We start from the raw sequence: 72,089 nt of genomic DNA, 5'->3' as shown, positions 1-72,089 counted from the left end.
AAACCTTGCTGGAACCTTCAACATATGTGTTTAAAATATACCAGTATTCTTTTTTCAGGTGCCTGATTCCCATGATGTATGGTTGCTAGAGAGGAACCATTTTTTTCTTTTCCTATATTTCCTGATTTTTATTAAGGGTAGGAGCAAATTGAGCCTGACTCTACCTAACTTTTTATAGTCAGTTAGTTTCTAAACATCTGTTTTTCCCTTCCTTAACTAAAGACAAGTTGAAGATTCTAAAGGGAGCTAAATGGAAAATTCAACTCCACTTTGGCATGGCTTAAATTTGTTTTGCATTACTATTTTTTTTTTGTACAGGGATTGAACCTGGGGCGCTTAAATACTAAGTCACATCCCCAGCCTTTTTTTATATTTTATTTAGAAACAGGGTCTCACTGAGTTGCTTAGGGCTTAGTTACTGAGGCTGGCTCTGAATTCACCATCCTCTTGTTTCAGCCTCCCCAACCACTGGGATTAGAGGTGTTCACCACTATGCCAGGCCTGCATGACTATTTTTATCTTACTTCAGTTAGTGTCATCCTGAAATAGCAGCTGCACTTACCACCAGAACTTTTAATTCTGTTTTGTTATCAAGAGCAGAAGGACTGAAGTAGGAAAAGGAGGGCCCAGAAGCAGGATGGGGACATGCTGGTATCAGGGTGAAATCTCAACCTGTCTTCCATATAAGATCAGAGTACATGGAAACATCATTTGATACAGAACATAAATGACTTACTGCAAAGCCCATTATCACAGTGATTAGGGCAGTCCCCACATGGTTTTCCTTTTTTATATGGGGTCTTCTTTGTATTTATATTGTTTCCCCTGGCAAAGAAATATTTGGAGGAATGGATTAGTGACAACATTAAGGAATTCGAGATTTTACCATGTGTGAACTACACAACAGTCACAGGAACTCACAAAAGGAAGAGAAAGATTTCTGAAGGCAGGAGCCATAAAAATAAATTGAAGATAAATTATTCAGGATTTAAATATATGTAGAAGAAAAGAGTGAGTCAGAATTGGACCACCTTTCCAATAGACAAAGGGCATACAAACAGAGGACAAATTTACAGTGAAGTTCCTAAGAATCGAAGCAAATATGTCTTGCTTCTTTATTAGATGATTTTTCTTTCATTGCAAATTTATTAATGTCAACTATGCCAGGCACTTATTATGACTTATCATATTTAATCCTAATAAAAATCCCTGGATACATTGCTACTGCCTCTTTATAGCTAAGTGGAAAGTAACTCCAGGTTATTAAGGTTTTGGTGAACTGAAGCCCACACAGCTAGCAAGTAACCATGCTAATGTTTGTCCTTGAGTCTGATGGTCCACAGAGCCCATGCTGTATGCATGATGCCATCAGCTCCCTGGTTTTATCACCCCTTAAAACATACTGCTTGTTTCTTGTCTTTTCCAATGCTCCCCTTTCTTCCAAATCCATGCTCAATGTCTTTATGTAGCTACCTTATAAGCTCAGATTGACAAAAGGAGTTGGTTCATAGCCCAAGTGCAGACCATTGACCTACCATAGGCCAAAAAAGATCCTCTGTGCAGTACTTACTCTGGGCAATAATGACAAACGTAGAAATAGGAGAGGCGCTTGTGAGGACAGTGGGCTAAGGCACAACCAATCTCGTGGGAAGTGGCCCAAACAAGCTGCAGGAGAAAAGTTTAAAATAAAAACATTTAGATTAAATTGATAGTGTTCACATTATATGACATTTTGTTTCTCAATTGCTGATTAAAATTTATCAATGAAGAGAATTTTAAAAGCTGAAAAATATTGGCTTCCAATTTCCAACATTTCCATCTAAAACTGGATGATTACTCTTTTAAAAAATTCCTTTCAATTATAGAGCTCATTTAAAGTTACAGGAAGATTTATACATCCATGATACATTTGTTAAAACTGTTGAACCACCCTGTGATTAGTAAAGAAGTGGGCAACTGGGTATCAGGCCACCAGGAAAAGTAGCAAACTGTAATTCAAGTTTTGTAGGGAAAAACAATAAGAAATCATGTCAACCTTGTGCCTTTCTGCAGATATATCAATTTTCACAAAAAAGTGTCACAAAAATACAAAAATTACTTATTCAATACTATTAAAAATACTTTGTATGCATACAAGTACATACTTCATGATTATCATTTTCTCTTTAGCATTTCAAGCTGTGACTGGCTCAGTGAAAATAGCTCAAAGCTTTTGTTTCTTTGCTTCAAGATAATTTAATGTTGCCTAAATATAACTGAGATAATTTTATTACTTTACTCCTATGGCCATTATTTGAAAGACTCTATTGTGGTGAATCCAAAATCACAAAAAGCACATAGGTGTTTGAAAATATCCTAGAAATAGTGGCTATTGATGGGTAATGTATGCTTCACAAAGCAGGGTAGTTTTCATACACAAACTCAGATAACCATAGTTCAAATGTATGTGGCATCTCCAGGAAAAAGTGAGGAAAAAGATTAGTTTGGGATGATAGAAGAAAGAGAAGCATTAAGGTTTTGGCATTATGTTTTTACCTGGGTATAATGACCAGTTTTAGAATTTGCTCGAATATCTCCAACTCCATATTTAAAATTTTTAACTTCATCATAAAAAACTTGGATTATATGTGACCATGGTAAGGGAGCACTGGACATGAATAAATTCTCTCCACAATTAGCAACTAAAAATTAGAAAAGATAATGAACCAGTAGTTAAATCAGTACTTGTAAAGATTTCTCATTGAAAATTATTAAAATATTTTAGCTTCCAAGATCAATATTGCTTCTCATTCATGTACAGTTATCTTCAACTGACTGATTTGTGGCAGAAATCCAGTATCAACTTCAAAAGCATTGCTCTGTGACTTGGAATCACTTGCTTTTCCTCTTTCCCATGAATGAATAGATCTTTTAAAAATGTAATTAATGCTTTGTTTTCAAACTGATTATGTAACTTTCTTTCTGGAAAAAAACTCAGCAGAAAAATTCCTTTCTATAAACTAGATTTAGCACCAACTTCCCAGAGTCTCAGAATTGGAAGGAACTAGAGAGATAAAATAACAGATATGATTTTGGCAATATCGATAAACTCAATGTTTTGTCAGTTATTGAGTATTTTCTCTCATACCTTCATAACATACATGTAGGGGATATTGAGGAAATTACAAACATGACTTTTGTACTTTGGCTCTTAAGGTGGGGAAATAAGGTGCACACATGAAGCAAACAGCAAATTGATCAGAGCTCGGATGTAGTGTCTAGTGGGTAAATGATGAACTTAAAGTCATGGACACAGGAGTGACAAGGCCATGATTGGAGTAATCAGTAGGCTGAACAGATTTTAGTAAAAGATATAAGACAAACTGTAGAGTTGTCAGGTAGAATGGAACAGAGTGAAGACCTTGGAACATAGGTAGAGAATTAATTCATTATTAAACTGATTTTTCACTTATGCTCTGGAAAATTATCCTAAGTGGTAATAATAAAATATTCCTTATAAAAATAAAGTGATAATTTTCGCCAGGAGCTCATGGTCTGATGGGTTTGGCCATAATATTCTCAGTGGGAGATTTTTAGATTTTGAAGAATAAAACTTGGCATATGGCTACCATGGACGATTAATATCTAAGTGGACTTAAGTTCCAAAAAATATTTAAAACAATCTATTTTTGTTCTCTTTTGTCCCAACTTTTGCTTTTCACTGCTTCTCAGACAAAAATCTAAATATCTGGTGTGAAGCAGCAGGAATAAAGTCATTTTAGGATGAGTCTTGAAAAAGAAAAGACTAGAAGTAAATAAATGAGTGTGAGGGTGGATGAGAAGATCAAAACTGATATATATATGAAGCAAGTCCTTCATTCCCAAACTTATTCTCTTCCTCATTCATAGTTAATCTTTTTTTGGGGGGGGGCAGGCAGGGTAGGGGTGGGAGAGAGGGTCCTGGGAATTGAACTCAAGGACACTGGACCTCTGAGCTACATCCCCAGCCCTATTTTGTATTTCATTTAGACAAGGTCTCACTGAGTTGCTTAGTGCTTGGCCATTGCTGAGGCTGGCTTTGAACTCTGGACTGTCCTGCTTTAGACTCTGGAGCTCTGGGATTAGAGGCATACACTACCATGCTGGTTCATAGTTAATTAATCTTTAGCTTTTAAAAATGCCACCACGTGGAGCTGGTGTTGTGACTCAGAGGTAGAGGGCTCACCTAATATGCGTGAGGCACTGGGTTTGATCCTCAGCACCACATAAAAATAAAATAAAGATATTGCTTCCACCTATAACTAAAAAATTTTAAAAAATGCCACCACATTAGTCATTAGAAGTTTGACTTACAACTAACTTTTCGTTGACTTCTTGAGCTGTGAGACAGGGTGCACCTGTTTGCCCACTTTTCAGCATTCTTGGCAACTTCGGCATTCCAGTTCTCAAAACACATGACAAACATTTACAAGTTAAAATAGGATGGTTTCACAATATAATGGTTAAGTATATGACTATGTTGAAAACAAACACCTGTCTGAAGAATCATTTTCTATCTTTCCTCATTTTCCCCCAATTCTAATAAAAGACACATTTCTTGCTTCCTAAATTATTGAGTTACCACAATATATCTATCTAGGGATCATAGAATAAAATATTTTGGGAAAAATAGTCATCTAGTGTTCCAGAAGCACAATAAACATTTTAAAACGGTGGGCATAATCTTTTAGAAGGACAAAACATTTTTTTTTTTAATGATTATATCTAACTAATAAGAACTGAGATCTAAGCATGTGCTGTTTGGCCCCTGTAATTGGTACTATAAATGTAATAGTTTTCATAGACTAATATACTCTCAGATGCTACATTCAACATTAGAAAAGTTTGTGTTATACTTCACAGTTTGAAGGAAAAGATAAATGCCCACTCTATCCCATATCCCAAAATTTCAAAAAATCTAGGAAAATCAATATAAATAAATATTTTATTATTATAATTCTGATAAGTTAAGCAAAGATTCCTAGAGACTGCTTTTGAAGAAGAAAGAATTTTTCAGAGTAGGATGAGAAAAGATGTTTACAATAGAGCAAAGTTATCTTATATCTTTGAGAAGGCAACAACAGTTACTTATTAGAGTCCTGAGGTATTTATTCCCAGCACCCGGCACAAAAGAACTACTTAGAAAAGAAAGACTCAGTAGAAAAATTCCTTCCTGAAATCTAGATTGAGCACCAACTTTCATAGCATCTCAGAATTGGAGTGAATTAGAGAGGGAACAGATTTTATTTCTTATTTGTCATTGAAAACTCCTCTTGGGCTGGGGTTGTGGCTTAGTGGTAGAGTGCTTGCCTAGTGTGAGGCACTGGATTAGATCCTCAGCATCACATAAAAAATAAATAAATAAAATAAAGATATTGTGTTCATTTACAACTAAAAAATATTTTTAAAAATGTAAAACTCCTGTAAAGGATAGTATTTAGCCTGTAAATGAAATATATGCCTTCTAAGACAGATTATTGTAGCAAATTGTTAGTTTTGGTTTTAAAAACTTACCTAGCTATATATACTTCCAAAGATATTTGATCTGTCCCAACAAATCTACTTTTTATATGATAACACTTTAAATACTTGAATTTAGAAGAGAAAGAAAAAACTAATTTTTGTTAAGTACTCATACATATGTGGCTTTTTATTTACATTAATATCATCTATTTATTCTCACAAAGGTACAGCAAATTTTGAGTTAATTCCACTACTAGAAAGAAATTTGAGGAACTTACAGATTTAATAACTAGCCCGAAACCAACCATCATATCCTCCTGATATTCTTTATGTGTATAAATATCTCCTGCTTTGTTGTATTTTGGTATAAGCATTCTATCATGCTAATAAATATCTTCATATAACCCTTTGATCAGTGTACTGTCTAAATACATATATTTATATAATTTAAGAACTAATCATAGCAGAAAAGAGCAAGACTTTCAATTTGCAAACCTATTCACCATATTTTATTATAGATCCTAAGATTTCATTTGCAGTTTGGTGTCTATTCATTTTATTTAATCTGTAAGGTTTCTTGTATATCATCTACCCATTAACTATACCCCTATCTGTGCTTATAGAATTAACTTTTGTTTTTCAGTTCAAAATTTTATATTTAATGGCCAGTTCCAGACACTGAGGTGACAACTATTCAGTAATATAAATAGATTATTTTAAAACTATAGATCCTGGTTTAATGTCCATTGTTTAATGGCTAAATGCTGATTGTAATGATTCATTGACAATATAGGCTTACCATTTTAAGCATATTGCTAGCTCTAGGATTTGTCATCCTCCTAAGATCATTGTGCTTATTAGTAATCTCCATTTGAACTGATGGATGATGGGTCAATAAAGAGAAAAATGAGACATTCGCCTTTAAAAAGAAGCAAGAAGTTAACAAAGTTGCAACATTGAATATCAAAGTAACAGAATTACAATTTACTCTATCAATATAGTAATTGATAAAATGTTTAGTTTTATGATCTCAAACTTTAATAATGACAGCAGTTACCCAGGACTTTTTAACCTGCAGAATGCTACCCTCCATCTCCTAGTTTCTGATTCAGGAAGCCAGGGTGGGACCAGATAATTTGCATTTCTAATAAGTACTCAGGGACTGTGCTTTGAGAATTACATGTCTAACTTACAGAATTGTTCTGGGAAACATGGGCTTGTCTTTTTGAATTACTCATTTTTTGCCATTAGTAATAGATTAATATGATCTGTAACTTGTCTACACATGATCCTGTCTCTCAACAATGCAAGAATTCAAAATCCTCATCAGTGGCCTAATTGTACCACAAAATTCCAATAAGAAATACTTTCTGGAGCTCTGCAAAAACAGACTGTGACCCACATGATAGCCAGCAAGACAGATTTACTCAAAATGCAGATAATACCATTTTTTTAAATATAGAGAAACAGAGGAAGCCTATATTATATCATATATTAATCAAATTAAAAATGAGTAGCATCTCAGGGTTCACTTGCCAACAATATTTAGTATATCTTTTAAGAACATGTTTTCTGTGCATATGTATATTTAAACTAACCTCAAGAAATTGTCATTTTCTATCTTTATAAGAGTATAAACAGAGGAACATTTTTAATGTTTAGTTTTTAATAGTGCATATTAATTATACAGAATGATGTATTTTACTGTGGCATTTTTATGCATATATAAAATCACAATTGAATTAATTTTAGTAATCAGTATCTCCTCTGCCCTTTATTTGCCCCCCCCATCCTCTTTCTCTACTCTGTTAATCTCTCTTCTAATTTCATAGTCTTTTTTTAAACCCTCTAGCTTGCACATACGAGAAAAAACATATGATACTTTTGTCTATGAGTTTGACTTATTTTGCTCAACATAATGGTGTCTAGTTCCACCAATTTTCTTGCAAATGACATCATTGCACTCTTCTTTATGGCAGAATAAAACTCCATTCTATAAGTATAGCAAATTTTCTTTATCCATCCATCTGAGGACAGATACTTAGGCTGATTCCATAACTTGGTTACTGTGAATTGTGCTGAAATAAACATGGACATGCATGCATCTCTAAAATATGTTGCTTTTAATTCTAGATAAATATGGAGTGGTAAAATATAATTACATGATAGACTTAATTTTGGCTTTTTGGAGAACCCTCATAATGATTAGTGGCTTTTCTAATTTATATAATTAACCTTAGTGTGTAAGAGTTCTTTTTTTACCCTGAATCCTCATCAACATTTATTGCTATTTGTATCCTTAATACTTGTCATTCTAGCTGGAATGAGATAGAATTTCAGTGTAGTTTTGATTTGCATTTCTCTGATCACCAAAATTGTTGAATATTTTTTATATAGTTATTCGCCATTTGTACTTCTTATTTTGAGAAGTGTCTGTTCAATTCATTTGCCAATTTATTGATTTTTTTTTAAAATTTGAGGTTTTTGAGTTTTTCATATATTCTGGATCTTAGTCCTCTGTCAGAGGAGTAGCTGACAAGGATTTTCTCTTATTCTATTGTTGTTTCTTCACTCAGTTTATTGTTTTCTTTGCTGTGCAGAGTTTTTCAATTTGATGCCATCCCATTTATTGATTCTTTTTCTTATTTACTGAACTATAGGTGATCTTGTTCAGGAAGAATTGCCTGCACATACACATTAAAGTGTTTCCCCCTTTTTTTCTTTTAACAGAAAAAAATTTTTATAGTTAAGTCTTTGATCCATTTGAGTTGACTTTTGTACCAGTCAAAAGATAAGAAATGTGTCTCCTTAGCTTGGTGCAGTGGCACACACCTATAGCTAGGGAAGTTGAGGCAGGAGAATCATAGTCCAGAGCCAGCCTCAGCAAAAGCGATGTGCTAAGCAACTCAGTGAGACCCTGTCTCTAAATAAAATATAAAATAGGGCTGGGGATGTGGCTCAGTGGTTAATTGTCTGGAAAAAAATTATTTGCCCATTTATTAATTGTTATGGATATCAATCTTCCACATATGGATATATACTTTCCCAGAATCATTTGTTAAAGACGCTGTCTTTTCACCAATGCATGTTTTTGGCACTTTCATCAATAGTCAGATGACTGTAGCTATGGGGTTTGTTTCTGTCCTCTATTCTGGCCCACTGATCTATGTGTTTGTTTTTATGCCAGTACCAAAATGTTTTACAGAAGAGCATATGTTTAAAAACTGAAAAAAATTATCCATTTAAAAATTAAGGACAGGGCTGGGGATGTGGCTCAAGCAGTAATGCGATGGCCTGGCATGTGCAGGGTGCTGGGTTCAATCATCAGCACCACATAAAAAAATAAAGATGTTGTGTCCACTGAAAACTGAAAAATAAATACTAAAAAAATTATTCTCTCTCTCTCTCTCACTCTCTAAAAAAAAAATAAGGACAATGAAAGCACAATGAACCCTTGGAAACTGTCTAGTACAAGACTGTGATGATTCTTTTCTAATTGCTGTCTCGCTCAATCCAGTTATTATCCACCCTTTTCTGCCATGACTTGTGCCAGGAAGCTGGTCCTTCCAGCTTGCACTGCCTGGGCTTTCTTCCAGTTTTCTGGGTCAAAGGGAGGAATTGGAGGAACTGAGGGTGAGGAGAGAGGTGGGGCACTTCTTGTTTACTCCTTTGACTTCTGCACTTCATTTCTGGGAATAGCTTCCTGCATTATTAATCCACTTTGGTGGCTTCACACTCTTTCATTTCCTCCTTGCATCCCTCAGGCCTAGGAGTAGAAAGGCTTCCTGCTGTTGTCATTCTCCATTCATGTTCCTTCCAACCCTATTCTTCCTGTACATAAACATCCCTCACTGAAGATCTTCATTCAAACCACCTGTGGAAATCTGTTCCCTGCCTAGACTCTAAGTAAAAGATTCTTCTTTGTTTTGCAGGAAACAGATTCAGAAAGGTGGACTGAGTTATGTGAGCATCTCTCTTTTTTTTTTCTTTATAACCAGGAACTGATTACTTAAACTTAGGAGGGCAAATTAATAAATGATAACAGATCTCTGGTACCTCTGGGCTCTATTTCAATAATGAGGGTAGCATACTGGAGCTACCACTACATTTTTAGAAAACAGTTTACTACAATAGGCATTTTGCTATGAATGAACTCACATGCTTTTTTATTTCTTTATTAGTAATCACTTTTTTTTTAACCAGTGGTCAAAATTAAATGAAGTAGTTGGCAAAATACTATAGGCTTCTAGGAAATATAATTTCAGAAGACACACAAGTATATGAGTATGCTAAATCCATCCTTTCTTCTGCATAAGGTTGTTTCAGTAGCCTAATATCTAATTTCTTTTCTTACTATACACAGACCTTACCTCAAATTCACCTTATATACACTACTAGTTTTGCTTTTCCAAATAGAGCACAAGGCAGCAAAAATAGTCATTTATAACTTAAAGCAGTACGTGGATAATAAGTGGGAAGAATGCTAAATATGTTTTCAAAGATACAGATCACATCATTCAGGAAAGAGTCCAAAAGCAAATGACAGAAATTCTTGAGGTACAGCAGATCCCCTGGAAGGTAGCAGGGAGTACTAAGTAGGCACATGCCATGTGATCAACCTTAGCAACACTCATCAATATGTTCTGTTTTCTTTACATCTTAAAAAATGGTGAAATAATTTTAATATCTGCTATTTATGGAACTACTGTTATATAATTTAATTCTCAAAGCAAGCCATTGTGGTAGTTATTTTTCTCATTGGAAAAATGCAATATTCTAGATCAGATAAACACCTCTTTAATGGGCAATGTTAAGACAATTAGTCAATGTTAATAGACACTGGCTAATGCTCTGTGCTCATTTTATAGATAAGGACCCTAGAAATTGGAATATGTGAAAAATATCCTTAATCTCCTTTGGAAAGTTAACAATATTAGGCCAAGATTTAAACCAAATTCTCTCTCATTCTCTCTGCTTGGGATATATATATATATATATATATATATATATATATATATATATTATATATATTACATATGTATATCACAATATGTATATCCATAGATATAAAACATATAATCATATGTGTATGTATACACATGTACATAATACACACACATACACACATATATTTAATTTTTTTAGATGGGGTCTTGCTATGTTTATCATGCTGGTCTTCAACTTCTGGCCTCAAGTGATTCTCTTGCCTCAGCCTTCCCAGTAGCTGAAACTGCAGAGAAAGTCCACTACACTTGGCTGAACCAAACTCTTTTGATGCTAAACAGAGTCCTTCCAAATCAACACACTGGCACCCGGAATACAGCTACCATCTAGGAAATAGTGTAAATAAACTTCATTTAAAATTCTTCCTCTCCTGTATTGACACCCATCTATTTATGCGGTTGGCAAAGATACTAAGAAAAACTCTGCAGATACCTAACTATGGGATAACTTGATTTTACTTATCTTCCTTTGAGGTATGTAAAATTTATTTTACCTTTTTGGTTTCTTTAAGCACATTTTACATTTTAGACTGCAAAAAGCTTTAGTTCTTTAGAAGTCAGACTAAAACACTATTCCTTTAAATAAAGACAGAAGCTAAATTACAGCAATCATTCTAGTTTGAGGTATAAAATCACTTTCCATTCTTCTGGTACACAGTGTAATTTCAGTGTTCTACTTATCCTTATGTCTACCTAAGAGCTGACTCTCCCAATGAGGGTGAAAGGAAGTGGAAACTTATATGCTGATCTCTTGTTACTTGACTGAATTTCCTGTTTTAGAAAGGAGAGGGATGTGTTTCACTTCTACAATAAAAATTCACATATTTCTCTAATGGCTCACTGTCCCCTTGTTTCTCAATCTACTATACTCAATACCACACTATACATATCATTATAATTATATCTGGTGTTTGTATTGCAGATCTACTGTTTTACTGCTCACCCTATAGTATTAATAAGTTCACGAGTTACTCTTTCCTTTTGTCTGATAACTTAGTCATTAAACATACACAGTGATGAGAACAAGATGAAGTTAAAGGTGTATTATGTGGCCAGATAATATGTCCTTCCATTCTCTGTCTCAGAACACTTGACACTATCATAATTTCCTATATAACAGCCACTGGAGCTATGGTTGAGGCAATCCTACTAATAGGGCTCAAAATTTATTATTAGATTAAATCCATACCATGCCTGCAGTGTGTTGCAGAAGTACCACGAAACATATGCCTGCTAACACCATTGTCTCTGGAAGAAATGAGGTATTTATGAGACTTACATGTTATAAAATTATCTTACTCTCTGAAAAAATTACATTTTTAAGGAATAAAATTTGTGGCTTTTTGTAGAGTTCAAAAACTTTTGTGGGAACAGATATCCTTGGTCAGATGGACAGTTTTTATTAATAAATATCTGTCTTATTCTTTACTACAAATGTAGACTTTCTTTCTTTCTTATTCATTCTCAGGCTGGAATCCCAGAATATAGCAGCAATTTTTTCCTATTTCCTTTAGAAGGAAAAAATATTTGAGAACTATAATAATAGTAAAACTTGGACTATCATAATTCATATCACTAACAAACATCTCCAATTGCAAGGAAGTTAATGTAAAACCTTGTTTTAAAATTTTTCTCTGTTGGTCATGGTAATCTTTAAGATACTACTGAGAAAGACATTAATTTGCAAGTAAGCACACCAAAGTGATAGAACTCTGAATATGCATTCATCTGAAGAGATACCTCTGGAGAAAGTGATGAGTTTATAGATACATTACACTTCTACCTTAGGTTCATATAATTGTCTATTATTATTATTATTACTGAAACATTGTTAAATATTTTTTGCCACAGTCCCTTTTTTAATTTTAAAAGTTACTTCTTTTTTCTCCAACATTAGTTCATTTATATATTATTTGAGCTGAGTAGTTGTAATAGAGACCCTGTGGCCTGCAAAACCTGAGGTATTTAATATCCAGCTCTTCGTAGAAAAAGTTTTCTGACTTCTGGGAAGAATATTGACAGGAGCTAAAAAAAAAAAAAAGGAAGAAAGCCCCCTTTTCTCATCTACATCCTCCATTGTGTTTTATTGACTCTTTAAAAAAACCCATACATACTAATTATACAGAATAATGGCTTTCATTGTGGTATATTCATGCATACATGTAACATACTTTGATTCTATCCACCTCCCACTATCCTTCTCTGCCCCTCCCCCATCCTTTAATTCTTTATTAGTCTCTCTTCTATAAAACACCTTTTCCCTATTAAGTTTCACTCTAGTCCTTCTCCTTTTTCTTCTTCTTTTCCTCCTCCTCTTCCTCCTCCTCCTCCTCCTCCTCCTCCTCCTCCTCCTCCTCCTTCTTCCTCTTCTTCTTCTTCTTTTTAACAATCACTAAATATTGAAGCTGGCTATCACAGGACTCCTATTGAATAGTTGGACAAATTGCCTCCTTCAATCAATTCAAGTATGATATGTCTTGAATATCCTCTGTACTACAGTAGCTTTATCCTGAAGGTACTTCAGTTTATCTACAATCCCATTTATAAGTGTTATGTCAAATATGAACATAATATTCCTTACATGATCCATTTTTCTTGATTCTCTGCTATATTAGACCATGACAATGCTGAGAAAAATATTGGAAGCAAGTCCTGATGATTACTAGCTTCTTAGCTACTAGAAGTAATGTTGGGGATAAAATTTAAGGCTACAAAAGTTTTTCCTTCAACTGTGGATAACTCTTATTTCAAAATAATGCAGTAAATACTATACCTGAGTTAGGAAGATGGGAAGGATAAGACGTTCCTGTGACCAAAGGAAGATGAACATATTTTAACCTTCAGTACAGCAATATATATATATATATATATATATATATATATATATATATATATACATGTAACACAAGTCACTTACTTTTCTTGTTTGGTTACCCTGAATTATGCAAGATAATGTGCCTTGGTGAAAACCCCCTAAGGATCTTATCACATGTTTCAGTTCTAAATAAGTCATTATTTAATTCTAAAGAGGGACTCAGTTAATGTTGGCAATTCTTTTATAATTAGGTTTAACAGTATTATTAATAATGGATTAAAGAAAGCTTAAACTTTTATAATAGTTCAGAGAATATGATACTAGGTTAGTAGGTGGAGCTTTGTGTACTTATTTCTCAATAGTCCTCCACAGCATCACCTAATAATTAGCTTTTGGTAAACTACCTTTATGATGTCTAAGGATTATATAATACATATTACAAAATCACACATCATATTATATTATTAAAATTATTAATGCAATTAGTGAAAAGTTTAATAAACATAGTGAAATTTATTTTGATTTTCATTATTGAATTCTCCTATAATGAAATAAGATTTTAAAATAATTTTCCAGAAACATAAGATAATTGCACAAATTACTGAAAGTAAAAGTGTCACTGAAATGTATCAAAAGATGCAAAACAATTTATAGGCATGCATTCTTTACCCCCATGCCCACTCCTTATCCTCCCTCCCCTTTGCCACATCTAAAGTTTGTTCATTCCTCCCTGCTCCCTCCCCATCTCCACTATGGATCAGCATCCTCATATCAGAGAAAATATTCTGCATTTAGTTTTTTGGGGATTGGTTTACTTCACTTAGGATGATATTCTCCAACTCTATTTACCTGCAAATGCCATGATTTTATTATGCTGAGTAATATTCCATTGTTGTATATTACTGTAGTTTCTTTATCATTCATCTCTTGAAGGGCATCTACGTTGGTTCCACAGTTTTGCTATTGTGACTTGTGCTGCTATAAACATTGATGAGGCTGAGTCACTATAGTATGCTGATTTTAAGTCCTTTGTGTATAAACCAAGGAGTGGGATAGCTGGGTCAAATGGTGATTCCATTCCAAGTTTTCTAAGGAATCTTCATACTGTTTTCCAGAGTGCTTGCATCAATCTGTAGTCCCACCAGCAATGTATGAGTTGCCTTTTCCCCCACATCCTTGCCAACACTTTGTTTTTGTATTCTTAATAGCTGCCATTCTGACTGGAGTGGGATGAAACCTTAAAGTAGTTTTGATTTGCATTTCTCTAATTGCTTGCTTTCCAGGATGGGGAGAGGCTAGGACTTGTGGTTAGAAGCTTTTTTCAACAACACATTTCCTCCACCTCCCCAGCTCATCACCTACTGTACACACACCTTAAGCAACCGTAAGGGGAAAATTCCAGAGAAATAACTATAAAAATATTGATTGGATTGCAGATGCTGTTGGACATTGTCTAGCCAATGGTCATGCTGATATGCCCACAATTTTATCTGAAAGTGAAGGAAATATTGGCAAAGAGGTCTGGATGCATAAAAATAGTCTGCATTGGAGCCACTGGATATCACAGTAATGCTGGATTTTCTTATGTAGTCAAGTGGGTCTATAAAGTTAGTTAGAGATTGAGATATTTTATGGGAACTATAAACAAAAGATGTGCTTTTCAGGCCAGGATGCACTGGAAGAAATAGGCTGTGTTTACCTGAAAGGTTTGTCATTAAAGAAAATGTTGCATAAAAAACATACATTGTTATTGGCATATAATGTGTGCTCAATAAATGTTAGCTATTTTTATAATGATTATTAATCTGATTCCAACTTACTTTTCATTATATCCCACTGTTCTACTTGTGAAACCAAGTTTCCAATCATCAAACAAGTTACAACTTGCTATTCCCTGATTGTGACTAGTCCTTTTCAAGTACATTTTTAAAAAAATGTTAAATTTCCCTTCCCATACTTCCACATGACAAAAACTAACTACATCTTTAGGCTCATCAAGCATATGTGTAATCCCAGCTACTAGGAGACTGAGGCAAGTGGATCACAAGTTCAAGGACAGCCTAGGGGCAATTTGGTGAGACCAGTATCATTATAATGAGAATTAAAAAGGGGTTGGGGGGCTGGGGTTGTGGCTCAGTGGTAAAATGCTTGCCTAGCACGCATGAGGCACTGGGTTCAATCCCCAGCACCACATAAAAAAACTAAATAAACAAAAAAAGGTAGTGTCCATCTAAAACTAAAAATACAAATAAATAATAATAATAATAATAATAATAATAATAATAATTAAAGAAAAAAAGGAGGGGGGGATGGGTTTGTAGCTCTGAGGTAGAGTTTCTGGATTCCATCCCTAGTACCACAAAACAAAGCACAATAAAACAACAACAAAAAAAGCCACTGGACATTTGTATAGAATGCGCTTGAAATTGTCAGATATCTTATAAAGATAATTTGGAAGTTTCTATGGATGGTAGTAAAATAGGAGAATTGATTGCTCACTGTTATCAATAAATGATGATTACCAGTTTTATTGATGCTAAGTGTGGGACATTGGGGTGGAATTAAAAATGACTTAAAGTCTTTTAGTTATGGAATGCATGCCTTAAATTCTTTCAGTGTTGTGGAATGTATAAAAGACTTAATAATTTCCATGTACTTAAAACTGACCAGAATTTTAAAACTGAATAGATAATTGGCTTTCATCACATAGAGTGATTCTAGCCAAGAAATCATTCAGATAGAGAATTTTAGAGTGACTGGGAAATAGTTGATTTATCCTAAGGCTTGAGGGTTATTTTGTTGTTGTTGTTCTTCTTATATACTTTTTTTTAAACTAAATTTCATTTTATTTCAAAATTAATTATTTTAACTGGCAAATTATATTGAATATGACACACTGAAGCTGATACTGGGGGATGAAAAGACATCCTGTGTTTTGAATTGGGAGAATCAATATTATTTGATTTGTACTACACAAAGTGAGCTATAGATTCAATGCAGTTTGCATTAAAATACTAAAATACTAATGTCATTGTTCACAGACCTAGAAAAAAATGTCCTAAAATTCATTTTGAAGCATAAAGGATCCTGAGTATCCAACAATGAAAACAAGACAGTCTCTTCAACAAATGTTTCAGGGAAAATGAAATATCTGCACACAGGAGACAGAAACTAAATCTCTATCTTTTAAACTCATATAATAATCAACTCAAAATGAATCAAAGGCCACACTCTAAGACCTGAAAGTCTGAAATTGCTAGAAGAAAACACAAAGAAAATACTTCAACATATCAGCACAGATAATGATTTCCTGAATAAGAATCCAATAGCTCAGGAAATAGAAGCAAAAATTGACAATTAGGTTAACATCTGTTGAAAAACTTCAGCACAGCAAAGGAACCAATCAAGAGTGAAGAGATAACCTATAGAATGGTAGAATATGTCTTCCAGCTTTTCATCTGACATAGAATTAATATCTGTAATATGTTAAGAAATTCAAAAGGTTAACAAGAGGACAAGTAATCCAATAAAAATGGATAAATGATCTGAACAATTTTCCAAAGAAGTACAAATGGCCAACAAGTACATAAAAAAAATGTTCAATCTTTAGCCATCAGGGAAATGCAAATCAAAGCTACATTGAGATTCTATCTCCCCTGGTCAGAATGGTTATCATCAAGAAAACAAAACAAAAAAAGAACAAATGCTGGAGAGGATATGGAATAAGACAATCTTTATATACTGTTGATGGGTATGTAAATTAGTATAGCCACAATGGAAAACAGTATATAGGTTTATCAAAAAACTAAAATTACAGCTACCATAAAATCCAGCTATACCCCACCTGGGCATATAACTCAAGTAAATGAAGTTGACATAAAAAGGAAATAACTTACGTTCCTATGTTTTCTGTGGCACTACTTATGGTAGCCAAGATATGAAATCAGCTCTGGTGCCCATCAACATATGAATAAAAGATATGGTATATATAAACAATACAGCATTATTTAGCCAAAGGAGAATGAAATAATATCATTTTCTGGAAAACTGATGAAACTGGAGGACAATACTTTAAGCAAAATAAGACAGACACAGAAAGACAAGCATTGCACTTTTTTTTTTCATATGTAGAAACAAAAAACTAACTTGAGGGTAGAAGAAGGACTCTCAAGGGTAGAGGGTTGGAGGAGGAGAAGAGGCAAAAGAGGGTAATAGGAAGTGTGGATTCTGTTAAAGTACAACATATGTATGTATGAAAGTGTCACACTGAAACCCATTAATTTATATAAGTAATATGTATGAATAATAATAATAGTAATAATAATAAAGTTCCCTTTCCTCTTTAAAAAGTTACTTCTCTCATAAGCTCTCATAATATTAATTTCCAAGTCTTTAAATTTATCAGATATAAAATTAAAATTTATAATGATATTATTCTATTACACTTGAAGTAAGAAGTGATATGTAAAAAACAGGTAAATGCAATGATTTCACTTTCAAAGTGTGTAATCATTTATAATCTTGAAAACAGTATTTCCTAAATAAAAGAAGTGCCAAGTATTTGGCACTCCAGATCTTTAGGCAAGAATTTAAAAACTCTGATGACCCAACTTCAACTTCTCCATTAATATATATTTGTTTACATATATATATTTCATTTCCTTTAATACTTATTTATTACATTATTACTATATATAGATATTATTCTGGATGTTGGATAAAAATAAAACACAATTTGATTTTGAAGGACTTTTAATTCTGGATCATAAGTACTGAGACTACCTGCATCAACACTATCCACATATTAGGTCTCAGAACTGAGATTATTTGAGTAAAGATCATTTAATTTTTCCATTCTAGGAAATTCTTCTCCTGGAAGAAAACACTGAACAGCAATAAATAAACTCATGGTTTGCCTGAAAAAAATTGTGATAGGCCTAGTTTTATCATGGCTTACTTGGTCATGACTTGCTTATAAGACATTTGTTTGCTTATACATTGTGTTTATCTCTGCATTCACCAATCCTAAAGTATTGTTCCAAAAGCTCTGCACCACTCAGTAAAATCTCAACCTTATTTATTTTCTTGAAACACCTTTCTTGCATTCATATTTTTAGGATTCTAAAATCCTATAAGTATTCAACTATGCTTCCTCTTTTGAAATATTAGTATAATTCTATTAACATGGTTTTCCATCTCTGAAGTAAATTTAGTGAAACAAGTTTTGCTTGATAAAGAGGCAAATTCAATATAGTGTGTTCACTTTCATGATAGAGATAAGTGCAAACTTTTTGGAAAATAAGTGTCATAGGAGATTGTTTAAAAAGTTACACACATATAAATATATTTGTATACATGTTGATATTTTTAGAAATTATTCTATATTTATTATTAAAATTTGAGTACAACTTTTCAGGATAGTTTGTACCTAGAATGACCTATCTGTAGGTAAAATTGTGTAGCTAAAGATACAAAATTTAGTTTTCAAACATTTTCATTTATTATTTATCCTATTCACAAGAGTATAGCTGGACCTGTTTATTTTTTTTACTATATGCTAACATAGAAACACTGATAAGTAGGATCATATTGTGTATATTCATCTGAAATTTTGAATACCTTTGACCTAGATCTTATTTTGCAGATTATTAATCTTGCAAAGTATTTGCATGCAATTACTGGAGCTGACCAACCCATCTGGCTTGGCTAAACCAAGAGGTGATAGGAAGTTAGTGGATATAAAGGTATGTATACTAAACTAAATGCTGTAACATTAAATACTGTTTAAAAGAACTCATTTAAATGTCAAGCACCTTATTGTATAAACACAGGAATATTATTTAATAGCACACTAATTTAAACCAAGTCCGAAATGGGGTTTCTCACTCTACAATTGCATAATTTTATCTCCTATCTGGAATATCATTTTTAGCTACCAAAACAAAGTAGTTGTTGGAGCCACATCACATGTTATTTGAATTTGCTGATTCTGGAACTCATTATCAATGAATAAAATTGTATCGCTCAGTAATTGATTTGAGGGAATCTGTGCTTTATTTTTATAATCCTGGGGATCAAAATGGGGATAATCATGCTATTTTCCTCAGAGGATTGATTATAAAAATTAAGTAACCTATATAATACACAGAGGACAGAGGCACATAGTACTCAATGTATATCAGTGATCATTATTTACACCTTCTGCCTTCTCTATATGTTGGTACTACACTAAGATGCAGGGAAATACACCTTATCTGTAAGTCCTCAGGAGATGCTAAGGAGAAATTATTTACATATGTGCTGATAAAAATGAGAAGAATCATTAAGAAATTTAATTACCTTCCCCCTAATATTATTGAAGATTAAAGTGATTCCAGAAAGATGAAATTTGTGAGGCCAGGAAACATGGAGATACCCTTCAATGCAAGATCTGCAATTACCTTGTCTAATATTATTTTCACTTTATGAATGTGCAGAGGTAAATTGAAATGAGATTACCTTCACTTTCTACTTTATAGAGTTTTCTAAAATAATGGAAATGAAATGAAATTAAAATTTTCTTAGATAAAGATAATAAAAAGAACTTCTGTTCTCTATTTGTAGTTGATTAATTTTTTTGTTTCAATCAGGAAGCATTGTTACTTGACATTGGTATCTGTCTGAATAAAAGATTGCACACTCTCTTCCCTTCTTTTTTTCTTTGTGGTCTTATTAAATCTTAGTTTTGGAGATTAATTCTAATTCTTAATTTTCAGTGTTATGTAACCTCTGCTTTGCTATTTTGCACAGCCACTCTAAGAAATGTGATTTCAAGATTTTGGTGGCCTGGGCAACTTATTATACCCTCCATGTCTCTTGACATTTGGTGGCACATCTGCATGAAAATCTCAATAATGACAATAATAGCAGCTGCCTAGATTATGGCAATAATAAAGTTACCTCCCAGTGAATTTCAAATTCAGCATTTTTTTTTTTGTTTTCTTCTGTAAAAATTTTTAGTCTAACAGTTTAAAGCAGATGTGGCCACAAAATTGTGCTCAGAGGATTTGAAACTTCCTGAATTTTATCTTTTTCAGGTTATGTTAGTATTTAAACCAGACATTAGAGCACATCTTTGTTTTTCAGGTTATATTAGTATTTATACCAGACATTAGAGCACATCTTTTATGTATGTGCAAGTTTGATCTAAGTCTTTTCATTCATGTTTTATTGAATTATCATTGGAGAACACAAATCTCAGTTGGGTGTTGTTATAACAGATTGAGCACATTTATCTGCTATTTTTTTTAACCTTGTCAAGCACTTCAGTTTTCTGTAGAACACCCATTATATGACAAATAATATTTTAGGTGCTCTGATGAAGTTTACAATCTAGTTTGTAGGCTAAGACTTCAATAATGAAAACAATTAGGAAATAAATGTTAAAAAAAAACAGAACTGAAATAAAGATGAATATGTGAAAAAAGTTTTCTTATATGGCTCTGAAACTAAAATACACACACTTGGATGAAAAATATCCTTATGAATTTGGTAAGGAATACATCAGATTGAAAAGATTGTGCCCTGGCAAGAAAATTAACTCATAAGACTGGCAGAAACTTCAGGAAGTATGAGTAATGAGTAAGAGGAGGAAATATTTAAAAACTAGTGACAGCAAAGAATCCTAGAAAAGGAACCTGTTGGTGAAGAAGGAAGTATTATAAACAAAACATAAGAGAAGGGGAGATGACTAAGCTTACATTAAAGGAAGGAATTCCAGAGATGGGATAAAAGAAGGGAGGTACAGTATCCTTGACCCTTTGATGTCTTTGATAGACAGCAGAATACATCAGACACTAGAAAGGCAATATATCAATCAATGGAAGGGTAACTGATGGGATACAGCAATCTGTATACGGGGTAAAGTTGGGAGTTCATAACCCGCTTGAATCAAACTGTGAAATATGATGTATTAAGAACTATGTAATGTTTTGAACGACCAACAATAAAAAAAAGAGATCTAAACTTGACTAGTTTAGATCAAGTATTTTTATAACAAAATATTCATATTATTGATGGTGAAGATTTACATGCTATATAATGCCTTCTGGATCATTTTTTAATGACTAAAATGTTAAAGTTATCAAACAACAAGAAATCAGGTAGGTGTGCCTCCTGCGGCATTAGATAGTAGATAGGAAAGGGTGGAGGTGGTCTTATAAGACAGGTAAGTTCATCAAATTTTTGAAGTAAGACTCTGGCAAACTATGCAACTAAAAATACATGGGTAAGACAGTTGACTACCTTAAGATTAGTCAATCAGGGCAAGATTGCTTAATACTTCCCTTAAATGGTGGAGTCCTTACCCAGTGTTTTGGAAAATACCAAACATGCTTGTGTTGTTCTCATTTAGTGGTTTGACAATATAATCCTCTGCTACGGTTTAAATGTTTCCTTCAAAAGTACATATTGGAAACAGTCCCCAGCATAGCAGTTTTGGAAAGTGAGACCAATGAGAGGTGATGAGGCAATATGGGCATTACCCCCATGAATGGAGTACTACCATCACTACAGGAGTGGGTTTGTTATAAAAGCCTAAGTTTTATAAAAGTCCCACTCCCACCCCTCAACCTTTCTACTTCTAGCATAAGTCCTTGCCAGGTGTTGACACATTGATATTAAATTTAGCCCCCAGAACTGAGAGATAAAATTTCTTTTCTTTATAAACCACCCATCTCTGGTGTTCTATTATAGCAACATAAGACAGATTAAGAAATAAAATTTATTTCCAGGAGTTGGAATGTCACTATAGTAAACACCAGAATATATTAAAGCAGGCTTTGGAACTGCACAATGGGTAGAGGCTGGAAGAATTTCGAGTAACATACTAGAAAAAAAATTGCTATAATGGAGCATTAAGTATAATTCTAATGAAGTCCTAGAAGATAATAGATGCACAGTAAGTCTGAAACTGCTGAAAGATTACTTAAATGATCATTACCACAATGCTAGCAGAAATATGGATAGTAAAGATGATTTGGGCTGGATGCAGTGGTGCACGCCTATAATCACAGTGGCTCTGGAGGCTGAGACAGGAGGATCACAAGTTCAAAGCCAGCCTCAGCAAAAGAGAGGTGCTAAGCAACTCAGTGAAACCTGGTCTCTAAATAAAATACAAAATAGGCCTAGGGATATGGCTCAGTGATAAAGTGTCCCTGAGTTCAATCTACAGTGTCCTCCTTACCCCCCTAAAAGATTATTTTGATAACATATATATATTTATATATGTTTATATATATATATATACACACACACACAGATACACACACATACACACAAAGACAATGTATTTGGATCTAGAGGAAGTACCATCATTGTTATAAAATTGTAAAATACTCTGATGAATTGTATCAATGCCTGAGAGCTTTATAGAAGGCAGGATTTAAGAGCAATAAACTAAGATATCTGGCAGAAAATGTTTGTAAGCAGCAAGGTATTGAAGGAGATATATGGATTTTTTTTACTACATATAGTAAATCAAGAGGGAGGATATGATTGAAAGATTAAGACTAATGGAATAGAATAGAAAAGAGAGATATAGTAATGTGATCCTCAACCAAGATGCCAAAAGCACAGATTGGAGGAAAGACAGCCTTTTAAACAAACCGTTCTGGCAAAACTAGATAGAGATATATAGAAAAATAAAACCACATTCCTATCTCTCTTCTGCATAAAAATCAACTTGTAGTGAATTAAAGACCTAGGAATCCGACCAGAAACACTAAGGCCATATAAAAGGATTGAACTATACCATCCAGGTTTGAATAGGTAAACTTTATGATGTTCATATAATGACATAACTGTCTAACAATGCATATCTCAGAATTTTACTCATTGTTAAGCCACACATGCCTCCATAAAAGTCGGAGAGAGAGAGGATATGGGAAGATACTAAACTTTTATGATTTATTTATATGTTTCTTTTTTGTATTTGTTTCAAAAGGAAATTGGATTCTATTCATTTCTCTCATAGAAGTGATGTTTCATGTTTGTTCAAAAAGCAGGAATGGTAGTTATTTTGATATTTATTTTAATAAATTAAGGAACAGATAGTGTTCTTTCATATATCATTGTAGCAGAAAATATAGTAAGATATTTTTTTGGAAGTAAGTGAATTCTTACAGGGTCTCTATCAGTCTTATTAAATATAGTCCTCTAGCAATCATTCAGTTATTTAAAAAATTTACTTACTTGATCGTGCATCTATTCCTTAAACTCAGTAGGTAATGTCAAGCAGAGCACTGAGTGGGGAGTACTGAGCAGAAAACTAGCTTAGTAGTGAATAGAGAATACACTAAGTGAATACACTAAGTTTAGTGATGAAAAAAGATAGGATATCCCAGAAGATAATGCAGTTGGTGCATCATAAGGAAAAAGGTCATGAAGACAAACATATGGTAGATAAGAAATGATAATATTCCTGGATAAGTATATCAAATGATCATCAAAATTGGATTCAAGGAGCCTGGACTTAGAATCAGTGTAAGACTCATACATTCTAATGATCACTGCAATCTCTTCAATTGGCATTTCGGTGTTCTTGTCTTTCAGAAGAGGGCAAGGCCATGGAAACTCTGAAGATCCATTTAAACTCCAACATCTAATACGTTTCAGGTGAGTATACCAAAAATGTACTAGAACATAAAAACAAAAAGAGAATACTATGAGAGGTATTTCTAGGACAGGTTACTACAACATTCCTATAATATTACTGTTTACTGAGTGCTCCAATGCCTTAGGGGATACAGAGAGAAATCACCCATGATTACTAACAGCTTATATAACCTGATTGGCTTGATAAGGCATCTGTGAACATGTGTATGCCAGTTCCGGTGGGGACACAGTCCCAATGGCGACACAGTCCCAATGGCATTCTCAGTCTAGAAGCATATATACTAGATTGCTTTCTTTTTAAGGTTATAATTCTTCAGAAGATCTGGAAAATAGAGACTTCCACCTGACTTCATCATATCCACAAAAGAATTCTGATAGATCTATTATTATTACTAGAAGAGAAATGAAAAATTAAAAAGAAAAAAAAAAGAAATCAGCCCTGCTGATGGCCAGGACTACTAGTTCTCATCTCCAAACTGCTCCCTAACTCCTTTACTCTTTGCCTTTCTATGTCTTCTATGGGGTTGGGATGTTCGTGTTTGCGGAGGGGCTAACAGAGTGAGGGAGTGGGGCGAGAGGGGAATCTTGGCACTGTCACGTGCTTTATCATTGAATCACGTTTCTTCCAGATGCTCCTGATCACCTCAACCTGACTAGAGCATCAGCTCTCATATTTTTCTCACTTGAATTCCCTCTGTGAAGGTGTGCCACTTGTGAAGGAGGTCAGAAGACCACTAAATATTACACAGCTCTAAAACCCAAATAAGCTCAAGCGGTAGCTCGCTCGCCTGGCATGCAAGCTGCCGGGTTGGATCCTCAGCACCACATACCAACAAAATGTTGTGTCTGCCGAGAACTAAGAAAAAATAAATAAATATTAAAATTCTCTCTCTCTCTCTCTCTGTTCCCCCTTCTCTCTCACTCTCTCTTTAAAAAAACCAAAAAACCCAAAACAACAACAACAACAAAAACCAAATAAGCTTAAGAATGTCCCTCCAAGGATCACTGGGACACAGCATGCCTCATTTCCATGGAAGGCTGTAGGACTGATGTTCCAGTCGACTCTGGAGGTTGTCCTAGTGGAAGATAGAGTTCTAATACACCTCATCTCCTCAACGCCACCTTATTATGAATTACCAGTACAAGTACCATGTTAAAAAAACCAGTAGAATTAGTTTCTTGGTTCCATTCTCCATGATGCATAAGAGAATAGGATTTTTATTTGTCTTGAGTGAACATTTTTTATAAATTCAGTCAACACTCATATTAACACATTGGGACTGCTGTCATGCTAAGATATTTTTGCACTTAAAGAAAAGCTCTGTGTCTTTTTCAAATAAGATACTCATGCACAATTTTTTTTTAAAATTTGTGTGTGTGTGTGTGTGTGTGTGTGTGTGTGTGTGTGTGTGTACTGAGGATTGAACCCACGGGCTCTTTACCATGGAGCTGCATCCCTAGCCCTTTTATTTTAACTTTTTTTAAATTTGAGACTGTCTCACTAAATTACTTAGGGCCTTGCAAAGTTAATGAGACTGTCCTCAAATTTGGGATTCTCCTGCCTCAGCCTCTAGTATTGTAAGACAGGCTATTTAAATGGTTAAAAGTGTGATGAAAAGTTTGATGTTAATAAAAGCAAGGGAAATGGTTTTAAGAGGCATTTCATTTTAGTTTATAGTGAAGCTGATGAATACCCTCGTCCTAGGAGGATACCCCCCACCACCCAGTAACCACCTTGGAATCTGCCACATGTGATGTTTGCCTTCCCTTCACCATGCAACAGGTCAGTCAATGTCAGTCTTTGAAGGTTAAAACCGACATGGCTGGATCTCATACTTAGTTTCCATTTCAATCTGTACTAACAAGTTCCCAGGTGATACTGATGCCTCTGATGGGGAAACTTTAGAAATCATTGCCTTAGACTGACCTCTCTAATTACATGGTCTTTATTAAGTTTCTACTTAATAAATTCGAATTACATTCCAATCTTATCTCCAGGAGAGAAAATCTAAGTTGACTTGATTGGAGTTTTGAGACTTTCCAGATATTTCAGTAGAAATCAATATTATCACTTGGTTTAACTAAGAAGAAAAATTTTATTTACAAATTCCTGAGAGGTTGCTCATTGTTGTCCTAAAGCACTACTTAATTACTGGCTTGTGTGGAAGTTACTGGAAGCATGGATTAATAACACCCAATTAAGGTCAGAATCTTCTGTTGAACAAATACCGGTAAATGTAGATTGATATTTCCTCTCTAATTAGCATTTTTCAACTAGTTGCTTGTATCAGTCATATCAGAAAATTGTCCCACATGTTTTAATAAGAATTTAATAAAATTCTGTTGAAATTTAGATGAAACATGGGCACAAAACACATGTAGATTTGTAAAATGAGATCAATATTGATTTATATGCATAAACTACCTAAGAGAAAAATTTAGCTTAGAAAATATTTTTTAAAAAATCATGTATTTTTTTTCTCACAATAACGGGTGCCTAGGGAAGAATAGAGCTACTTTAGATTAGGTACAGGGGAAGAAAGGGAGGGGAGGAGGTATAGAGGTAGAGAGAATAGTAGGAAGAATCAGACATTATTACCCTATGTACATATATGATTACATGACCAGTGGGATTCTACATCATGTACAACCAGAAGGATATATTATACTCCATTTATATATGATGTATCATAGTGCATTCTACTATTGTGTATAACTAATTTGAACATATTAAAAAATCAATGGGAGAGAAATTGTAATTTGACATCTGATTTATTAAAGATTCTAAGTGACCTAACATTAAATTATCATATGAATAAATATGTTTAATTAAACAAAAAAATTTTTAAAATATGTATTTTTAATTATAATTTTATATGACACCATGGTTCAAGAATGCTGATGTTGTTTACATTGGAGGAATTTCCCACAGATTAACATCAAACTTTCAAGATTTTTTTCCCTCTGATTTGCCATGTTGATCATTTTACATTGCTTTTCTTCATTGTCATTTTCCCCAGTTTTTGACAGAGATTCTATGATCATTTGGGGCAATTTTTCAATATGCTCTGAACATCTAAATAATATGTTATGAACTCCTCCCAGGTTAGATCATTCTTTTTCTTCTTCTTCAGATAACTATGCTTGGCTTAGAGTTTAAAGATTCATTTTCTTGATGTAAAGTAATTAAAAACATAGAGAAGTTTAATAGCAATCTCTCTCTCTAGTATCCATTTACATGATACTATTTAATCTTACTCATCCTCCTGTTTTGTAGGCTTCTGGTTGAACCTTCACATCTTATTTTCACAAGATTTAGCATACTATGGGATTTAGCACATTGCTTAATTCACCCCCTGGGAATCCCATGCAAATATCAGTGTTTGAGGTACGATCTACACAAAGATGATTTCTAAATTTTACCTCAATTTTAGACTGGATCCCTACTTATATATTCAACTGCCTTCTCCAGATCTCCACTTTTATTTTTGTTTTTTGTTTTTTTTAAAGGGAAGAGAGAGAGAGAGAGAGAGAGAGAGAGAGAGAGAGGGAGGGAGGGAGGGGGAGGGAGGGAGGGAGAGAGAATCTTTTAATATTTATTTTTTAGTTTTCGGCAGACACAACATTTTTTATTTGTATGTGGTAGTGAGGATTGAACCCAGGGGAGCGCAATACTGCTTTAGCCACATCCCCAGCCCCAGATCTCCACTTTTAATATGTTCCAAACTTGCTTCTTGTACCACATAGTAAAACAACACCCATCCACCTTCCATCCTAACTTCCTTATTTACTTCTTTCCTTCCTTCCTTTTCTCGTTTCCCCTTTTTTCTTTCTATTTTCTTCCTTTTTGTATCTGTTTATTCTTCTTAAAATTGAGGCTCAATTTGTATACAATGTAATGAACTAAATATTTATTTAATCATTTCTTTTTTTTTGCACTGGAGATTGAATCAAGGGACACTTCGGCACTGAGATACATCTTAAGTACCTTTCATTTTTTATTCTGAGACAGGTTCTTGCTAAGATACCGAGGGTCTCACTAAGATGCTAAGGCTGGCCTCTAACTTGCCATCCTCCTGCTTCAGCTTCTTGATCCCTATATATACTCTTTTTTAAAAATTAATTTTTATTAATTATACATGACAGTAGAATACATTTTGACACATCATACATAAATGGAGTGAGTATACCTTCTCATTCTTCTAATTTCACATATACAGAATTACATGGGTTATGTAATCATATATATATATATATATGTATATATATATATATATATATATATATATATATATATATACACATGTGTAGGGTATTAATGTCTGATTCATTCTACTATCCTTCCTATCCCATAACACCTCCCCTCCCCTCACCCCCTCTGTCCAATCTAAAGTATCTCTGTTTTTCCCTAGTCCCCACTGTCTTATTGTGAATCAGCATCTGCATGCCAGAGAAAACATTCAACCTTTTGTTCTTTGGGATTGGTTTATTTTGTTTAGTGTGATATTTTCCAGCTCCATCAATTTACCTGAAAATGCCATAATTTCATTTTTCTTTAAAGCTGATAATATTCCATTGTGTATATGTATCACTTATTTTTTAATCCATGCATCCTTTGAAGGATACCTAAGTTGGTTCCATAGTTTTGCTATTGTCAGTTGAGCTGCTATGTGGCTGTATCACTGTAGTATGCTGATTTTATGTCCTTTGGGAATAACCAAGGAGTGGGATAGCTGGGTCAAATGGTATGGAGATTCTGAGGAATCTCCATACCGCTTTCCATAATGGTTACACCAATTTGCAGTCCCACCAGCAATGTATGAGTGTACAGTTTCCTCCACATGCTTGCCAATATTTATTGTGGCTTGCATTCTTGATAATTGCCATTCTGACTGGAGTGAGAATGAAATCTCAGTGTAGTTCTGATTTGCATTTCTCTAATTACTAGAGATGTTGAACATTTTTTCATATACTTTTGATTGATTGTATTTCTTCTTCTGTGAAGTGTCTGTTTAGATCCTTAGCTCATTTACTGATTGGATTATTTGGTGTTAAGTTTATTTAGTTCTTTTTATATTCTGGAGATTAATGCTCTATCTGAGGTGCATGTGTTAAAGATTTTCTTCTATCATACAGGGTCTCTCTTCATGCTATTGCTTATTTCTTTTGCTGTGAACAAGCTTTTTAATTTGAATCCATCCCATTTATTTGATTCTTGATTTTACTTCTTATGCTTTAGGAGTCTTATTAAGGAAGTGAGGTCCTACACTGACATGATGAAGATTTGGTCCTACTTTTTCTTCTATACGATGCAGAGTCTCTGTTCTAATGCCTCAGTATTTGATTCACTTTGATTTGAGTTTTGTGCAGGGTTAGAGATAGCAATTTAATATCATTTTGCTATATATGGATTTTCAGTTTTCCTAGCACCATTTGTTGATGAGGCTATCTTTTTTCCAAGTATGTTTTAAGTGCCTTTTTCTAATATAAGATAAGTGTAATTATGTGGTTTTTTTTCTCTGTGTCTTTTACTCTGTACTATTGGTCTACATGTCTCTTTTGATGCTGATTTCATGCTGTATTTGTTACTGTTGCTCTGTAGTACAGTTTAAAATTTGGTATTTTAATGCCTCTTGCTTCACTTTTCTTGCTAAGGATTGCTTTGGCTATTCTGGGTCTCTCAGTTTTCCAAATAAATTTCATGATTGCTTTTTCTAATTCTATGAAGAATGTCATTGGAATTTTAATGGGAATTGCATTAAATCTGTATAAAGTTTTTGGTGGCATGGCCATACCACCAAAACATTTTGACAATGTTAATTCTACCTATGCAAGAGTATGGGAGATCTTTCCATCTTCTATGGTCTCCTTCACTTTCTTTCTTCAGTGTTCTGTAGTTTTATTGTAGAAGTCTTGCATTTCTTTTGTTAGATTGATTCCCAAGTATTTCATTTTAGTTCTTTTGAGGCTATTGTGAATGGGATAGTTTTCCTAATTTCTCTTTCAGCAGATTCATCACTGATGTGTAAGAATGTATTTGATTTATGGGTGTTGATTTTATATCCTGCTACTTTGCTGAATTCATCTATTATTTTCTGGTGGAGTTTTTTAAATCCACTAAGTATAGAATCATGTTGTCTGCAAATAATGATAGCTTGAGTTTTTCTTTTCCTGTTTGTATCCTTTAATTTCTTTCGTCTAATTGTTCTGGCTAGAGTTTCAAGGATGGTAAAATCAAAGTGGTGAACGATGGAATCCTTGTCTTGTTCCAGTTCTTAGAGGAAATGCTTTAAATTTTTTTCCATTTAGAATGATGCTGGACTTAGGTTTAGCATAGAAAGCTTTTATAATGTTGAAATATATTCCTAAAAATATATCCGTAGGTTTTCTAGTGTTTTGAACATGAAGGGTGCTGTATTTTGTCAAATACCTTTTCTACATCTATTGAGATGATCACATGAGTCTTGTCTATTGATGTGATGAATTATATTTGTTGATTTCTGTATGTTGAACCAACTGTGCATCTCTGGGATGAACCCCACTTGATCATGGTCCACTATCTTTTAAATATGTTTTTGTATGAGATTTCCAGAATTTTATTAGGAATTTTTACATCTGTGTTAATGAGGGATATTGGTCTGAAGTTTTATTTCCTTGATGTGTCTTTGTCTGGTTTTGGTATCAGGGTGATACTAGCTTCATAGAATGTGTTTTCTATTTCATGGAAAAAATTGAGGAATATTGGTGTTAATTCTTCTTTGACGGTCTTATAGAACTTGGCTGAGAATCTGTCTGGTCATAGGCTTAAAATATTTTTTTTTTAATTTTTTTCCTGGGGTTTTTTTGATTGATAGGATTTTAATGCTGTCTTCTATTACACTGTATATCCTGCTGATTAAGTTTGGATAGGTCATATGTCTCTAAAAATTTGTTGATGTCTTCAAAATTTTCTAATTTATTGAAGTATAAATTTTCAAAATTGTTTCTGATTATTTTCTGTATTTCAGTAGTGTCTGTTGTAATATTTCCTTTTTATTACAAATTTTAGTAATTTGAACTTTTTCTCATTGTTAGTGTAACTAATTGTTTATCAATTTTATTTTTCTTTCAAAAAACCAACCTTTTGTTTTGTCAATTTTTGAATTGTTCCTTTGTTTCAGTTTTATTGATTTCAGCTTTTATTTTAATTATTTTCTGTTTTCTACTGCCTTTTGGTGTTTATTTGTTCATCTTTTTCTAGGGCTTTGAGATATAATGTTAGGTCATGTATTTATTGACTTTTTATTCTTTTAATGAATGAGCTCAATATGATGAACTTTCCTCTTAGCAGTACCTTCATAGTGTCCCAGAGATTTTAATACTTTGTATCACTATTCTCATATACTTCTAGGTGTTTTTTTAAAATTTCCCCCCTGATTTCTTCTGCTATCCATTCATCATTCAATATACTATTATTTAGTCTTCAGGTGTTAGTAGCTTCTATTTTCTAATTTCATCCCCTTATAATCTGAAAGAATGCAGAATATTATGTCATTTTTTTGGTATTTGCTACAAGTTTCTTTGCAGCATAAGATATGTTCTATTTTAGAGAAGGATCGATGTGGGGCTGAGAAGAAAATATATTCACTTGTTGATGGTTGAAATATTTCATATATATCTGTTAAGTCTAAATTATTGATTGTATTGTTTGGTTCTATAGTTTCTTTGTTTAGTTTTTGTTTGGAGGATCTACCCAGTAGTGAGAGAGGTGTGTTAAAGTCACCCAGTACTATTGTGTTGTGGTGTATTTGATTCTTGACATTGATAGGGATATGTATGAAGATGCTCCATTGTTTGGGGTATAAATATTTACTATTGTTAACATCTTGTTGATGTAATTCCCTTAAGCAGTATTAAATGTCCTTCTTTGTTCCTTATGACTAACTTTCACTTTAAGTCCACTTTATGAGGTGTCGAAGACCAGCTCCAACAGGGGGTCTCAGGAGATGGATGGTGAGGAGTCGGCGAAAGAGGGGTGGAGAAACAACACAGACACCAAAGTGAAGGTGTTGATCCCAATCTTTACTTGTGAAGTTGATCATATATACTTTTCATTTTGGCAGGCTAACAGTACTTTGTGGTTACAAAACAGGAATCATTATTCAAAGAAACAAAATATTACCTAGCTACAATTAGAATAGAAGAATGTATCTTGGCTTATGCATAAGCAAGCATTTGTACTTTCAGTTCGAGTTTTGCTTTGAGCTGTTTCTGCTTAGTTAACTTTTAATAATAGTTACAAATGTCCCAAACTATTGGCCTATACCTTGACTATTCTTTCTTGACTTACTGACTGGAACCAGTGCCATGGTTACGGCAAGTGGTTGACTTGTTATTAATTTTAATCAAACAAGAGTAAGAGCACAAACCATTGTGCACAGGAACAAGAACAAGTTGCCCAGTACTAAGCACTAATCTGTCTTCTTAACATTAATTTTTCTTCTCTAGATTTTAATTTAATTTCTCAAAAACTTCCTTGACAGGAATATAGGGAGTTTTTCATTAGACATTAACAATTTACACTCCACAGCTGAATCATTGCATTTAGAGCAAACAGATCTATGCTTTAGAAGTAGTTGCATTAATTGGGAAAGTCATGTTTTTTCCTTCATACTGAATGGTCATATGAAAAATCGCAACTATACTTATTAAAGGAATACAAAAACAAATCAGCCCATTCCCAGAAATATATTGCTTTCCTCCAGAGGATGGACGCCTTGCGCCATCCACCTCACTAGGGCCTTGCCATTGCCTGAGTCAGGGGAGGTGCGCAGCAATGAGGATAGAAACCCTTGCTTGTTACAAGCCCCATGCGAGTGATATGTTTTTTTCCCATCCTTTCACTTTCAGTCTGTGAATGTCTTGGCCTATGAGGTAAGTTTCTTTGGAGAGAGCATATTGTTGGGTCTTATTTCTAAATCCAATCTGCCAGTATATGTGTTTAGACTGATGAGTTATTAACATTCAAGGATATTATTGAGATATGATATATATTCCAGTCATTTTGGTTTATTTCTGGTTTTTAATTTGAATTAATTTATCCTTGATTGACTATTACTTTAGCGTAGTTTCTCCTTTTGCTGGTTTTCACTTTTATTTTTCATTTCATCTTCATGGAATAATTTGTTGAGAATGTTCTGTACGCAGACTTTCTATTTGTGAATGCTTTTAAGTTTTATTTATCATAGAAAATTTTTATTTCATCTTCAAGTCTGAAGCTTAATTTTGCTGGATACTTAATTCTTGTTTGTCATCCATTTTCTTTCAGGTTTATAGTATTCTATGACCTCCTAGCTTTGAGAGTCAGGGTTGAGAAATCAGCTGAGGTCCAAATTAGTTTCCTCTATATGTAAACTGATATTTTTCTCTTTCAGTCTTTAAAATTCTATTCTTATTCTGTATGTTATGCATATTTATTATAATGTGCCTTGGTGTGGGTCTGTTGTGATTTTGTACATTTGGGGTCCTATAAGCCTCTTGTACTTGATTTTCCATTTAATTCTTTTGGTTTGGGAAATTTTCTGATATTATTTATTAAAAGACTGTGCTCTCCTTTAGTCTGTATCTCTGTGCCTTCATCTATGCTAATAAATCTTAAATTTTGTCTTTTCATGTTATCCCATTTTTTAAGTCTGTTCATGGTTTCTTATCTTCTCTGCATGATGAACTTTATTTTCAAGATTATATATTTTATCTTCATCGCCAAAGGGTCTGTCTTTCACATGGTGATGATTTTCATTGAATTTTTAATTTGGTTTATTGATTCCCTCATTTTGAGGATTTCTGCTTGGTTTCTTTTTAGAATCTCTCTCTCTCTCTTTATTGAAATGATATTTCACCTCATGAAATTTATCCCTGATTTCACTTCTTATATGATTCTTTATATTTTGGATCAGTTTAACTGTGTAAGTATTCTAAACTCCTTCTCTGTCATTTCTCCTACTGTGTTATCAAAGAATTCTATTGTTGAAGCATCTTAATTTGTTGGGTGTGTTTTGTTCACTTCTCTTTTTCATTCTGTTTGTGTGTCTGCCCGTCTAGCAGTGTGGATCTGAGGCAGTACAGTTTCTACCCTGTAGACTTTTAGTGTCCCTGTATTTTTCCAGTACCTCACCTTTAAGGGGAAGACCAATTTTCACAGCACCTAATGTAAACAATATATAACTTTAAATAAAAAAATCTCCTAGTAAGATGTCTACAGTTTTCTCACAATAAACAGAAATGATGCTTTCAGTTATTCTCTACAGTATAAACAGTAGTTTGCAAAAGGATTTACAGTATCAAATGGTGGGAAAGGAAAGAATAGAAGTGGTGTAGGAAGTGATGTTTATGAGGAAGGAGGAGAAGAGATAGAAGTAAAAATTATAGGAAGAATGAAAGAGGAATTAATAGAAGTTAGTTGTTAACAGAGAAAAGAAAAAGAATCCAGGGTAATAGATAAGTGAAAGGAAATGAATATATATATATATATAAAATTTTAAAAAATAAAAAGAAAAAAGTAAAAATACAAGAATACACAATGAAACTGTGATATTTTTCAGACATCCCAGTCCTCAATGAACCAATGCATGAAAAATATTTGGTTCAAAATGGTAGAAATGTGAGAGAAAAAAAGGGGGGGGGCATTTCAATGAAAAATTGAGCAATTTTGAAGAAGAGAAGTTTCTCAGCTTCCCTTCTTGGCTATTAGGTCGGGTGGTCTAGAGTTTAATGCTAGCTCTACCCTCAGGATGGCTGGGGTTACTAGGGTGTGAGGGTTAGTCCTGGAGGCAGAACTTCTGGAGGTGGGTTGTAGGCTTGGTATGCTGTGCACCAATTGGTCTGAAGATTTTACAACAGTGCATCTTCAGGGACCAGAAATTGCTAGTCCATGTAGACTCACTCCTGGAATCTCCCTTGGGTTCCACTCATGTAGTATATACTCATGTGGTATTGAAGCCTATTCTTAGCACCTTACATCACATGTGGACCCTATAATTCTTGGTCTCTGATTTAGTCTCTAAACTCAATCTCCCGCTCTTGCCCTTTTCAATTCCTAGTCAAGTGCTTCTCTCCCAGCTGGTCCTAAGGGCTGACACCAGAACCTGCATGACCATTGTGGAGCTGTGTGCTGGACCCAATGAGTCTGGTGGCTAGGAGGCATGTGGGGCCCAGTCACACAGGGGATTCAGATGTTATGTATCAAGTGGATCATGACCAGGCACTGAGACCTGCAGGCTGGCTGCAAAGCTGTGAGTGATGGGCCAGGTTGGGCGTTACCAGGGGTTGGGAAACTGGCACTGGGAAGCTGGAGTGCCCTATAGGAGGCTGGACTGATGCTGGCACTGACAGAATCAGAGGACTTGTGGATGCAGGACTGGGAGGGAGTTGGGGACCAGGATGGTGCTGGAATTCCATGAGTTCTGGTCCAAGTAGGCCCCAGGAGCCCAGTGAGTACAGGACTGGCTGGCTGGGTGAGCTGAGAGTAAGATGTCCTTCTTCCAACCATTCTGACCCACTGTAGCCATCCCTGTCCATCTCTGCAAACCTTAGGACTCCTGGCACTGGGGAGAGCCTGTGTCCCCCTGGGCAAAATGCTCTCAGTTTCTGACTTTCCACATGATTGTTAGGCTTAGACAGAGCCATGCAGACCTAGCTGCAACTCATGGATCTGGATCTGGGTTTCAGTTTCCATAGGCTCCACCACTCTGTAGTCTACAGATGGCTCCTTAATTATGGACAATTGATAAACTCTAGTCAAGAATTTTTTTTAATATATGTATCTGGTCAATGAGTCAAGTAGTCTGTGTTCATTTAGGGCAGATTGTCCCTCCAGTCTCAGTATTTTTCATTCTAAGCTTCTGGGAGGTACGGTATTCACCCTGTCTGAGTTCTAGGTAGCCAAGCTAAGAGAAATGCTGTCTCACACTAATTTGCCATCTTCCCCCCCGCCTCATGTATCTAGCACTCCAGAGGTTCCCTCATGCCCTCATCCAGTAAGAACCCTGCAAATCTTAATCTGTTTTTTTGTCCCCTGTTTTATAATTGTAGAACTGACTTTAATATAATAGAAATTAAAATCAATAGACTTGAGTCAATTAATCATTTATAATGTTATAGGGAGCTTTTCAATGCCTGACTACCATTGAACGACAGGTATAGCATACATTGCTGTTAAACATACACACATCTCCCTGAATACAGAGGAAGAAATTTACCTGAAAGCTTTATAAAACACAAATATTTGTTTTCAAATTAAATATTCAGTATGAGTACATTTTAAAATTAAAACTCAATTAATGTTACCCTAGATCAAGAAACTATTGTGCAATTCTTAAAATTTATATGACTTTGAGTCATTCTATAGCTAAATTGAGTTCAAGTTCTGATGTTTGCTCGCTGATTGTATGCAGGAAAAGGACTTAATTATCCTATGTCTGCTTATTCATCTGCAAAACTCAGGGAAAAAAGAATATATTGGAAAATTATAATGTAAAAATTAATATTAAAAATTCAGCATCACAACTGAAATGCAGTAGGTTTTCTAATTAACTTTAATGGCACTAAGGAAGCATAGAAACAAATTAGAATTCACTTACCATCTTTCTCCTAAATATCTTACATTATTTCTATTTTAAAGCAGAAAAATCACTTCAATTTGAAATAAGTCAATATCTGATAAAATTAAGACTTATGTACATAAATTAAGGTCTCCTTACAAAATCATACTTCTCAAACAATTGGTTTTAAGATAGTTCTTATTGCTTTGTGTGTGTGTCTCATATACACACAAATATATTATATATATGAACTTCTCTATTGGGAAAAAATGTAAATCTTCTATCCAGTTACTACTAGTGCCTGGAGGATATTGGTATTTCCTCTTGTGTACTAACAAATCTTGTCACTTCCCCATAGCATCTGTTCTTTTCTTCTTATTCTTCTCTGGCATCATTCACACATCTGAGATGCTGAGGATCCCTGAGGCTTGAGAGCTCTCCAAAAGCACAATGCTAGGAAATCCAGGCCTCAAAGCTAAGGTTGTCTTCTTGATTCCACAGAAGCCTCCAGTGGGCTTCACTGCTGGCCACTAGTGCGTAATGAGAAAAATGGTTACTTAATGTGGTCAAGATGAAGTAAATGAAATGGAGGCTTCTCAAGTCTTTTCTAACTTAAACCTACACAGTGTTCCATTTTGAAATTGGGAAAGACCTTAGAAAATGGAAAGACCCCCCACATTTTTGGATAGGCAGAATTAATATTGTCAAAATAGCCTTACTATCAAAAGTGCTATACAGATTCAATGCAATTCCCATCAAAATTCCAGTGACCTTTATGGAAATGGAAAAAGCAGTCATGAAATTCATTTAGAAAAATAAGAAACCCATAATAACCAAAACAGTCCTTAGAGAGAAAAGTGAAGCAGGGGGCATTACAATACCAGACCTTAAACTGTACTGGAGAGCCACAATAACAAAAACAGCATGATATGGGCACTAAAACAAGCAAGAACAAAAATGGAACAGAATAGAAGACACAGAGACAAACCCACAAAGATACAGTTACCTCATACTCCACGAAGGCTCAAAAATATACATTGGAGAAAAGATAGCCTCTTTAACAAATGGTGCTGGGAAAACTGGAAATCCATATGTAGTAGAATGAAACTGAACCCCTATCTATTACCCTGAAAAAAAGCTCATTTCAAAGTAGATCAAGAACCTAGGCATTAGGCCAGAAATCCTGCACCAACTAGAAGAAAAATTGGGCACAAAACAACACTCCAATATATCAGCTTAGGAATCAAATTCCTTAATCAGACTCATAAAGTGTAAGAAAAAAAATCAAGAATCAATAAATGGGATGCCATCAAACTAAAAAGCTTCTTTACAGCAAAGGAAACAATCAAGAACATGAAGAGAGAGCCTATAGCCTGGGAGAAAATCTTTGCCCCCTGCACTTCAGAAAGAGCAATAATTTCCAGGATATATAAAGAACTCATAAAACTTAACACCAAAAAATCAAATAACTCAATAAATGGGTAAAAGAACTGAACAGACCCTTCACAGAAGAAAAAATAAGAATTGTCAACAAATATGCTAAAAATTTTTCAACATCTCTAGTAATTTGAGAGAAGGAAATTAAAGCTATACCAAGATTTCATTTCACTCCAGTCAGAATGACAATTATCAAGAATACAAGTCACAATAAGTATTGGCGAGGATGTGGGTGAAAAGGTACACTCAAACATTGCTGGTGGGACTGAAAACTAGTGCAACCACTCTGTAAAGGAGTATGGAGATTCCTCAAAACACTAGGAATGGAATCACCATTTGACCCACCTATCCAACTCCTTAGTATACATCCAAAGGATTTAAAATCAGCATACTACAGTGACATAGTCACATCAATGTTTATATTTGCTCAGTTAACAATAGTCAATCTATGGGAACAACCTAAGTGCTCTTCAACAGATGAATGGATAGAGAAAATGTGGTATAAATACCTAGTGGAATATTATTCCCCCATAAAAATCACTTTATGACTTTTGCTGATATATAGATGGATCTGGAGACTATTTTGCTAAGTGAAATAATGCAGTTCCCAAAAGCCAAAGGTCAAATGTTTTCTTTGACACGTGAAAGGTAGTCCACAAAAGAGGGGTGGAAGGTAAGAACAGAAGTTCAGTAGATTAGACGATGGGAAATTGAGGGAAGGATGGGGGAGAGTTGATAAAGACTCTGTGAAATGAAACACAAAATGTTTCTATGTACATATATAAAAACATCACAGTGAATTCCATTATCATGTATATGTAGTACAAGAATCGGGTCCTAATTAGAATAAGAGGTATTCCATGCTTTATAAAATTACATCAAAATGGATTCTACTGTCATATATAACTAAAAATAACCAGTAAAAAAAGAAATATGATGCTGTATCTTGGGTTTAATCATCACATGTATGATATTAAAGAGTTTGAGGCCTATTCATGCCCTCCCCATGCACAGCCTCTCTCTGCTGTTGGTTATGCATGATGGCAAGTGAATTGTTAGTTTTTTGATGTAAATCTGTGGAAAAAGGAGTTTCTATAAAAGGAACCAACATTATGGGGAATGTAGTTTTATTTTTAAAGATAATTTAAATAGTTATATCTCTAATTCAAAAAAGTTTAATTTTTCTTCAAAAAGAACAAGTGTAGTTTAAGTAAAATAATTATTAATTATAGAAATATTCTGAATGAAAGATTTTTGACAGCACTAATATCTCTTTAGTTTTGGGAAAACAGTATAAGTAAAAATTTCACAAAATATTTTTAAAAAAGAAGAGGTAAGACTGCATTTCTCCCTTTGGAGAGAACATTTTATGAATAATTTTTACCATCCCAAGGGATTGTGCTCCTACTTACTAGGACTCTGTGTTTCTGTCTTCTAGTTTAAAAATTATTCATGTAAAAGGCAAGGATTCCTTCTACTTTGTTCATGCTATTTCCCTAGCAGTTATATCTACCCTAAAACACCACCAGAAGACTTAATTCTACATTTCCCATTTGCATATGTATGAATTCTTTCTACAAGAGTGAGAAGATTGTCTCCCATTATTCATAATGTTTTTGTTTGTTCAGTCATAGGATTGAGTCTGACTCATGTGTCCATGGTAATAGCAAATAAACAAAATCTTATTCACTGGACCAGTGCAAAGAGATAGAGTAGGTTCAGACATCAGACTGTCTTAGATTTCTGTCTTCAGGTCTTGGAGCTGTTCAGTTTCTCTTCTCATGTACTCAGGGGATAGGATGCAAGACTGAAAGGAACCTGTCTTCAATTTCATCTTTTTATCTCTGCTTTCTGGACTGGTTGGGGTTGGGGACCAACGACCCCTCTACTGATGAGCAGAGGCCCCAGAGATCCAAGTCTAATTGTTAAAGTCACATGACATTGCAAATATATATCAGTATTGGGCAGCCCGATGTTTATGACTGGGGAGATATAAGCTCTTCCTTTGATAAATGGATGGGCTGGTTTCCAAATTTAGAAAAATAAATCCATTGACTTAATCACTGGACCAGCAGTAGGCTGGAGATTTAAAGGAGGTTATCCAATCTCTGGGAGGTCAGTCTGTAAGGTATACATCTTGGATGAGCAAACACATTTTCCCCTTTTGGGGGATTGGGGAATTAAACCTTTTTTTTTTTTATGGGATAGTTGTTCTCCCTGTTGCACTGCAGAGAGGGCAGTTAATAGAGCCACCTCTGTGAGGACCTCACATGCAGATAATATGCTGAAAAGCCACCCATCTCCAGTGTCATGGGGAAAGGGGATTTCTTGCCCCAGGTTAGGTTTTTTTCCTTCTGATACCAGTACAAATACATTTGGCTTGGGTTTTCAAGGTTGAAATCTAGCTAAACTCTTAGTGTTGAAATAATACGTTCATCGATGAATGAAATTAAAAAAAAAAAACCTCACAAATGCTCATGTTGTCCCTTGCCATGTCAGTACTGTGTCTGTGGGCCCTGACAGCCCAATTATGGCTTGGGAATTAACTGACCTCTGCTGGTCTTGATAATTCTGGAATAGGAGTGCAAATGGAATGGAAGAAATGGAGTAGTTTGTCTAAATGTGCTTCCCCACTGGTTAAAATTAAAGCAGTCACAGTGGAGGCAATATTTATTTTACGAACATTTACATGGTATGAGTTTGCTTTTGGGAAATGTCCCTGTTTTTTGTGGGAAAAATTGTTTTGACTTGGGTAATAAATAATAATTAACCATGGTTGACATTGTAAGAATTGTTTCTCTCTCCTCCCTCTCCTCAATCTTCCACATCCATTTAGTCACCAATTCCTCAAATATATAATGATCACCTACTATGTGTCAGACACTGTGGCCAAGTCAAACAAGATGTGGTTCATGGCCTCCAACAGAGCAGACGAGCAAATCAGCATTTGGAGTGAGAGCATTTGGGGAGCCCCTGGAGGTAGGGAGGAATGAAGGAGCACAAGGTTGAGACAGTGAGGAGCATGAACAACAGGAATTGGTGACTAAATGAACCTTTATCATTAATTCTTAATTTCATGTCTTCAAGCAGAGAGCACAAATCACACTAACTAAATTATGGAATCAACTCAAATGCCTGTCAATAGATGGACTAAGAAATTGTGGTATATAGATACATTAGAGTTCTCCTCGGCCATAAAGAAGAATGAAATTATCACATTTCCTGGTAAATAGATGGAAATGGTGAATATTATGCTAAGTAAAATAAGCCAGAAGCAGAAACTCAAAGGTTGAATGTTTTCTCTCACGTGGAATCTAGAGTAAAATAAAGGAGAGGAGGATAAAAGAATAAAACACCATAAATATAGAGGGAAGATCAGTAGTGTAGAATAAGGAGATCAAGAAGTGAAGAGTGAAGGGATGGGAAAAGGGAAGGCAATTCAAAATGAATTCTTAAAAAGTCATGTTATGTGCTCATATAAATATACCACAGAGAATTTCACCTTTATTTCGTATAAGTAAAAAGAACTGATCAAATATAAATAGATGAATGAAAGGAAGTCTAGCAGGGTAAAGAAAGGCAAACAGATTGCAGAATCACGTCGGTTGATTCTGCAATCTGCATTTGGAGTAAAATTGGGAGTTCATAATCCACTTCAATCTAATGTATGAAATATGATATGTCAATAGCTTTGTAATGTTGTGAACAACCAATAAAAAAATAAAAAGAAAAAAAGAAAAAAAAGAAAAAAAAAGAAAGGCAAACAGGGGAGAAGAGAAGGGCAGGAGGGAAAACGGGAAGGGAAATGAGAATATGACTGAAATCAAATTCCATGTGTGTATGATTTTGTCAGGATGAACCCAACTGCTCTCTATATAACTATGAAGCTCTAATTGGGTGGGAAAAGGATATTTGAAGGAAGTAGCATTAATTTATTATCTTTCTAAGAAGATTATAAATGGTCTGACTCCTACATTTAAAACTTTTTTAATATTTGTAATATTTATTTAGATGTGGTTCCAAACTTCCTAAAAATTTTAAATATATGATAAGAAATCAAAAAGTAATTAATATATGTGAAGACTGAGAGACTCATATATAACAAGTGTTTAACAACATTGCTCACTTCTCATCTTTTCTATATTTTCCTTAAACAACAATTAAAAAAGGAAATAATAAATTTCTTAAGATTCAGTTATTGGCATTACCATCTATGCAAAATAAAATAAGCAATGAAAACAAACTGAATAAATAAATAAGTGATGTAACTATGGTCCCAGAAAATTAAGTGGCTCACATATTAATAAGTGGGGAAAAAACTTGAACAGGATTCCATTTTCCCAGTATTTAGAAAAATGAATTTGCTTTTATATTATACAAAACTCCTATTAATACTAGAAGGCTTTAACATAAGGACTTTGAGATGTTTTTAATTGGTTGACAAACAGTGGATGCTGTGATCTGACTCACAAAGTTATTACCACTACTAGCTTAGAAATACCATAGAAACAAGTGATATCATTAAAATGAAAAGGAATTTTCATGAGGTTCTTGTTAAAATATTTTTTTTAGGAAAATACATTTAGCCATTATATACCATCATGTACTATCTTTGATTTTCACTATTTTATTAACAAAATCTCTTGGCATTGGTAATTAAAATATTGATAGTAGTTTTCTTTATAGTTTTGCTTTCTGTAAACAATGGCTATATACCCTAAACTGTGAATTTCTAATTAACTAAAGTTTCTATTCCTAAAATGTGGTTTTAAACCCCTGTTTTTGAATTTTCAATTATATTACAAATATCTATACACCCCAGTTCTTGATTACCACTATAATTACTGTGCACTTATACTATGGTATTTATTATATTGGGTCACAATTACTTACGTATTTATTATTTTTCATATAAATTCTTAATGCTATCAGCAAAGCCTCAATCAATCATCTATTTTATTAGTATATAGTGCAGTCCTAGATAGAAAAATTGTAGCTATGCAATAGATAATGACATTGCTTATTAATCACTTACTATGTATCAAACAATATTAAGTAGGACTATCTAAATAATTCAAAATATAACTAAACTGTAGAGTTTAATGTGATGACTGAATATCAGATTGGCATAAAAATAATTTTTTAAAAATAATAGAAATCACCTTTTAATCATTGTAATGTACCCTCATAACTATAAAATTTGTACATTTTTAAGAATAAATTTTATTTAAAAAGAATAAAACCTGTATGAAGAAACAAAAAATTATTATCAAATATATAAAAACATATATACTCTGAATAAATGAAAGGAAATATATTCTCAAATAGCATGGGTTAATATAACTTCTAGTCAAAATTCTTCCTTTATTAATTAAAAGGTAATAAATTCTTCCTCTTCTCCTAGATAAAGCCAAAGCAAGTCAATGGACAGTGTGAAGGTATTTTGGAAGACAAAATAAGCACACAAAAGTTTTCAGCTATTTAAACGGGACCTTCTCCTCTTTAAAATTTTGTACTGCTTTTTTTGGGATTAATGAGTATCAGTTAATAATTTAAAGATAATTTGCATCTGGAAACACAGTCATGAATTTTTTTATTTTCTAAAATTGATTTGTCTATGAAAGAAGTTGTTTTTCATCCATATTCCTAGTTGTCTCATCTCCCACCAAATAAATGCCTGACTGAGAGCAGGGTTGATGATGAAGACCTCTGCATTCCTGCAGGGAATAGAGAATGATGCCGTACTTCATGCACACAACACAGTTCATTCCCTGCAAACCACAGGGCTCAGCAGGCATGGTTCTTACCTGGCTGAACTCCATATTAAATAGTCTGTCCTGAGAAGAAATTAACACATTTCTCTTGTGATCCAAGAGAGAGGAGTCAGGCCATGACACATTGGACTGAGATACAGAGATTCTAATCAGACTTGAATTTGAAAATCCAATATAAACAAAAGCAAGGAAGTATGGAGATGAATATTCTGACTGAGGAGCAATCAAATGCCAGAAGTAAATGAATTATGAGTGCATGAATGTGGAAGGAAACATGTGACCAATCAAGGGGGGATGAAATAGAGGAGTAGCTTGATGGCTGTGCCTGTCAATAGTGGTGCCACAATGTCCACTGGGAATGCTCACTCTGAAGAAGGATTTAGCAAAGCCTGTAACATTAAGCATGTGTGGATATTTGGAGTTGTGTGCAATTACAGACTTTGATGCTGGCTGTTAAGTTCTTTCTGAAGATATTTAGCTTAGAAAGTTTGAAAATTTTACATGCTTCAAGAAGTAAAATAAGATCATCATCTTCATCAAAATTAGAAAAAAAATGGAATGTTATACATTATCTCAGAACTTACTTCGATTATCATAGAATGAGGTAAGCTTTATCATACAAATCAACTTGTAAGACAACAGCACATTTCTGAAGAAAACTTCAGTTTAGTGGGGAAAAATGTGTTTTGAGTGATTGTTAATTAGCAATTACATTTCAAAGATTCCCGTGCAGTTTTTATATGGTAGATTTCTTCACTAGCCACATTAGAACTAGATATAATTTTAAAAAGCCATAGAATAGCAAAAGTTTTCCAAATATTCAAAACATGGACCAGATCTTCTACTCAAAGGTAACTTTAATCTTACAACAACCTAAAGATGGCTCTTCATTTAAATCCTTTCAAATGGCCCATCAAAAAATTGAATGGACTTTATACCAGAAAACATTCAAATGGAAAATTCTGTGCTTCTCTCACACATTGTCACTGCATCTCTGTGCTCTTGCAGTTATGAAAATAAAATATTACATTTACTTCCCTGAAATAGATTTAAATATTTCAAATCACACTTTATGAGAAATTGAGCTACTATTAAGATTAGAATGAAGAAATGCTATTTTTGTGGAAGAATTTCCAATAAAGTTCACAGGTAACTATATATACAATGAATGTGTTCCATGACAGGTGACATATCTTCCAGACATTTAATCTGTTGTTTATTCTAGTAACTTGTTCAAAATTTCAGTTGGAGTGTATTCTTCTTTTGCTGTGATGCTGGATCAATTTACTTAAGGTTTACGCAGAATTTTTCCTTGTGTGTAAATAACAGCTATAGGTTTATATCTTTTTTCTTCCTGAATTGTCTTTTAGTATTAGGATAACACTAACCTTAAATAATATATTGAGAAGAATTTCTTTTCATTCAATTTTCTGGAACAGATCATGTAAAACTGGTATTTTTTAAAAAAGTGTTTGGCAGAATTCAGTGTGAAACCATCTGGGCCTAAAAAAAAATGAAGGCTTTAGAAATATGACTTAAAGTATTTAACCACTTGTCTGGCCAGACTTACTTTCTGACTACCTTCTATAACTTCATTTTTAAATTTTTAGTTTCTCAACTATAAATGGGCTGACTTTAACCTGTTGTTAGCAATATAAAAATTATATAAAGACTTAAATTATATAAAAATTATATAATGACATAATTAATCTCCCTGAGGTATTAATTACCATATTTGTTTTACTGGAAGGCTATATTTGTATATTCTGTTGGATTATGTCCTTGTAAGAAGAATATGTAAATGCAAAAATAAAAAAGTAAGAACAGAACTGATGTTTCTTTTTTGTTAAAATTTAATTTTAAAGGCAACTATTTTGGAGAATTTTCTGTGAATAATCATCTATCTGGGCTTAGTTACCTGGGGTTGATTATGAATACCATAGAAGCATTGCATGAGAATCTCATCCATGTAGTTCTTTAGATAAGCTTTTTATTTAAAAAGCTGATTACTTTTGTTTAAAAGAAAGGCCAAGGACAAATGTAGATTTCAAGCTTTGAATTTATTATTTATGCAGGTAAAATATCATGTAGTAGGGATGGCAAAGATGTCCAGTCTTTCTCTTTTTTATCATGTTGTTTTAGGAGACAAGTAGTTCTCCTTTTTGGGTGAAGTTCTATGACCAAAGTTCTGTGGTTACACAGCCTTCAAAATTCTTAACTTAAAGCAGCAAATTGATATCTAAGTCCAAAGCTGTTATTGTGGCTGATGCTACTTTTGTAAATTGCTGTAGGGGACAGATATTTCTGTAAAGATCCAGGAGAAAAAAAAAATTGCCATTTGGGATCAAATTGCTAATTAGTATGCCTCCAATTTCCCTGGGTATGTCTCTGCTAAATGATGAAGCCATTGCATATAATCCTGCCTGATGTACACTAGGCATTTTAGTAAATTTTGTTTTCACATTGGCAAGTAGCCTTGCACTTTTCCTTGAGTAGTTCATGATCACAGCCAGCTGTGCTCTTCAAGGACTCACAGTTACTAAGGAGATCTTCAAACTCACAACTATTGGCTGTAACAAAAACAGATTTAAATCACCTTACTGTCATTTTCCACTGTATCAGCAAAACAATTCATACATTCAAAGTGTATGAAGGAGGAGGGGAGAGTGAGCAACAGGTTAGCATCACTTATACTTCATGTCTTGAGGGACACATAACATGTCTTAGTTGGGCTCACTGACTAATCCATTACTTTTAATTCAGTGATCTATATGAACTCATTGGTACAAAAGAGTAGTGTTTGGCATACTGGTCTAGACTGAGTCATAATAAAATCTTAATCCCCTTTAGATATATTCCTTTGAATTTTTAAAAATTAACTTGGTGGGGCTGTGGTTATGGCTCAAGTGGAAGAAGGCTCGCCTAGCATGTGTGAGGCACTTGGTTCCATCCTCAGTACCACATAAAAATAAAATAAAGAGATTGTGTCTACCTAAAACTAAAAAATATTAAAAAAATAACTTGGCATAGTGATATTAGCTTCAATAAAACAAACTATTTGTCAGAAGTGTATATTTAATATTAATCAAATCTACAGCACAATCACTGATGGTAGATTACACAAATGTCATATTTGATAATGTGTTTTCATTATAATTAAAATATTAGTTACTGAATTGTAAGTTTATTTAGACACACTGTTCAGTATATCTTTCTGGCTTTTGTTATATGTTATTTAATTGGTTTAGGGGATTTCTTAATTCATAAAAAGAAAGGAAAACATCAATTCTCTTACAGTAGGAAGTTAATAATTCAAACTTACTGCATAGTCCATTTTCACAGTTATTAGGGCAACTTGCACAAGGTGTTCCTTGTTGGTAAGGGTTATTCTTTTTACTCACGTTATTACCACTGAAATGTGAAATACACAGTGTCAAATATCTTTAATTTGCTCTTTGGATCATACTCTAATGTATCAGCTGCCAAATAGCTAATTCACTCTTTTTAGTGATGTCAACAAAACTGAAAAAACATAATTCCCAAAGCAGTATGTTAGAAAGAAATAAGAATTAAGAAAATGCTTTCTTCATACATTGGCCTATCTCTTTAACCATAATTTCACAGGTTGAGCCATTCAATTAAGAACTAGCATATAGAATATGGAGAATATTATAAGCAGTTAACAGCTTCTTTATCTCCAAATAAATGCTACCAAGTTGCTAAGGCAATGCACCCTAAGTGCTGGTTAGGGGCAAAGCATATTCCCTAAAGAGAAAGATTTTGGAGGTAGGGGGTTACAATAAAGAGAAGAATGTTCAGCATTACCATATCATTTTATATTTGAAGAATGAAAAACACCTTAATTTATCTAATACAGAAAAATAAAGCTTCAGAATATTTTTGCCCCTTCATAAAGGTAGTGATTTTCAACTAATGAGTTGTGTGTTGTTGGAACCACGTGCTGAAGGAAATTCTGTCAGTTTCTAGACTTGGCATGTGTGAGATATCTATGTTCTAAAAAATTTTTTTTTTTAAAAAAGAATGCTGGTTAAGAAAAGTTTTGATGAACAACAATACCCAGCACTAGATGATCTCACACTGATTAACCCATGGGTTAATTATCTTTTGGACTACTTAATTAATTTGAAATTATATAGGAATCCAAATCTCAATGAAGCCAAGTGGGGAGAGGGCCCAAGGCAATGTACCTGAGTGTTCCCCTACATAGAGCAGAGCCTTATGTGTGTGAACACTGGGAAAAATCATCAAGTAGAAAAGTGTTCTGGGAGTTCTTTCCCCTACTTCCTCTCATCAGTCATTCTAACTCTCAATTCCTAAGCCTGGCTTCCGTGTCCTGTTTTGAGGGCAAGGCTGTGAGTTTAGATGCACTCTCCTAGGGCCTTTTAGTTCTCTCCACTAAACCCTAACAGGTGCTTGCAGAAACACAACTTTATGGTTCAACCTTCTCAAATGAAACCTTCCATCACCTGGATTATCTGTCTCTACACAAGTCCTATATAGCATATTTGGGTTGGGGTTCCCCTCCCTCCAGTAATAAAGAATTTCAAATGTTTAAAAATTAAAACTCACATATATCATGAATATATCTTCATTATGAATTTATTTTTGAGGATAACTTTGCACATACTGTTTGAAAAAGGGGGCATGATTCTGGCTACAAATCGAGACACAAGATAGTTATGGAGTTTCTTAGGTAAATTCTGGGAAAATAAAAGAGTCAAGATTTATCTTTTTCTGGGTTCTGAAATAATAAAGTTCTCCTGAGAAGTCTTTGAGACTCTCGAAGATGACTCATTTGTGATGGTAACAATATGTTGTTTAGATAAACATGAGCAGGACTCTTTGAAGAAAGGACTAAAATTTCAATATATTAATCCCTATTTGCAATCCTACCAGCACCCCTTGTTTAATCATTAAGCTTCTAGAGATTCAGAGTGTGAAGTTAGCAAACTGATGATACAAAGTCTAGAGAGGGATCACACATGCTCACTGAATAAGCCTAACCCTCAGGAAAGATAATTAAAGAAATTACATCATTTTATAAATGAGGAATGAGAGCATCATTTATTTGTGACTGAGAACTTGGTATCTTCTCTGAGAAATTAAAGGTGTCTCAATCTTAAACATTATTTCCAGAAATGTATCACACCTTTATTGAGTTATTCTTTTCCTATTGATGAATATATGAGAATTTAAAAATATTATATTGCAGATACAATTATTGGCATTAAACTCTAATGTGAACACTTACGCAGGACAGTACTGGCAAACATAGAAGTATTTTAGACTGTCTTGATTGGGACAGTAGGCAACTCCACATCCAACGCGGAAGGATGAATACCAAACAAGCTACAAATCCATAAGAGAATGAGCATATCGGGGTACATGTTACAAAAGTAGAAAATATTAAAAAAAGAAATAATAGCAAATATAACACTGATGATGTTACTGTGGTTAAGTTTAGGTCCACATCTTATGAAAATATTTAAATTTACTGAATCAAAGTCATGCACTTTAAAAATACAAACATTTTATGTACATTCACAAGCTTACCTAATTATATTATAGGAGCAATACTGTGTATGTTTTTCCCTACCAAACATTTTTTGGACCATGGATAAAAATAGCAGATCTCAATGAACTATCAGTCAAATGCCAAGATTATTATGATTACTCAAGCTGTTTCCGCAAACTGTTATAATGTTTGTGGCAGAGGGATTTCACTGTTTACCTTACCTGAGTGTAATGTCCAACAATTGCCTGGGGATTCTTTGGTCCTTTACCATAGGTAAATCCACGGCTCTCATCATACCAGCTTTGGATTGCCGTTGACCAGGGAGCAGGGTCACTTGACATGTAGAGATTCTCGCCACATTTTGTAGCTAGGAAGGAACAGATCATATATGAGGAAGGCAATAAAACTCAAAAAAGAAATTGACCTCACAAATGCAAAGATGCTGCCTTTCAAGTACAGGGTTCATAGTTGCTAACTTCTGACTGATAAGAGGAGGCTATCTTATCTCCAGATCAACTTTAGAGAAGATTAGAAGACAGAATTGTCTAAATATTGAGACTGGCCAGAACTTGCAAATTTTTTAGTAGATTGAGAAGATCCTATTCTTTAAAAGTCCTCCTCCCTCTGGATTATCTAGGATGCAATCACTTATACACTGAGTTTTCATGTGTGTGTGCCTCACTGCTTTCAGTGTGTATTGCATCCTTGCTACAGGTAGCCACCAACACCTAATTGCAATTTCTCTCCTGCTCTTACTACCCTCACCAGAGATTTTTCAAAAATAGGATGCTCAAAAAATGTTCATGATTTTGTGTCAAATTTGAACAAAATAAAAGGCTTTTTAGACAGTCTTTAAGAGTCCCAATTGAGAGACAACTGACCCCAGGAAGATAGTTTTCAAAATTATGAGTCTTCCCTTACCAGAAAACACAATGTCACAAACCCAAATTTCTGGGCATGTCTTGTAGCCCCCAAATATTTCCTGTACTTTGAAAGCTCTCAATTAATATTCAGCTTTCAGTGGCTTGAAATATAATGTCTACATATTGCTTATAAAGAAGATAAAATATTCTTGGTTATCTTTTTTAACAATGAAGAAAAGAAAGTAAAAATTTAACAGTACATTTGGATCTTCAAGACTGTTTTAGTCTTACACTGAATATGGCCATTTCTATAATTTTATTATGATTATAGCATCAAACTAAATAAATAATAACAGTTCAATTAAAATAACAGGTTAATGATTAACTGCTTTCAAACTGGGCTTGCCTATCTATATGATTCTTGATAGTAAGTAAATATTTTATGTAAAGCCCATACATACAAGTTTTTTTCTCTCATAGTATTTATAACCTTATTTATTTTTTACATACATAACAATATGTGTCTTATTGCTTTTCGAGTTCAGCGTTCTATGCATCGTAAGCACCTTGTACCTACAAAATACTTGGCTGCTTGATGTAAAGAATTTGAAAATAAATATATTCAAAACATTAATTTTAGTTGAATGCTGAACATGATCGTTTAAAACATGATTTAAAAAGGGTACATTATTTATAGAGTAAAACTCAGGAACAATTCAACATAATTCAATATATTTTATAAATATAAAAATTAGATTTCAAAATGTCAAAAAGGAAATTTTGTTGGAAATCAGAAAACTTGACAGAAAATGTCTAGTATGATACTACTTTGGTGTGTTCTTGGGTAAATCACTTTCTTCCCAAAACTTTTCTAATCTTTACACTGCAAAATAGAGATACATGAACTGTGTTACTCATGAGCTGGTGGAGAGGAATGAATGTGATACTGTATGAGAAATTATTTGAATAATGTAAATAACAAACATGTGCACAAAATTGTCCTTTTCATTATCATCCTTCTATTTACATACAGATCATTTGAGTTTAAAAAGCAGCATAAGAAGCATTTATTCACGATTTCTTCTTAATGAAATAGGCTACAAAAATCTATTATCATTGTATTTGTTCATTTGTTCAACAAATATCTGCTCATCCACATACTGGTTTGTCGATCCTCTGGACCACTGTGCTGTAAAGTACACTTATTTGCCCACTTTTGGGCATTTTGTGTTGCTTCTCTGTTCCATTCCTAAATGTCAAAAGAAAAAAAAATGCACTTAATGATATAACCACAATGAAGCATATAATCGATATATTGATAAGCAATAATTTAAAACTTCTATAGGATTATTATCTAATAATCATTCTTATTAAAATGCATTTTTGATGGCTTCATTTTTCAGTATGTCTTTATGTGCACCAATGCCCGCTTCCACACAAGGAGCAACCCATAGGTTGTTTGCCTAAGGACAGAAATACCTAAGATAAGAATATCTGATTTTTTATCTATCCACATTGATGATTTTTAGTAATGGTGCTACTCTTAGATATTGACAGACATGTGAAGTATTCCAATTATATTTTAATAGTAATAAGCTGGCCCAGATTATTCCCAGCTTCATTGGAAGCTTATCACTTTCAGATGGGAGATACTGGGCTTTTAGGGACAAATCTTGGAATGTGGAACTTTCATTTATATTAATAATGACAATGATTTTGAAGAAACAAAAGTTTCTTAAGATTAGAAAGATATTGAACAAAAAAATGTGATGACTTCATCCTGGATGCTCAAAGATTTGGCTTCTAATTCAGCCTTCCCACTTGATAAGTCATTAGACCATCTTTCAAAACAAAAATAAGAAACACTGTCTTCCCCATATGAAAGTTGAAGTAAAACAGCAAAATAGAATGTTGCAAACCACAAAGTTTTAAAGAGATGCCTGTTTCCAGCTGCCTGCTCCTTTCACATCCCGTTCACACCATTTCTGCTTCTTACCATTTTTAACATGTTACTGGCAGGGGGAGAGACAGATTTCCTTAGTTCATTGTGTTTATTTACAATCTCCATTTGCACTTGTGTTTGGGTAGTTAACAAAGAAGTAAAAGCTGGATCCTAAAGGAAAATAAAATTTAAAACATTTTTGAAAATTGCTTATAATAGTGAATAAGTTAATTTAAAAGTCACAAAGATCAAAAAGTGTGTATTTAGTTGTGTAGTATTGCACAAATGTTAAAAGCAAATACTAGCCCTCAAGTGTTACAATGCATCTGAGCAAAAGCTGTGACTTAAATAGGAAAATAGAAGACCAAAGTATTGAAAAGGGAGAGTAATTAAATTAAAAACTCTGAGGCCACAAATACGAATATCTGGCTTCGAGAGAACTCTCAATGATTTTTTTTTGTTAACATATAACAGATAATATTTTAAAACCACAAAGTTTTATGCATATTCATTCATATCTGATCAGGCGAATGAATGAGATGGAGTGAGGATGGAGCTCACAATTCATCCTCAATGTTTTAGGGGACTTTTTAATGACATGGTATCTACATTTAGAGAATGTTTAGGTTCAGCCCAAGCATATGCCAACCCAGCCAGTACTTAAGAAAAAATTATTTTTACTTATTTACTTTACATATTTACTTATTTTTAGGCTTGCTCAAAATACAGATTTGAGATATTAAAAAAATTTCCAAGGACGTTTGGAGGGAGCAAGTTCATCCAATTCATGGACTTAACTTTTCCTTTTAATGACAAAAATGTAACTGATAAGATATTAAATGTAACTGAAAGATATTTTCAATTTATCTTTGTGGTTGTGGATATAGGGGAGGAGCTCAGCCCTGGGTGGAATAGGGCATGTGGATTGTTGGTACAAGGACTAAATTTATATTTACAAAAGGGTTTGATGTTCTATTAGTATGAGAAAGATTTTGAAGTTCAAGTTTAAGTGAACAGAGCCCATTATAGATTTTTTTTCTGGTAATTTTGGGATACATTGCTCTCCTCTCCTCCCATATTTTGTTCCCTTCAAGTCTTTTCCAGTACTCTACTCATAGACCCTGAATTTTATTGCCAATATCTAGTATGTGTTTCATTTCTCTCTCCCAAGGATAAGGAAAAATTAGTCAATATCTTGTACCAATAGAAACAGCACAGCTACTGACCCCTAAGATAGAAGGGATGCACATGTTAACATCAGTAGTGGCCAATCTCTGCCATTTATCAAAACATAAAATAACATTGCTTGATATTTCCTATTAAATTAAAAAACCTTGTCAAAGTAGTTTCATTTCAAAAGTTAGTTTTCTTAAAAAAAAGTACTTATTTTCTGCTTCTTCTATCATCTTGCTTTGTAGGTAATAATTCTCCTGAAAAAGAAAGTTACTTTTTTTTTTCAAACTGAGTACTAGTAGAGCTTTGTTGGGGGAAAGAAAATATGTGAAGTATTGAGAATAATATGAATAAAATATGATAGCTGTCTACCTTTAAGGGCTCATATTGTATAGACAGTATGACATAAGCAAAACTTTTATGAGAGGGATCTATAAGATAGAAAGGAAGGATTTATTATTCTTACTTGAGGAAGTTTTCACAAAAGATGATTCTGGGTTGTAGTTTTTTGAAAGATGAATACATTTTCTAGGCATCCTGAGATGAGATAGTATGGAAAATCATACCCACAAGACCATATACAGTGCTTCTGATCATTAGTTAAACCAGAGACAAAATGATTTTATAAATGAAGACCAGAGACAGATCAGAGAGATTAAAGACATTAAGAAGGGTGATGAAAGAAAATCTGAGAAAGAAATAAGAAAGACAAGAAAACTATTGTACTGAAGCCCTAGTTGAGGAACAGATTCTCTCCAGACTGACATAAAGTCTGTATTTCTGAATGCCAAGCAAGGTCTGAACCAACTCAAAAGAGTTCTCCCGTCTGAGGAGTCCTGGTCTTGAACACTTAGAAGAAGGTATGAGAACAGACAGCGTGGACCAAAGCTGTGGTCTCCTGGCCAACTGAAAACTACACAGCCCCTCTTTTGAAGAGGATGATCGAACTTGTTTCTAAGGTCATTAAAGCAAAGGATCCAATTAGAAATAGAGGATTTGAATTCAAGACTTCACATACTAAGGAAGCTTTCACAAACTGATTCTATGACTGTTCATGCATAAAACAATATGGCATTTTTTTAACTTATCAAATTTTATATCATAATTATAATGATTAAGTAATGGTGACATATGTGAAGAATTTTTTCCAATTTAAATTACATAAATGTGTTGCTATTTTTTTGTAGGAACCACATACAAATGGAATAAAATAAAGAAATCAGAAAATATCTTGGGGCAGGAGGACTATCATTAGCTTTTAAACCCAGAGACCCTGCTTTCTATTCAAAATGTACCTTAAGCCATCATATGCAATTTTAGTTGTAGATGGCCCTATTAAAGACTTAAGGAGAAAGATGAAACTTTAATGTATTTTATTTGTATGATGTGATGGTCCCCCAAAAGATATGTCTATGTCCTAATTTCCAGAATCCATGAAAGTGATCTTATTTGGAGAAAATATCTTTGTGGATATAATTAAGTTAAGGCTCTTGGGATGAGATCATTATGAATTAATAAAATCTAAGTCCAATGACAATGTCGTTATGAGCAACACACAGAGAAAAAAATGTAATGTGAACATGGAGGCAGAGATTGGAGTCATATGACCACAAGTCAAGGATGTCAAAAATTGGCAGAAGCCACTAGAGGCTAGGAGAAATGCATGGAACAGATCTTTCCTAAATCTTCCATCAGAACTGCAGCTGTGCAGATACCTTGATTTTAGATTCTGGTCTCCACACTGTGAGAAAATAAATTTCTGTTCCTATAAGCCACCAAACTTGTGGTGATTTGTTACAATAGCCCTATGAACCTAATCCATTGTTTAACTAAATATCTAAAATACTACTGTTTAATTATGTATTTTAATATAAAAATGAGATTATTTTTGTGCTAAATCTTTGATCTCTGATGAGTATCTCAAACTTTCAGTACAACTTGTCTTTTTCAGCATTCAACAGTCATCTGTGACTGGGGGCTGCCACCCTCACCCGCTTACCTTCGCACAACACACCCTCGCCTCCTATCCTTCACAACCCATAACTGTGTCAAGTGCTCTGAGCTACCAATGAGCACTCTGTACCACACTATACACTCTTGTCCCTTCTGCTCTCAAAGTAGCTGGCCATCTCATGTAGTTTTTCTTTTTAATCTTACCTTTCCTTCAGCAGGTAAAGATGGAAGCAGCATAGCAATGAGAAGCAGCGCCATCGGAAGTAAAGCCATTGTTGGAAACTAAGTTAAAGCAAACAAAGGTCTTCATTGAAATAAAAAATCATGGGACTAAGAGAGGGAAACTAATATAATGACCCAAATTATACCAAGGAAGAGAGATTCCCTGGTTCATTAACAGTGTGACAAGAACTGCCATATTGTCAAATTTGTTGTCATGTATTGTCCAATTTCCATAAATAGAAAAATACAAGTGCAATTAACAAATTGAAAATCTAGCCTTTTCAAGCTTGTTTAATCCATGAGTTGGTACAAAGGTTTTTAAATATTTTCATTCTCTTTTAAAAGACACTCAGCAGCGCATTGCCAAAGGTGTCCTATCTTAATGTATCAGAAAATCCTAGGTCTTTTAAATAAAGGGGCAAGACCACTTACTTGGGGAAGCACTGATCTTCCCCATTGTTAATCTTATAAGATGTGTATCTTTCAATTAAAAGAATGATGTCTTGATTTATATCCCGTTTTACCACGATTATTTCAAAATCACAAGCATGAGCATTAAGTGTATGTTTCAGAATGAATGTAAAAAATTTAAATAGCAAATTGATACTGTTTTTGTGTACCAGTGCTATAATTTACTTTCATAACTTTGAAAGTTTTATTGAGATCATTCTCAAAATTTATCCCTCTCAAAATTTATCTCAGTTAAAAACTATGGATAAACTCATTAATAGATTATTTTACCCTTTGCACCATAAAAATGTTTGGTCTAATAAAATATTTACCTTAGAATAAATAACCACTTACTGTTGGTTCTCACGACAGAATAAAATACCTGCTTTCTCTGTAGAAAAAAGGAATTTGGAAAGAGAAGTTATAGCAGAATATATTATATGTCTTTGGGCAAATTCTGGTTGTGTATCTGAATCTCAATCAACAATGTTCTGCAATGGTATTTTTCATACCAATAATCTCCAATTTCATTGCCAGTTGTTTGATTTTGTTTTGACATTGGTTTCCACATTTGCTTTTAACATGATTAAGTAAAGCAAGATCCTCTCCCTTAACCAGCCCTCCCCATTTCTTAGGTCACAGTGACTCAGGAAACCTAGACAGGAGGATCGCAAGTTCAAAGCCAGCCTCAGCAATTTAGTGAGACCCTGTCTATAATAAAAATAAATTAACAAAACAGGCTATGTATGAATGTGAGTCAATGATAAAGCACCCCTGGATTAAATCCCCAGTAAATAAAACAAACAAAAATTTGGACACTGACTTTTTGGTTAAATATTTCCAAACTGATCATCCAAGACTAGTTAATTATGAGAAGATTGCCGAGACCTGCCTTGAGGCTGAACCTCCTGGTTCAGCTTTGTATAACCTTACTTTCTACCTTTGCATAACCTTACTTACTACCCACCTGTAGCTTACTATTGGTTAGAAGTATAGTCTTTGGGAACAATCATGTTTCAAAGATCCTCCCTGAGCTTCAGTTCTCTATTATGGAAAATAAGATTAACACATTACAGGTTGTTTTTAAAACTGAAAGGCATAATACATGTGAAAAACTACTACAATATTTACATAATACGATGTGTATAACCCTCAGTAAATGGAAATTATTGTTTATTATTATCCTTTGCAATGTCTGGATTTTGCTGAGCTCATAAAAAATTTCCATGAAAACTTGCTTTCTGAATTTCCAGTATCAGATGTGTTTGTGACCTATTCTTCCTTCCAGGTATTATTGGGGGGAAAAAAGCATTATAATCTAATTAGGGATTCAATTGTTCAAGGATTAGTTTTGGCCAACTTTAGGAAAATAGTCTAACATCAAAGTTGCTGTATCCTGTTATCCTGATGGCTCATTGAAAATAATGCACATGAGCCTAAAGATTTTTTTATAGCTCAGTCACCCAATATGCTATATTAGGGTAATAATAATAATAATAATAATAATAATAATAATAATAATAATAATAATAATAATTTCACAGTTCAGGAGACCATATTCTCCTCTTTGACATTTTCCTCTCCCATACCCTTGCCCATCCAACATATAATCTTCTTTGTTGCATCAATAAAAGTAACAGCACTGTTGGTGAAAGTATTTTCAAGGAAAAATTTCCCCCATCCATTAAGTTTGTATTTTATCCCTTTAAACCCACATTCATATGTAGTTGAAAAGTTGGCTACCATTTTATCCTTGATACTTACTGATGGAAAAGCACCGTGCCTTTTCTTGTAGGTGTTTTAAGAACAGGATGACATGGTTCTCCTGGGGTGTTTACAGGAGGAGCATGGTGTATGGTTTCATAATTCTAGAACAGGGACACATAACATTTGAGATGAAGATTTGAAGAACATAAAATATAGTATATTATTTCTGCCAACATCTTAAAGCTAATTCGACTGTTCAGTATTGTTCTCTAAGAGTTTAGTATAATCATGATCTCACCATTAGGACTATATAATCTCCCTCTGAGAGGAGATTGTGTTTCAATGTCCTCTTATTTCTTTCAAACATTAACAAAAAAGTATAGTTCTTAAGGAAGTTCAGGAACTGTTGGTTGGCTGACTTCCTTGGAAAATCTAGCATATTTTCAAGACTCCTGACTCCTTATCTAGGACTTCAATCTATACCCACTTCAAAATATAATTTCTATACGTAGTCTCCCACACAGTGAGCCATAACGATATGGATTTGGGGTCACACCTCTCTCTCTTCAATCCTAGAAGCCAATAGATAACAGAAAATCCAGAAGAGTCAACCACCCCAGTTCTAATTATAATACTTACAGTTTCTGTAAGTGTGTATTCACAGCATTAATAAGAAACTAAAGTTCTTAATTTGACCTCAGGAAAGGCCAGATTTAGAAATGATTTCAAAATTTATAAATGACTCCCTCTCAGTAGGAGTCACGTGAATGGATAATTTATCTTTTAAGACAGGAGAGGAGTTTCAAACAGCTTGACTTATGTAGGACAGTCTTCCATGCATCAATGCGAGGCCACAAAACCGAAATACCAGTCATCTCTGAATCTGGTGAAGCCCCTTCACCTCACAGATCACTCTCTTCCCTCTTCACCCCATCCCTGGCCCCCGCTCCCGACCTTGGTCATTTGGAGTTTCCCAGCCTGCTCTTAATATTTACCCTGGCTCCAAGGCACAGATCTTGGTGCTTTAGGGCTGGAGCCAGAAAGCTGCTGCTAATAACGCCCCTCCCACGGCGATTGTAAACCCCTCATGTCGCCACGTGGGGGCGACGTCATCAGGCTTTGTGCCTTCAGCATTAAGGGTCCCCTACGTGGGCTCTCTCCAACGCTTCCCCATCCACCTTAGGACTGCACCTAGAGAATTCTGCACATAAATTTTCCCTTGAGAAAAGTCTCATTACCGCCATTTACTGAGGAAATAAATGTCTCTTAGCATACCTGGGCAGTAGTAGGAGAAGGAATGCTCAGAAGTGTGGCTGAGAAAGGAGATGTTCTTTTTCGGATGCCTGAATTAATGTGGTTTATAATTTAAAAAGGAAATTGGAAAAGTCCACATAAGTTTACCTTTGCAGGGCCAACAGTGAGCTTATGTAAAGTTGTGAGCTTGAGGGTTTGCTCATGAATGCTTTATATTCGCAATCTTCTTCCTTTCATGGTAGTTTTATCAGAAAATTCAAGAATACTTAACAGGATGAACTCTTTTAGGAAAATACTGAGGATTCCTGAGATGTGGCTGCAGCTATTCCAGGCATTGGTTGATGAGATGTGCTATCTTTTTCCGAAGAAGACCTGTGAGTGATAGACACATTTTCTTTTGTGCTTAGATGTTTTTTCACAATGAAAAAGAATGAATTAGCTCATCAGGTAGAGGAAGGGTTTGGTAAAAAGATATTAAGCCAAGGAGTAACATCCACCACACTTAGTCCTCTGTATATGGTGGAAAAAGAAGCTTGGCATTCTCATTTGCATCTTTATAGCTCAGTTAGGTACAACTGCAACTGAAATGCACTGCTATGTTTCTTGATGCTTAGTGCATTCCTTTGACAGTGTAATAAAGTAATTTCAAGTGGCTAATGCACTGACATCTTAGCTCTCCAGTGACTCTTGTTTAGATTCATGTGCCCTTGACTAAAACAAGTCTCTTGAGTTTTGACATCATCCTAGACTACTTACTCTTTGTAGTTACATCCTATTAAATTCATTTCTGAAAGTTTGCCTTTCTAAATATTTTTCAAATTTATCTTTTGGCATCTTTTACTGCTATTTTTATGTTTTTACCATCTCTTGCCTAGATTATTAACATTTAAAATACTCATATCCATGAAATCTCTACTTATCTTTATATAAATAAATTTATTTGGAACATTTGTTCTTTTTTTCTGCTGCAAAATAATTTCTTGCTTTTTTGGGGGGTGGGTGAGGGGAGAATTACCGGGGATTTAACTCAGGGGCATTCGGCCATTGAATCCCATACCTAGCTATATTTTTTATTTTATTTAGAGACAGGGTCTCACTGAGTTGCTTAGCACTTCGCTTTGCTGAGGCTGGCTTTGAACTCATGATCCTCCTTCCTCGGCCTCCTAAGACACTGGGATTACAGGCATGGGCCACCATAACCAACAACAATTCTTCCTTAAGTGAACATTTTGCTTTCATTTTTAGAGACATTGTATCTATAATTTTTACTTTCCCCATCTTCACCATAGAAAATGCCAGAATGAGAGCAACCTGATATTTCTTGAATATTGCTATAGCTTCAAAGCTTAACACAATACTGATTTCATAGATGGCAGTTATTAAATAAAAGCCAAGTGAATAAATATTGACCTACTGTAAATTCTTAGAGAATACAGAGAAAAGAACACAATTTTTCCTCTTAAACTTATAGTATATACAAGAGATATATTACAATGCATAAGTAAATAATATTACCAGTAGGAAAACTTAGTGCTAGGTAAATGGAATAGTTAAAAAATATCATGGGGAGTTCTCTGAGTTAATATGATCTGGGTAAAAACTAAATGTACCTTGACATTTGAACTGTCTAATGATATGTGTGACATGATTAGAAAAGAAAAAATAAAAGGATTTAGTATATTTGGTTGGAAGAACAAAAGAAGACAAATTTATCACAAAACATATTTAAGCTAAACATATAGACTGTTGAAAATATTGGGAAAACTTTATCGAAGTAGAAGGAGATTTGCTTCTCTGTATAACATGGGGAAGTAATTTCAATGATATTTTGGTAGATTGGGAAATTATATGACCAAAATATCATTTCATGATAGTTACCTGATAACAATGTGCAGGATGGTTTCTGAGAAATTGGCAGCAGGAAGAATAAGTGTGTGGTGACAATTTTCCACATTAATTTTGTAGGAGGAGAAATAGGAAAAAAAAAGGTGAGGTGTTCAGAGATAATAAAAAGTGCTTATAATGAATTTCAGAATTTCATATGAAGGGCCAAACTCAAATAGAAGAAGTCTGTAGATTTGGATTTTATGTTGCAGAGTATAAGGAAAACATCTCCATTTTTGAGAGGAACAGTATAGGTACGGTTAGGTACTCATGTCAGATCACAGATCAGCAGTGTGCTGAGATAGCAGCTTTGAACATGCTTTGGGGATGAGAGAGCTTGCTTCTCATCTATGATTTCACTGATGAACTGTGTAGCCCTGCCGCAGTCCGGCTGCAGCAAAATAATTGGGGGGGGGGGCGGGTGACGAGGAACTTGCGTAGATTGATACAGCAGGAGTGGGAGCCGTTTATTGTAGGACAACAGCAGTATTTATACATTCCACACAGCTTATCTAAAATTAACATAAACTCGATACAACAGTCAACCAATAAGGAATCTCCACACTTAATGGCTCTCTGGGTGTTACTTTACAAACCACTCCCTCTGGCATTTTGCCAGGCGCCATCCAGACTTGTTTACAGACTCTAACATTTCTCTGGCAAAATGCCAGGCGCCGTCCTCTACAATGAAAACTACAGAACTAAAAAAAAGTGATTGAAGAAAGCCTTAAAAAATAGAAAGATTTTCAATGTTATTGGATAGGCAGAATTAATGTTAAAATGGCCATACTATCAATACCTTTGGAAGTGAGTTGGGAATAGGAAAGACAGTGTAATGAATCTTACATAACTTTCCTATGTTCATATATGAATGCATGACAAGTGTAACTCCACATCACATTCAACCACAAGAATGAGATCAAAATTTTAATGGTTTGCACCCCATGTATGTATAATATGTCAAAATACACCCTGCCGTGATGTATGTCTAAAAACAAAAAAAGAACCTTAGGATTCTCCTGCAATTAGGACTCTAGTCTGCAGTGTTTTCTGGATCTACACCCCCTGTTTTAATTATGTTTGCAAGTTTCTCTTCCTTAGGCAGAGGGCTACACAATTGCTCTGTACTGTGCATTGCTCAGTGTTGCTTTTCCAGTTTTATTCATACTATTCAGGTTTCTCATTAAGACTGCTTTCCAAAATGATTTGTCTCTTTCTTACCTTTAAATACTGTTTCTCCTTTGCTATGTGGACTTTTCTCACAGTCTCACGAAGGGTACTTTATTCCACCATCTTGCCTCCTCCTTTTTCCTAATATGTCAACTTTTCCTGACTCAGAGGATACTATGGAACCAGGTTCCTGTCTGACACTCCTATCTCATTTTAAGATTTGTTTACTCTATTCACACTGTTCAGCTATCTAGACTCCTTGCCAAGTTTGTTCCTACCTCAATTACTTTTTATTCACTAATATTTTTATCTGATAGTTTTCTTCATCTAATCTTATAATTTATTGTTGTCTTACTTTCATTGTGTTCCTGAATAAATATCATCACATTAGAGAATATTTACATGACAATCCTATGTAAATTCACATTTCTCTTTCCCAGTCTATTCCCATTATTCTTTACCCTCTTCTTCATTTTAATTCACAGAAATGATCACTTCCTAATATCAAATTAGGTATGGGTTTGCAAAACAGTTTTCTCCCTTCTATACTAACATGTAAACTCCATGATTTTGGAATTGGTCTGTCTTCTTAACTGCTCTATTTCAAAGTGTCTAACTAGACAAAAATCTTCTTCCATAAATGCTACTGAACCCAAGAATGAATTAAAACACATTGTGATGTCACCTATGGAAAGAAATGCAGGAAGCTCTGAGAGATAATAGAGGACACTTCTTTAGATACTTTCTGCAAAAAATATTTACTCATAAAATATTTGCTGGGAATTAGCAGTTCCAACAATCCCTGGAAGGAGGAGTCTGTCAAACAGAGCTACTAGCAAAAACAAATGCCCTGAGATATGAAGGACATTGAGGATCAAGAGAAGATTTAAAGTGCTCATGGTATTAGAAAAAGAAATGAAGGAGAGTGAAAGGAAGTGAGATTCGAAAGCAGAGAACGATTATTCAGCATTTGCATATCAATTTAAATACTCTATTTTCATAAGTACTTGTGAAGTCTATTGGAAATGTATGAATGAAAATAGTTAAGAAGTGTGTTAGAGATTAGAATGCTGCTAAAATAACATCAGTGAACTGCATCACCAATTTTGAAACTCCCTGCTTTTCTTTGCTTCATATCTACTCATATCCTTGAAGTTATTAGTGAAGATTGATACTTTATAACCATGTGGTTCAGATCTGACAAAGCAATTATTGGTATTATCTGAAAATTCACAAAATATATGTCAGAATTACAAATCTAGGAATTGAATTGAGGAGTTAAAGGTGAGGGAGCAAGTCTTAGAGAAAATAATCATATATTCTGGGGAAAAGAGTGATGCATTATCGTATAGCCTGGAAAAATAAACTTATTTTTTGTTTTTAAAAATATGGTGTTTATCTTAAGAGTATTTTTAGATTTAAAGTAATTTTTTTAAGATAGTACAGTAAATATCCATATATTCCTCATCCATTTTGCAGTTTCTTCATTGTTATCATCTTACATCATGCTGGTGCATTTCGGTTTTGAGAAGTATTGTTAAACTCTCAGGAGTATTGTGTAGAATGCCCCTCGCTTTGGCTTTGGGCTTGTCTCATCTTTTAGCTTATGATCACAATGAGATGCATTTCTAGGGAAAATGCTAAAAAGGCTGAAGAAATGAAATCACATGGCATGTCATTGGTAGTGTTAATCTGGATCACTTGGATAAGGCAGCATTTGCCAGATTTCTTCAGCACAAAATGATCATTTTTCTTTTTGCATTATCTGTTCTTTGAAAGTGAATCAGTCAATTTAGTGCAGACTGAAAAGTGAGGGAACTGGGTTCTAACTTCTTAAAGGGTTTGTATTTATATATATTGTTTTCCATTTTTTGAGGAAGAAATGTCTCAGTCAAGGGAGGTTTCAGAAGGAAGAAGTGATCATATCATACTGTAAGAGTTAAGCAGAAGAGAAATAAAGTCCTCTTTGATTTTTGGTGAAATGGAAGTCAGAGATACATTAGGCTTAGCATTTTCAATATAATTATGAACATGAGAGGCAGGTAAGTCAGAAGAATGAGTGGGTGAGAAGGAATTAAAGACAACATCTGTTCACACTTCTCTAGAAAAGCTTATTTACATGTAGCAGGAAACTACAACTATAGCCAAGAATTCATACAACAATGATAATCATATGTTGTTCTTTAGTACATTTTGTTTTGGGAAAATGATTCTAAATTTTAGTCCAGGTTTTAGTGGTATTAGTTATGGGACAATACAACTTTCAGATACTTAACTTGATTAAATTCATTCATTTAAATCATAAAATTCATACAAAATCCAACATAGTTATAAAATTTAAATCCTCTATATGTAAAAATTCCTGTGAATAAGAAGGTGATCTAGAAGGAATGATTATTTACTATACAGAATGAAATTTGTAGTTAACATAGCTATAATATCCCTGGGTATATATTTAAATCTAAGGAGATGTTATTTCCCTTCCTTACGTGGCCCTGCTTAAGTGTATCTGAAATTTAATTATCTTTGTTTTTGCAAATACATATAGACCAATACATGCTAATGAGATCTGGATTTGCACATACACCAGGTTTGTTTATTTTTCAGCGCTTCACATGATTCAATACTGTCTTTGAAATTACATTTATTTTCTGAAAGAAAAATAGAGAAAGTAGTTACTTCATTGTCACTCTCCTCCATAGCAGCTACACAAATAACAAATTCAGTGTGAAAGAGGAGAAGGGAATTGAGCAGACAAGTTGACATCATTCCACTATGCTGACTTTTTCAGTCATGAGGATTACAAAGAGTACTTAGTTAACTCTCTGATTAATCCATTCTTCATTTTAAATTCGAGCTTCTTGAAATTCTTTTAAGAAAAATTGACATATTTTCAAATCATGATCCATGACTTGCATCATGTAATTCTCTCATGAGATGGTTGATAGAAACTAAATGACTGTATGAGTTTTTATAAAATATAATATCCTAATGAACACAAGGTGGTACTTCTGAGAATTACCTCTACAAATAAAGTGAATAAACTTGAAAAGGGTAGCATTAGAATCAGTATTTATTAGCAAAGTTTTTGTTAGCATAGTATCATATAATGGACCCTTATTATTTTACTTGTCCATTTATTCAACAAATACTAATTTACATACTATTTCTTTGGTACTCTTCATCACTGTGTTTGTAATTTATCTAGTTTATCCAGTTTGAGTCCTTTGCTACTCTAATATTGCTTCATTTCCAAAAGTAGGATGAATAATATACATTCATTTAACCACTGCTACTGAAAAGTACAGAATCTTTACAGTAAGATTGATAGATTGGTTTATGTCATCATAAAATTTTTGTACAGACACCTTCCAATTATTCATCATAATCAAAGTAATATATTTCTAAGTGCCATTTTCTGCTGCAAGGAAATATAATTATATGTTTCCCTAAGAAAATGAATATTATAAGACACTTAATGTATCAATATGACAGCATAACAGACACACTAAGTATTAATAATTGTCCCATTCTAAATATCACTAAACATACTAAGTGTTAAAATTATTTTGAAATAATAATGAATTGCATATTTCATTCCAATTTACCTTTTTTCTTCATCAAATAAATTTGGGAAACATGTGGTTTTGGAGTGGGTACACAAAGTAGACAGTTATTTGCACTCAACAAGTTTGAGACTAAAGGGAATGTTCTTGATTCTATATTAGGAGAGAGAGAGGAGAATAAGCTGAAAAACACAGTGGCCTTTCACTGGATTCCTAAGGATTTGATTTTACTTCTGTCACCATAAGTAAATCAGCTCTACAAACTCAACATCTATTCAACAATGTAATAGGAAATTAGGAAATTTTTCCCTGAACATAACACAACTCAAATTAAAAACAAACTAGAAGCAGCACTTACTGTGTCCCAAAGTTACAAGGTGTCACTTGCCAGCTGCTTGCTCTTACACAGCCCAAAGTGTGTTGGCCATCTTCGTGAGATTATTACCTCTTAAAACTTTTGGCAGGTTTTTTGGCAGTGAAAGAATATGCTTTCCTTAGTTCACTGTATTTATTTAGATCCCCACTTTGGACTTTTTTTTTTTTAATGCATTACAATTCTTATTGTACATAGAGCTCAATTTTTCATATCTCTGGTTGTATACACAGTGTATTCACATCAATTCATGTCTTCATACCTGTACTTTGGATAATAATGATCATCACATTCCACCATCATTAATAACCCCATGCCTGCTCTATTCCCCTCCAACCCCTCTGCCTTATCTAGAGTTTGTCTATTCCTCCCATACTCCCGTTCCCTATCCTACTATGAATCAGCCATTAGGGTGGTTGAGAAACCAGCTACAGCTTGCTTCCAAGAGGAAATAAAGTTACAATTATTTTTAATCTAAATACTAATCAAAGGAGAAACCAAGGTAGAAACCAAGTCAAGTTAAACACCAAAAATAACAAATATAACTGGGAATACAAATCATGTCTCAATAATAACTCTGAATATTAATAGCTTAAACTCTACAATCAAAAGACATAGACTAGAAGATTGGATTAAAAAAGAATAACCAACAATATCAAGAGACTCATCTCATAGAAAAAGATATCCATGGACTTCAGGCGAAAGGTAGGGATAAAACATACCACTCATGTGGACTGTGGAAACAAGCAGAGGTTTCCATCCTCATATAAAATAGACTTCAAGCCAAAGTTAATCAAATGGGATAAAGAGGGGCATTTCATACTGCTCAATGGAACCATACATCAACAATACATAACAATTACAAATATATATGCCCCCCCAAATGGAGCATCTACTTCCATCAAACAAACTCTTCTCAAGTTCAAGAGGCAAATACACCACAACACAATAATTCTGGGTAACTTTAACACACTTCTTTCACCACTGGGCATATCATCCAAACAAAAGCTAAGAACTTAATAATACAAAAATAACAGACTTAACAGACGTATATAGAATATTTCATCCAGCAATGAGTGAATATATTTTCTTCTCAGCAGCACATGGATCCTTCCCCAAAAGAGACCATATAGTATGCCACAAAGCAACTCTTAGCAAATACAAGAAAGTAGAGATACTACCCTGCATTCTATTAGATCATAATAGAATGAAATTAGAAATCAATGATAAAATAAAAAATAAAAGCTACTTCAACAACTTGAGACTAAATAATATGGTATTAAATGAACAACTGATTGCAGAAGACATCAAAGAAGAGATTAAAAAATTTTTAGAGGTAAGTGAGAAAACTGATACAACATATCTAAACCTCTAGGACACTATGAAGGCAGTATTGAGAAGAAAGTTCATTGCATGGAGTTATTCCTTAAAAGAAAAAAATATCAGCAAATAAATAACCTGAAACTCCATCTCAAAGCACTAGAAAAAGAAGAACAAATCAACACCAAAACCAGTTGAAGATAAAAAATAATTGAAATCATAGCTAAAATCAATGATATTGAAATAAAAAAATTGAAAAAACTGACAAAACAAAAAGTTGGTTTTTTTTTTGATGAAATAAAATTGATGAATCCTTAGTCATGCCAACAAAGAGAAGGAGAGACAAAACTCAAATTACTAACATCAGTGATGAAAAAGGAAATATGTGGCAGACACTCTAGAAATACAGAAGATAATTTGAAATTATTTGAAAAATTTGTGCTCCAATAAAATAGAAAATATTGAAGGCATCAATAAATTTCAATCATATGATTTGCCTAAACTGAGTTCTACAAGACCTTCAAAGAAGAAGTAACATGAATACTTATCAATTATTTCATAAAATAGAAAAAGAGTGAACACTTCTAAATTTATTCTATGAGGCCAATATCAACCTGATTTCAAAACCAGACAAAGAGACATCAAAGAAAGAAAACTTCAGACCAATATCTCTAATGAACATACATGCAAAATTTCTCAATAAAAATCCTGGCATATGGAATACAAAAGCATGCCAAAAAGATACTCCATCATGATCAAGTGGGGTTCATGCCAGGATGCAAAATTGGTTCAATATACATAAATCAACAAATGTAATTTATCATATCAATTGACTTAAAGATAAGAATCAAATGATCATCTCAGTTCACGCAGAAAAAGCTTTTGACAAAATACAGCACCCCTTCATGTTCAAAACACTAGAAAAAAATAGAGATAACAGGAACATAACTCAACATCATAAAGACTATCTATGCTAAACCCCAGGCCAACATCCCAACATCATTCTTTTTTTTTTTTAGAGAGAGAGAGAGAGAGAGAGAGAGAGAGAGAGAGAGAGAGAGAGAGAGAATTTTAATATTTATTTTTCTTAGTTTTCGGGGGACACAACATCTTTGTTTGTATGTGGTGCTGAGGATCAAACCCGGGTCGCATGCATGCCAGGTGAGCGCGCTATCACTTGAGCCACATCCCCAGCCCCCAACATCATTCTAAATGTAGGAAAAAATGAAGGCATTCCCTTTAAAAACTGTAACAAGACAGGGATGCCCTCTTTCACCACTTCTATTTAACATAGTTTTTGAAACACTGGCCAGAGCAATTAAACAAAAGAAATTAAAGGGATACACATAAAAAAAGAACTCAAATTAGCACTAGTTGCTGATGATATGTTCTATACCTAGAGCACCCAAAAAGTTCCACCAGAAAACTTCTAGAACTAATAAATGAATTCAGCAATGTAACAGGGTATAAAATCAACACCCATAAATCAAAGGCGTTTCTGTATATCAGTGACAAAACTTCTGAAAGGGAAATGAGGAAAACTATCCCATTTACAATAGTCCCCCCCAAAATAAAATACTTGGGAGTCAACAAAAGAGGTGAATGATCTATATAATGAAAATTACAGAACGCTAAAGAAAGAAATCAAAAAAGACCTTACAAAACAGAAAGATCTACCTTGCTCTTGGATATGCAGAATTTTTATTATTAAATGACCATACTACCAAAAGCAGATTTAATGCAATGCCAACAAAAGTCCCAATGGCATTCCTCATGGAAATAGAAAAAGCAGTTATGAAATTCATCAGAAAAAATAAAAGACACAGAATAGCTAAAGCAATCCTTAGCAAGAAGAGTGAAGCAGGTGACATCACTATACCAGACCTTAAATTATACTATATACCAATAGTAACAAAACCAGCATGGTATTGGCACCAAACAGACTGGTAGGCCATTGGTACAGAATAGAAGACACAGAGATTAACACACGAAATTACAATTATCTTATATTAGACAAAGGTGACAAAAACATACACTGGAGAAAAGATAGCCTCTTTAACAAATGGTGCTGGGAAAACTGGATATCCATATGCAACAAAATGAAATTAAACCCCTATCTCTCACCATGCACAAAACTCAACTCAAATATGGATCAAGAACCTGTTGAGAGCCACAGCCAAAGGGGCCCCAGCAAACTTCCAGCTGCCGGCTGATGATCCAGCTGCCAGCAAACTTCCAGTTGCCGGCTGATGATTGGCTCACAGTGGCCCCAGCAACATCTAGCTGATTGGCTCCTCTGCGGTGATGTTCATTGGGCTGTTTCCCTGCCCTTCAGACTGCCAGCTGATGATTGGCTCACAGCGGCCCCAGCAACGTCTAGCTGATTGGCTCCTCCACGGAGCTGCTCATTGGGTGACTTCTTTGGCTCTGCCCACGCAACCAAGGAGGATTGTGGGAGGTGGAGAGGCTGGTGTGTGGGGGAGAGTGGCTTGTGGAAGCCGGTGGTGGCAGTTGGGCTCTGAGGGTTTTTCCCTGAAGCTGTTTTGTTTGGCGTTTGTAGTTCTAAAAATAAAGTTAGTTTCTTTTTGACAAGTGGCTCCTGATTTGTGCCAAGCCAGACTTCGGCAAGAACCTATGAATAAAACCAGAGACCCTGCATCTAATAAAAGAAAAAGTAGGCCCTAATATCCATCATGTGGGATTAGGCCCCAAGTTCCTTAATAAGACTCCTACAGCACAAGAATTAAAATCAAGAATCAATAAATGGGATGGACTCAAACTAAAAAGTTTCTTCTCAGCAAAAGAAACAATCTGTGAGGTGAATAGAGAGCCTACTTCTTGGGAGCAAAATTTTTACCCCTCACATCAGATACAGCACTAATCTCTAGGATATATAAAAAATTCAAAAAGCTAAACACCAAAAAAATCAAATAACCCAATCAATAAATTGGCCAAGGACCTAAATAGACACTTCTCAGCAGAGGATATACAATCAATCAACAAATATAGAAAAAATGTTCAACATCTCTAGCAAATAGAGAAATGCAAATCAAAACTACTCTAAGATTTCATCTTATTCCTGTCAGAATGGCAGCTATTATGTATACAAACAACAGTAAGTGTTGGTGATGATGTGGAAAAAAAGCTACACTCATAGGTTACTGGTGGAACTGCAAATGGGTGCAGCCAATATGGAAAGCAGTTTGGAAAGTTCTTGGAAAACTGGGAATGGAACCACCATTTGACCCAGCTATCCCTTTCCTCAATCTATATCCAAAGAACTTAAAAACAGCATAGTACAGGGACACAGCCACATCAGTGTTTATAGCAGCACAATTCACAATAGCTAAACTGTGGAACCAACCTAGATGCCCTTCAGTAATTGAATGGATAAAAAAATGTGGCATATATATATACAACGGAATGTTACTCAGCAATAAAAGAGAAAAAAATCATGGCATTGCAGGTAAATAGATGGAGTTGGAGAAGACAATGCTAAGTGAAGCTAGGCAAGTCCCAAAAAACCAAATGCCAAATGTTCTCTCTGATGTAAGGAGGTTGATTTGTAGTGGGATAGGGAGAGGGAACAAGGGAGGAACAGATGAATTCTAGATAGGGCAGAGGGGTGGAAGGGGAAGGGAGGGGGCAGGGGTTAGAAATGATGGTGGAATGAGATGGACATCATTATCCAAAGTAAATGTATGAAGACACGAATTGGTGTGAATATACTTTGTATACAACCAGAGATATGAACAATTGTGCTCTATGTGTGTAATATGAATTGTAAAGCATTCTGCTGTCATATGTAAATAAAAAGAAAAATTATTATTGAAATTATAAAGATTCATGGGGTACAATATATAAATTTAATAAATGAATATAGTGTGTAATGTTCAAATCAGGGTGGTTAATATTTACACATCAAACATTTTTTGATATATTTGACTAACGTGTAGCAGTAATACATATTTATGGGGTACAGTATGATATTTCACCACATATAAAATATACACTGATAAATTCAGGGCATTTAACATTTTCATTTCTGTATCACTTATGTTGTGTCTGGAGCCTTTGAACTTGTCTCTTCTATCTATTCATAAAATTGATAGGTTATTGAGAAGTATAGTAATCCTACTGTGCTTTAGAACACTAGAACAGATTACTTCTACCTGACTGTGTTTTAGTACCCACTGTTCATCCACTCTCTTTCACTTCTCTCTTTTTCTCAGGGTCTACTAACCATTACTATATGTTCAGTTTCTCTTTTCTTTTATTACCATCTGCATATAAAAATAACATGTGGTATTATTTAATCCAGAATCAGCCAGTCATTATTGGCAAAGTGGGTCCCATTAACCAAAGGCAATTGACTTGATGGAGGGCAGATGTAGGCACTTAGTTGCACTTCACTGTAGCACCTGGGAGACAGAGGCACTGCACCCTGAAATGGGATTTCTGTGTGATTCTTAAACAGCATCTACCAATTTATGCTATATTTGCATAATTATAGTAGTGCATATTAGAAAAATGTTGTAGAGTGGAGTTAAGTCATTTATTATGTTTGTACATGATTCACCTATCTCGTTAGGAAAATGAGAGGCAAATTGGTGCATTATTTGCTAAGTGATTCTTGCTCATGTTTGTTTAAATCCAGTATTCTGTGTCCTGCCCTGTAAAATAGGGTAATATACTGCAAAGGGCAAATACACTTAATGTATGGACACAGTTTCATCAGTATCTTGGTTGTAGTGACATAAATACTAGCAATTGTGAATTTATGCAAAGTAGCTGATGATAATAAGAACTATTAAATGATCTATTCAATTTTGGAATTTGTAAGATAGCTTTTTTATATTGAAGTTTTTATATCTTATTGAAAGGTTCATAAGACTAATAAATAGCTTACTGAAGATTATATGTTCACATTTCACA

The 72,089-nt window shown here is 34.1% G+C and overlaps 1 protein-coding gene across 1 annotated transcript; it reads right to left on the bottom strand.

The window, feature by feature from the left end:
- Window positions 1–45,799: 45,799 nt before the first annotated feature.
- LOC101965978 (cysteine-rich secretory protein 2) lies at window positions 45,800–57,750 on the bottom strand. Its single transcript, XM_078018590.1, has 9 exons — window positions 57,645–57,750; window positions 56,235–56,924; window positions 55,413–55,490; window positions 52,137–52,253; window positions 51,302–51,389; window positions 49,499–49,644; window positions 49,014–49,111; window positions 47,064–47,152; window positions 45,800–46,311 (listed from the first exon to the last, which is right to left on the bottom strand). The coding sequence occupies exons 3-9, from the start codon at window positions 55,479–55,481 to the stop codon at window positions 46,184–46,186; spliced, it is 735 nt and encodes a 244-aa protein (XP_077874716.1). The 5' UTR covers window positions 55,482–55,490; window positions 56,235–56,924; window positions 57,645–57,750; the 3' UTR covers window positions 45,800–46,183.
- Between the last annotated feature and the right edge of the window lie 14,339 nt (window positions 57,751–72,089).

Source organism: Ictidomys tridecemlineatus, chromosome 8, assembly GCF_052094955.1.
Source record: "Ictidomys tridecemlineatus isolate mIctTri1 chromosome 8, mIctTri1.hap1, whole genome shotgun sequence".
In the NCBI taxonomy this organism is placed as follows: domain Eukaryota; kingdom Metazoa; phylum Chordata; class Mammalia; order Rodentia; family Sciuridae; genus Ictidomys; species Ictidomys tridecemlineatus.
Note: the sequence above shows the minus strand (reverse complement) of the source record. Positions and strands in the feature narration are given on the sequence as shown.

What these genes read in the sequence shown, in the direction of transcription:
- LOC101965978 (XM_078018590.1), bottom strand. Translation starts at nt 55,481, where the DNA reads ATGGCTTTACTTCCGATGGCGCTGCTTCTCATTGCTATGCTGCTTCCA. An exon ending in TCCAGAGGATCGACAAACCA is followed by an intron (nt 49,645 to 51,301) that starts GTATGTGGATGA and finishes GTTCCTTCCTAG; the next exon opens with CTACAAAATGTGGCGAGAAT. An exon ending in GTTTGCCAGTACTGTCCTGC is followed by an intron (nt 47,153 to 49,013) that starts GTAAGTGTTCAC and finishes TTCACATTTCAG; the next exon opens with TGGTAATAACGTGAGTAAAA.